Here is a 71,614-nt window from a genome sequence, read left to right as displayed (position 1 = left end):
CTCATTATAATGCTTGGCAATTGGGACACAGCATCGCTTCAGCTCAGGCAGAACTGCCTTGAACTTTGGCTCCTCTCTTAAGATGAATCCCAAAATTTCACATTTTAAATGTGCAAGAAACTGTTAAAGCCTTTCTATTAAAAACATAATAATAATTACTCTTCTTTTTCTAATCTATGTAGAAATTAAAAAGCTGGTTTTCAAGGAAAAAAAAAATCCTTAAAACAGGTAATTTAGTTGCCTGGCCAGAAATGCTTTTTAAAAGAATTTGATTTCTAAATGGTAATAGAAACAAGCCAATGTTTAATACACAATATTTCTTACTCTATGAGTGTTATACTTCCTTTATGGAATGGATCAACATTTTCAAATATGGCAGACTAAAGCTAAGTATGTATATCCATGCATACGTCACCTTGTAAAAGAGTAAAAATGGATGTTACAGGGCATAGAAATCCTCATTGGCTAAGACATTGGCACCTCTGCTTTCACACACACACACAGTAGATGTGAGGAGCCAGAGAAGCACTTAAAAGAGAGGAACGTATTTTCTGTTAGTTCTTGACAAATGAAATGGCAGATGAGAAAAATTTCAGAGGATGGTAGATGGCAGCACTTTGTTGCAGTCAAGTAGCATATTGGGGGTTTTATCCTCACTCTACTGTCCAGGGACATTGTGTTGTTATTATGCCGGGAGTGTGTTACAGTTGAACAGGACTGTTGTAATTTATGACCTGGTCTAGGAGGCATGACCTGACAGTCACCTTCTCTGCCCTGGGGTGCTGTGCCCCTTGCTGTGCTTGTGATTGGCTCAAAGCAGTGTGGACATGCTGCCAAGCCACTGGGAACCATTGAAATAACTCACCTGTAGGCAGCTCACCTATACAGTAGGCACACAATTTCATTTTCATCAGTCTTAACTTTCTATCTGCCTGATTGACTGAAATCATTGCATCATTTCAAGTTTTGTTGCAGGCATTTTATGTTCTTGCTAAGTACAGACAACATAACTGGATTAAAGTTTTACTTTCCAGGTTGCAGTGGCCAGAGATCTCTTGCTAATGACTTCCACTGTAAGCCTAACTGACCACAGCAATAACTTTGCTGTTGACAGAACTATTTTGTTTCTTTTCTCCAAGAACAAAAGCTTGCTGCGAATCTCTAAGCATGAGTCATAGGTATGCTGTTGAGAAGTTTTTGGAAGCACTCCTAAGCTATTTTAACCTTGATTTGACATGAGGTGAGACAAGCCATGGTCAATTTTGGGGAAGAAGTGTTTCAACAGCAATGAAGACATGGCCAGTGAAATAATACTACATTCCCAAATTTCACAGGAGCTAGTATGGATGCACCAACTACATCCACATTGCAGGCCTTTCCCTTCTTTGCCTCAGTGTCCACTTGAGATCTGGTCTCAAATAATACCCAATGTATAAATTGTTTTGGCAGCTTTGACAAGACCCCTCCATCACACTAATGAACTCCATAATGTCTTTATCAGATGCATCCTGTGGGTCTTCAAGTCCCGCTCAGACAAGTGGCCTTACCCACAGCTGCCTTTTCTGTCATTGTAGCATACAAAATTGAGGAACACGAAGCAAAGAAACAGCCAGATCTACAGCGCTTCTATACAGGTAGACCTTCATGAGGCTTGCCTGACATTTTATGACTAGGGCTGCGAATCTAGGATTAGAGATAGCAAAAGATGCAAGCCAGTCACCCTTTAATACATGACAGATGGGTAAAGTTGACAATGATCAACATGGGATTACTGAGATAAAATAGAAAAAAATTTTTTCCGTCCACAGAAGTGCAATAGAAAAACATGGACAACCATCTTTGACCTAGGATTCAGGACACAAGTCTAACTTTAGCACTGTAGAGCCATGAGTAAAAAGTATTCTTGGTCACTGTCTGCTAAAAGCATACAGACAGTGGATCCCATGAGAGACAAAAAAAGGCACCTCTTAGCTATCAGCTAATCAATGGGGCCTCTCTAACAGATGCCATGTCCAACAGCTTCCTTGCTCTGTTGGCAATGATGGACGAACACCCCATCAACTCAGGACCATCACCAGCAAGTAATGGTCAAGCAGCAGCTGCAGAGAACCTTCCCATTGGCCTGGACCATGCTTCCTACAAGCTCCACAGCTAGCTCCTGTTGGCATGATGCTTGGAGCTCCGGCTCTGTGTGTCATGACTTTGCCAGGCTTTCATAAGGGCCTAGGGCTGGCAGATTAGCATTTCTGCACACCCACTCAGAGGCATTGAAGAAAGTCCTGATGTGCCCAGGCTGTTCCCATGGCAGTAGAAATGCCAGAAGCCCTTTCCAGTGCACCCAAGGGCAGGCCCTTCAAAATTGATAATTCAAAGAACACTCAAAGCCAAGTAGACACGCTAGGTATTTCTTTTCCATGATTTCTAGTGGGAGGAGAGACTGAGGGAAAAGCAGCAGAGGGAACATCAAGGTCAGAGAAAGGAGGAAGAGATGCTCCATATGGGAGGCCATGCAGCTGGCCAGCAGCCCATGAGGGACCCACATTGGAGCAGATGAATATTCCTGAAGGACTTCAGATTGTAGAAAGCCCACATCAAAGCAGATTTTTCCTAACAGCAACTGCAGTTCATGGGCAATTCACAGTGGAGCAGAGAAAGTGTGAGGAGGAAGGATTAGCAGAGAGAAATCACTACATACTCACCATATCCACCCATGCCACCCTGTACCACTTGGAGTGGGTAGAAGAGTCTGGATTGAAGGAATTAGGTTGAACCTGGAAAAGTGGGAAGGAAGGGTGTTGCTTTAATGTTCTTCTTTTCCCAAATCTATTTTAATTGGCAATAAATTGCACTGATTTCCCCCAAGGAGCCTGTGTTGCCCATAACAGCAATTGGCAAGCAATGTCCCTGTCTTTATCCTGGCCTATGATCTTTCTCATCCTCTTTTCTCCCTGTGTCCTACAAGAGAAGGAGGACAGCGAGGAGGGAGTGAGCAGCTGGGTGGGCATTAGGCTGTTAGCCAAGATTAACCACCATAGCTTTCTTTTGGCATCCAAGGACTTCTCCTTTGTGGGAAGCGGCAGAGGTGTCCTACTTTTGCCTTACCCTTCCTCTGCCACCCAGAAGTATGGCTGGCACAGCCATCGACTGACCAGGGCCCCATATCTGGGACTTCTAGCGGCATCTCAGACTGAATCAGGGGTGTCTCCCCATGGTCCTGGCAGGAAATATCATCCTTGGCCTCTGTTAGAAGTAGGCTCTGTCTAGCACTAGAGGACAGCTCAGGACCTACATGTTCAGGATCCATGCTGACCAAGCTGTCCTGCTCAAGCTGGTTTTGTGAATAGCTATGACACAAAACTCTGCATGGCACTGCATCCTACATTCCTTCTTATCTGGGGTAGTAGCCCAACTACTAATACACAAACTAACCAAGAATGCTAACATAGCCAATAACCTTACCAGGGTGGGTTGTCCTGCCTCTTTGGCCTGTCCACATAAATTTGACCATGAAAACGCTAATTGAACTTATAAAAATAATACTGCATCTTTAATACAGGTTATAGCAGAAAAAGGAGATATGTGCAGCCTTTTGTTACTGAATACAGCCATCTAGTGGTTAATTTTTGTTTAGTTTTCAAAAGAGAACAGTGCTGACAAGAGACCAAGAGAACGAGGGTGCACAAGTAAGAAAATTCCCTTCCTCCTTGTACATCACATAGAATTACCCTTGAGGTCTTGGTCCTCTTAGTTACTTGGCCATCTCAACTTGTTGCTATTGGTAGGCTTTCTAAAAAGGAGCCACGGTAAGGTCTGGGCACTGAGCACTCAGCGCTACTAGATGGGGTAATACCTGACAGAAATGGCAACAGTTCTATTGCTCCTTGCATTAATTCAGTGTTTATGTGATTACATATCTATAAAAATCCCATACCTTAAACACTTAACATCTTGGTGTACTTTTTATCCTTTCCTTTTACACATAACTAGCACATTTCCTAAATAAAATATTTTGTTACTTATTTTCTAAAAAAAGTCCCAGGCTATTTTAGCATTTCCATTAGCATTTCAGAGAAAAGCTGATTCAGGAGTCTTAAAGAAATGCATGAAAACAGAAATATGTAACAGAACACAAATATGTAACAGTTTTATTTCATATCACTTGCTTCACGCATCCTAAACAGGTTGTGTGGGAATACTTACAATGTAGCTAATAATCAAATAATGAAATAATAAAAAGGAATTGCAGTAGAAACTGCAGAAATGTCTAACAATAATCTAATTCATATCACCAGCTGAATACTAGAAAAGCTTGCTGGTAAGTCTGAGTAGCAGCTTCTAATTCCTGTTAAATTACTAACACAAGGTAATAAAATTCAACTAGTTTTCCACATCTTATCACTTCACCTTCCAAGAGGATGTCAGCTGGTCCCTGATGTGGGACAGGTACCAACCACACACACCAATCACTCTCCCCTGCACTCAGGAAACATTCACCCATGGACCATGCAGAGGATGGAAATGCGGGAAACGGGTTTATTGCAGCAGAAGAAAAGAAAAGGATGTTTTGATCACTTAGGCCCATCCATAGGTCCCCCAGTTAGACATTGCCTATGTGCTGTATGAGCTATTTAGGGGCCCCATATAGCTGTAGCTATGTGTGAAAGGAGGCAAGACTCCCAGCTACGTCTCTTAATGCTGTTTGCTTTAACCAGGAACATGCATTACAGCCAATAAAGTGTCAATAATAAAATTAAACAGTATAACCTTTAGCATCTATGTTTGTATTCTCATACCAACGGAGCTTGCTCTACTTTGTGTGGCAATCTGTCGACAGAAACAAATCAGCATTTTAGTACGAAATGCATTCAAATGAGTCAAATCCTTTTTTAGCAGGTGACAGCCACATCATGAAGGCAAGCCCTTTCAGGCACATGTTATTAACATAGGAGAACTGGAATCACTTTATTTCACTGTTAGGCTTTGTGACTGAGTGTGAATATTATTCCTGCAGTGGGCTGGTCCTCCTGAGCTCCTCGTTTGAGCTCACACACTCACAGGCCAGGCATGCTTCTGCCCCCTATAACCTCACAGCCCAGGGATTCAGCTGCCTGCAAGCCAAGGCCCAAGTTTGCAAGGCAAGCTTGCATGACCTTGGTGCAACTTTAGTGAGGAGCTGTGGGGTAAATAAGCTGTGGGGGATACTGAAGATAAAGTTGTACCACATAAGATAAGTAAAAGCAAAGACAGGAGTAAAGGTGTTCAGGCAAGATTAACTCCTAACAAGAGGACTTAAGTGACAAGTGGCAATTTGAAGCAGTATAAATCCCTAAGAAATAAAGTAGAGAATCAAAATGGCTCAATAAGACCAAGAATCAGCCTGTTCCAAGGTCTAATGGAGGCTGCTAAGTTCCCTTGGCACTGAGAGTTGCCAGGCCAACAGGGACACATCACAAGTTTTCATCCCAAAATACAGTCCAGTAGCACATTAGCCCTAGCAATCTTCTGTGTATTTTAGTCACTAGGTTATCACTGTATACTCACAAAGTTGTGCATAATCTGCTTACAAAACTTTTAGGCAAAATAGATGACTAAGAAAAAGCAAACCAGTGAAGAAATAGTTACAAATCACGCTGAGCTGAGAACATCCTACTAAGAATGTAATATTGATACAGTATGATCTTTGTATCAGGATTTCCAGTAAGAAGGAAGGGTTCAGGGCCTTCCTGATGAATTCTTTTATTTTTGTGCTATTTGGTGTCACCGAGCTTTGGAGTATTATAGGGCTGGCTGGGAGCTGACTCCACAGATGTGTGTGTGTGTGTGTATGTGTGCTCAGCACCCGAAAAAAGATATGCTGCAAAGCAGCAGGAGGGGTCATAGCCCACCGCTCCTCTGAGGACAAGGTTCAGCTGCAGTGGGCTTGCTGGGTTTTCTTCGATCAGGTGGAACTCTTCCCATGCAGCCAGCCTACGACATCTTCCTCATCTTAGGCAGAGGTCACCAATCCATCTGTCTGTCCCCATCTGGGGAAGACCTAGATTTAAATCCAAGGTATTTCTGGGAGCCTGTCCCAGGTTTCATATAAGTGGTGTGTGGCAATCAGAAAAGGCAGTTTCCAAGCTGCATGAGGCAAGAAGGCAACCTAAGGTGTTGCCTCGCTGCTGCTAATTCCTTCTTTTAGGCAGATGAAGAAGGTGAAGCTGGGCTTGCCGGCAGTCGCCCAGGAGCCCTGTGGATGCTAGGAGGGCGGCTCCGCCCACGCCCATCGTGCCGCAGGCAAGGGAGCTCCTTTCCCCCGGCCACAGGACCTGCGGGTTGGCTCTGCGGCAGGGGCCTCCCGGCCGGTCTCCTCGTGCCGTTTAACACCTCACAGAGAAGCGAAAAACTCTGCCCGCTCCCCTACGGCCGTGGGAAAGCCCTAGCCCGGGACGAGTTCTCAAAGGACCGATTGCCCAAAGCGGAAAGGTATCTGTCAGCCTTTGTTCTGCCTTTCCCTTGCGTCTCAGACTCGCCCGCCCGGCGAGGCCCAGCCCTGCCCATCGCGGCCCATCCCTACCCCGCCCTGCCCATCCCTGCGGGCCTCGGGGAGCGCCGGGCCCGGCGCCGGTGCCGGTTCCGCTCCGCCCCCGCGGCTCCTGCGCCGCCGGGCGCCGCCAGGGGGCGCGCGGGATTGGGAGACAGTCCCGGTGGGAAGAGGTGGGGAATCCCGGTGGGCGTGCAGCAGCACCTGGGGAAGCAGTTTCACTCTACACTGGCTGCTTGTAGTAAAGTGCTGCTTCGTCCTCGTGGCAGAGGTACGCAGACACTCCCCCTCCCTCTCCTCTTCCCCTCCCTTCTTCCCTCTCGCTCTCCCCTTCTCCCTCTCCTTCTACTGTGCTTCTTTCCCGGGGCCACTGCAGCATTTTCTCACAAGCCCTTTCCCAGGCCAGCCTTCCTTTCTGCACTGCAGCTCTCTTGTGTCTGAAAGTAAAGGTTTGCTGACTGTCATGACACTGGCCAAAGGCAACAGTCAGACTCTTGTTGGTCTTGGGACAGAACAAAATTTGCCACCTCTACATTATGGCATGGTTTAGTCTCGAAGACACCTGGTCAGCTCAGGCATTTAGGAAAAATTTCTTCATTGAAAGGGTAGTCAAGCGTTGGAACCGGCTACACAGGGAAGTGCTGCAGTCACTGTCTCTGGAAGTGTTCAAAAAATGGGTAGATGTGGTGCTTAGAGACATGGTTGAGTGGTGGACTTGTCAGTGCTGGGTTGTACTCAGTGATCTTAGAGGTTTTTTCCAACCTTAATGACACTATGATTTTCTAATTTTTCTGTGCAGTCACTCCTGATTTTTTTAGTCCCTGGGATCTTGGTCTTTTAAAAGAAGCACCATGTCTTTATCACCTAAAAAGAAACAGGCATGAAACAACATAATTCCAGAGGTACCTTACAGGCTTGATGTTCAACAACACCAAGTGCAAGGTCCCACACATGGCTCAGGGCAATCCCAAGAACAAGTACATGATGGGGGAAGAATGGATTAAGAGCAGCCCTGAGGAGGACGTGGGGGTGTGGGAGGATGAAAAGCTTGATGTGACCTGGCAACATGCACTTGCAGTCCAGAAAGCCAATCACTGCAAAAGCAGCATGGCCAGCAGGTCAAGGGAGGTGATTCTGTCCCTTTACTCTGCTCTCATGAGACCCCACTTGGAGTACTGCATTCAGCTCTGGGATCCCCAACATAAGAAGGGCATGGACCTGTTGAAGTGAGTTCAGACAAGGGCCACAAAGACGATCAGAGGGCTGAAGCCCCTTTCCTATGATGACAGGGTGAGAGAGTTAGAGTTGTTCAGCCTGGAGAAGAAAGAGAAGGCTCTGGAGAGACCTTGTAGCAGCTTTCCGGTACCTAAAGGGGACCTACAAGAGAGCTGGAGAGAGACTTTTTACAAGGGCCTGTAGTGACAGGACAAGGGGGAATGGCTTCAAACTGAAAGAGGGTAGGTTTAGATTAGATATAAGGAAGAAATTCTTTACTGTGAGGGTGATGAGGCACTGGCACAGGTTGTCTAGAGAAGCTGTGGATGCCCCATCCCTGGAAGTGTTCAAGGCCAGGTTGGATGGGGCTCTAAGCAACCTGGTCTGGTGGAAGGTGTCCCTACCTATGATGGGGGGGTTGGAACTAGATGATCATTCAGATCCCTTCCAACCCACACCACTCTATGTTTCTATGATCTCACACCAAAAAAAGCATGTCATTTTGCATGGCAAATTTCCCCATGGTGTCAGTCAGAATTGAGTAACTATTTCAGCAAAAGGTGAAAGTGGCACTTGCTGCAGTCTGTGACACCTTCAAAAAGCAGCTCACCACCTGAGTGCCTCACTGCGATGGGCTTGCCAGTATCACATAAGTTCACAACCCTTCAGTATATTTATACCTGCAATTTGCTCATAAATATTCTTTGAGTTTTTGCATGAGAAATAATGTCGAGGACTCTGAGCTGGGAACCTGAAGTAATTATTTCTCTAACAAACAGAATCATTAGAATTAAGTCTGGCAAGGACACTGTCCTAAAGTAGACAAAGCCTTGCATGGGGAAAAGTAATTCAAATTAATTTGGTGAATGACTGATTTAACCATATTAGGGATAAAATTACATATTATCATGTAAGCCCTTAGGGTCACCATTTTAAGGCAAAGGAAATAATCTAGTTTTTTTGCCAAATTCCACTCTGGGTGGCTTCATGCAGTCTACTGGAATTTCCCCTGTGGGTTCAACCACTGTTGTTGCTGCTAATGCAACATACAGGTACCTTCCTACTTTTACCACTGCTGTGGTATGGTGTAGATCAGCTCCTTTATTACAACCTAGGCAGTGTGGAGGGGTGATAGCGAATTCCCTTTGAAAGAAAGCTGCTATAGTGAATACATTTCTCTAAGTCTTTTCCAAAGAGATGTGCGGGTACAAAATTAATCCCCAGTGCCAAATCCAGGCTACCCTGTTCCTTTCCTGAGTGTAGTCTAACTCCAGAGTTAGGGCCCTGGAGTGTAGCTGACAGAAAAGTGAGATGAGGAAACAGTATTTCAGTCCAGAGTTGCAACTCTTTGTATTAATCGCTTTGATCCTGTTCTCCTTCCTGTATGGGGCGAGGCAGTGTGCTGTGAGTATGGCTCCAACAAAAGGAGGCAGAGACTAATCTCAAGTCATTGAGCCACTTTACCTTTTCTTCAGCTGTGAACGTGCCTAGCAAATTTGAGGAGATGTCAACTTCCACCAAGGATAAAATCATGGGTAATTCCCTCAGTGCAGAGGAGCTTAGGAGTTGGAAATGAGGAGCTGGAGACCTGTACATGATTTCTGCTTTCTGTGCATGTGGGAAGGCAGGATGGGCAGATTGAAAGGTGCTTTCTGGCTGAAACCACTCCAATTTGGGTGGAGCAGGCTTCACACAGCTCCAGCTGGCAGTTTCACTCTGTCACTAGGCCAAGAGAAGCAAATTAAACTGCCTGGAGTTGCTATGATTAGATATTAATCTTTGCCTTGATTATTATTAACTCCTTTAATGCCACACTGCCTACCAAAACCTATGCCTACTTCCATAAACATGGGTCTCTAACAGCTTACTGCCCCTCCTGCAAGCACACAAGCAGGGACTCTTCTTCCCAAGTCAATGGCTTTTGTTGTGGACTTGTCAGAAATGATACCATCTCCTCACCCCAGGATTAGCACAGAGCTGTCTGGAGCAGAGGCAGCAGCTGGAGAAGACACCTGCTCCAGGAGAAAGGATACATCCAATAGAGATGGAGATCTCCATCATGGTTCTTAAAGTGCTTTCAGAATAAAGATGGTGCCTGCCAGTGCCTGCCAGTGTTTGTTCACGCTTCTTTTGTACCTTCAGGAAGCCTGAAGCTGATTCCCCAAGCAACAGATAATCAAAATGGGGCTATAATATAGTTAAGCTTTTCAGTAACTGGAGAGGAGCCAGAATGTATCTATACAAGCTAAATTTGTATGGTTAGACATGATTAATGTTGTTCTTGCATTGGTGGGAAAGGAATCACTTAGGTAACTGCTTTATCCCTAACTCAGAGGGCGTGACGTGTCAAGTGATTTTGTTTGTTATTCTGACGTCTATAATTTCACAATCTTTCAGTACGCTTATGCCTGCAGTTTACTCATAAATATTCTTCTCTCGCTCTTTAATATTGGGCAGAAGGATGGAGATCTTGAAAAGACATAGGTGATGAATGGTGCATTGTCAGAATGAAGCGCACATGTTTGGATCAGCAAACCCCTGTTTAGCTGCTCTCTATTCCTGAAGGTTTCTAAATACAACAAGTGCCTTGTTTTCTGACAGATTCCAACAGGTAGAGTAGTCACAAGGCCTAGGGGGCCTGAGGTTCAGCTGTCTCCCATAATACATGGCTATAGCCCCTTCTCTCACATTGAGTCTTGTGACTTCACATCATCCCACCAATCTGCAGAGGTAGCACAGTTCTGAAGCACAGTGATGAAGATGCTCATGTGGCAGAGAAGGGAGAAAACCAGGGAACTGGATTATAACCACTTCTGTCCATGAGCACGAACACAGGCGCATAATCACAACTATACACCAGTTCTTAAATGTATAACCAGCACTTTGAGAAAAGGCAGGTTTTCCCAAGCTCTTCCCTTGAGTACACCTCTGAGATCAGGGCAGTGATCCCTTCCATCTCTTGCTTTGCTGTTTTACTTACCTTTTTTTCTTCCTCAGTGTCCCTGCCTCAGAAGGGAGTGTGAGAGCCACCTGGCAGAGAGATGCGGTGTTTAAAACCATCCCCCCTCCTTGTCCTATCACTACATGCCCATGTAAATAGTTGCTCTCTCTTTTTTTAAGCCTCCTTTAAATACTGGAAGGCCACAATGAGTTCTCCCTAGAGCCTTTTCTCCAGGCTGAACGACCCCAGCTCTCTCAGCTTTTCCTCTGCTCCAGCCCTCTGATCACCTTCATGGCCCTCCCCTGGACCTGCCCCAGCAGGTCCATGTCTTTTTTATGCTAAGAACTCCAGACCTGGACACAGTACTCCAGGCAGGGTCTCACAAGAGCAGAGTAGAGGAGCAGAATCACCTCCCTTGACCTGCTGGTCACACTTCATTCGATGTAGCCCAGGATGCAGTTGGCTTTCTGGGCTATGAGCGAGCACTGTTGGCTCATGTCTAAATTGGGACTGCCCCAGGTGCAGCACCTTGGACTTGTTGGACTTCATGGGGTTTGCATGGGCCCACTTCTCAAGCTTGTCCAGGTCCCCCTGAATGGCATCCTTTCCTTCTGTTGTGTTAAATCCACTGTTCAGCTTACCTGCAAACTCCTTGAGGGTGCAGATGATCTTTAAGGTCTCTTCCAAGCCAGACCACTCTATGATTCTATGATTTTTACTTCTGTTATTTCACCTTAGCAACACTGGACTACATTAACCACTTTTCTTCCTCTGAAAATTGGTGCAGACAGCACTCCTACTGAGCATGATGCCCTGCCAGCACCTAATGCCATCCTGTTCATTAGCAGCACCAATCTGACCACATCACTATTTGTGTGTTTGTACCCTTACAGGTCACCTGCATGTGCAGGTCACATGCACATGCAGCATGTTCTGCATCAGCAAGTTTGAAAATTGAATCTTCCCTTCTCTGGTTTGCTGAATAAAAGTGGACTGTTGAATGGCTCTGTAACTTCACCTACCCCCAAGAGCTTAATAGCTATAAATGTGTCAACAGTGTCATTGTACCGTGACATAAAAGAGGGATACAATGCTCTCATCTGTTGAAAATGTGTGAACCTTGTAAATAATGCAGACACATGCCCACCAAGTGGCACATGATGACATCTCTTGGCCAGGCCATTAAATGATTAACTGTCAACAACTTGAAACCAGAATTGAGCAATTAAGCTTTGATTTCAGTCGGAGGGTCTAGCACTTTTGAGCAGAATCCTACACTGGAAAATGTCTCAGAGAGTATATGGATGAGGAGATTTTTTTAACATTTCTCTATCTAAACGGTTGATGTATCACAGCTCTGTATGTGTGGTCTGCTTCTGGGCTGAATCACCTGAGGTTTTGCTGTGTGCTTGAGTGTGGACAACATGAGACCAAATTTAGACATATTACTCACAATAGCTCTGTTTTCAGGTTTTAGGCCTCTGGGGACTTCCAACCTTCTTGTTCACCACATTCACATTCAAAAAACCCTCAGTTCATGGGATCTGCAACTTGGGCATGGACAGCAAAAACCATCTGTTACCATGGGAAGCAGAGAAGCCAACGCTATCACTGCATTTTCTCTATCCCTTCCTATATAGGGGAAGAAATTATTTTGTTTATATACAAGGAATCAATTCAGTGTTATGGAACAACGAAACTGAACTGTTTGCCAAATTTATTCTCAAACTTCAAACTCATTAGACCATCTGCACTAATGTTTACAGCTCTTCCTTCCAATAACCAGCACACCTTTATAGTCACAAGGTTTATTTAATCAGCCCTGTCTGCTGAGGAAACAAACTGAGAGCAGATGCTTATAGTTTGCCAGATAATCCCTGTCAGGGATTACAGCCTCCTTACTACAAAAAATAACTCTCTAGAGATGAAATAAAAACAGGTCAATGTAGCCACTAATAATAAAGAAAGGTAAGGTTAGCTTTCCAAGTCAAACAACTGAGAAAAATATAACTTCAGAAATCAACCAGCCGCCAGATCAAAAACTAAGTTGTGGTCCTCAACAGAGTTTTACGTGAGATGACTCACCAGTCAATTTTAAAGTTGTTATAGCCTTACATAACAAATTATTATTTGTCCTACATAATAACTAACTTTTTACTTGCAAAATGCTGTTACAAGAGTGAAGTCCTCCCTCCTTGCCACAGATACAGAAAGGCTCAAGCTGCTCTCATGGTTTGAAAAAGCAAATCGAGATGTAAAAAAACCTGAGCAAAATGCCCAAAGCAGATCATTAATACCTCAACATTTACTTTAGATGCTACTATTCTGGCTGTTGTATTCAATCTAGAAAGCAGACTGCCTCTTCCAGAGCAGTTTCAAAAGGATAAGATCTTTGAGATTCTTGTGAGATATTTTTAAGAGAGCCATTGAAAGTCCTAACACTTTTCTACCTGGAAGCTAAACTTGCCTTGTACAATAGGATTAATAAATATGAATCCTTTGTGCCTTCTGATTAAGACCCACACCCATCCACAACTAATTATTGCTTACTTGGATTTGTTTAGGATAAACTTCAAAGAACTCCAGGGCATGATAAGCTGCAGCTGAACTGGTGACAGTCTTCCTGGAAAAAGTGATCCTAAACACTGTCTTTTGACTATTTTGTGCCATAAAACAAAAATCTACTAAAAGTGGAATAGGTCTGCTGGTACTGTAATATAAGTGCAGAAGGTTTTCTTATAAGCCTGTTTAATAACAACTTTGCACCTGAAGATTGTTTTTACCGATATCAGGTGATATCCATGCCATTAAGTAGCCTTTATGAATGCTGCAGTTAATTCTTTCTCTTCTGTGCACTGTCCCCTACTTATTGTAATACACAGGGCAGAGGGGACTGAGGGACTGTTTGGTTTGGGGTTTTTTTGTGAGGTGAATGGAAAACTCCATCCATGTGACTGGTTAAACTCAACGGGGCATAAAGCAAAGAACAAAAGTCAAGAGCTCCTGTGCTGTGACTGTGGCTGCAGGTTTAACTTCAGTTACATTATGGAGCTGTGACTGCAGAAGGCAGGAGCACATCATCTCTGGAGAGGGAGATTTTAATGAACCGTTAAGCTATCATCCATAAAATGTAGTCAGAAGGCATTTTACAATTCCCTTTCACTGGGAAGAGGCTTGCAAGAAGCTTCAGGGGCCAAAAATACAGAAGCCGTTACATGCTAACTCACAGGAGTTAGCACTGCTGTGCTTCCTGGCAACGTGGTTGAAGTAAGTTTCCTTGGCCCAGTTGCTGGGGAGCAGTGTAGAGATGGCTCTGCTGGAACCTAGCTACGTCACCAGCTCTCAGGGATACAAGCCCAGAGATCCAAGTGGGAAGGCTTCAGTTCTTTGCTTTACACCCCACTGAGTTTAACCTATAGATCTCAGAGAAAATATTCATTCTAGTCTTATGGCTTATGACTTCAGGTAACACAGGACAAGTTTTCCCAGTGAAGCCACTGAAACCAAATCTTTTCAGTTCTTGCTTTGTTTTACAGGCCTTCTGTGCCCAAGGTCTGCTGGAGGCTAATGACTGAGCCCATTCCCTGCAGAACAAGTGGAGAGTCATCCTTCCTTCCTGGCAGTCCCTGGTCCTCAGAGGGTCACCCCCAGCTTGTTTCAGGAGAAGAGATCCTTGGCCTATGGAGGCTTCTCTGGGTCAAGAGGTATCAGCAAAGCGTTGGGTCATAAGGTCAGGATCTGTATGAGAGCTCAGTCTCAAGCTGACTACAACTTGGCAGTATGGAAAAAAAGTTGTGAAGTCTGAGCACCATTTTCTTCCCACCATAAAATGATCCAGGGATTAGAACAAGCAAAGAGGGTTTGCTTGGGCTTTGGGTTTTTTTCTCCTATTAATTCTTCAGAAGAGTAAGGATTTAAAAAGTTGAAAAAGTGATCTCACTGTTCTGACAGGTAAACTATAAAGGCTGAGTTTGGCACTACTGACGTTTTACTCATTAAAAATATTTTTGGTTGTGTCATGCAAGAGGCAAGACTGTAGTGGCAAGTCCCTTACAGCCTTGAAATATGAGATCACTAAATACACGAATTAAGAGAAAATTAGATAAACATATAGATTGGTTGACCTCTCTTGGATGTCTACTCCAGAGTTCCTCAGGCTGGGCTCACCTCCTCCTCAGAGGAGAGCAAGAGCAGATGATTTTCCTCAAACTCTGCTGACTAAATTGACTGTCAAAGGAGGCTGCACTGCAACTGTCTAAATTTTTATCTCAGATCCATGTCAAAGGTGTGTTCTTAACTTTCCATTTTTTTTCATGTTTCCTCACACTTATTTCACACGAAATACACACAACTGACAGTTGTGGTAGAAGACACAATCCTCCCTTCATTTACCACCAGCTACAGCATAAGAAGCAACGAGATCTTCCCGAACACTGATTTAGTAGTGCTTTCCAGCTCTGGATTTAAGTAAGGAGCAAGATTGCTTCAGCTCAATCAAGTCCTTCCTCCTGATGGTACTGATCAATTAATTCCATTTGTATATTTGGGACTTGTAGAAAACAATTTTAATTTTGGCTCTCTGCTTCAAATGAGAATTTTTCTTGGAGTAACATCCCAAAAATGAATCCCCAAACCAAATACAGATCTGTGGTACTCAACATATGACTTAGAATATTAATATAGACAAATGGTCATGACTTTGCTTAGTTAGTTTGGGTTGTCCATTATGTGTACTGATAAAGCCAGAAGATCCTGAGCTCCTGTAGATATCTTACATGTCCACTTGAAAATATCTTGACCATTTATGTGCTGTTGTATCTTTATTTTTCCCCAGGGTGCAATGGATTTTTCCTTTGAAACGAGAGAAGGCATTAATGAAGAATGAGCTGCACATGTAGGCTACAGAGAATTGCTTATATTGTCACTTTATAGGAGTGTTTCTAAAGGAGATCTGTGGGATTTTGAAGGAAGCAGATGAAGAATTAAGAGTAGTTTGGAAAAGAATACTCACATCCACATACTCCTAAAGAAGGGCTTACTAAAGACCTTGATGAAAACATGGTTGGGCCCAGCTAGAGAAGCTTTCAGAAACTCCCTATATTGCAAAGACATGGGTTCTCTTCTGGATCCAGTGACTGCAGAAAAAGTGATTCTCAGCTACTTTTTTCTTTCACAGCTTTCTTTCTGTTAACATCACAATTGCAAAAGCATTTTCTAATTCATATCACTGTTAATCAGCAAAGCTAATTAATATAAATCAGAGGAAATTAAAGACTTGGTGGAAAAAAGTTTGAAATATTCCAACTGACTATGTCTGAAACAAGGTAGGGAGCACTAACACAAGTCACTCTGCAGGCAGATCAGTGAGGTATAACCTATGGCAGTAGGCAATGACAACTAATAAAGGGAGTAATAAGAAATTTAATTGTAAGGAGATCCTTCTCTTCACCTTTGAAAGACTGTCACAGCCATTGCCAGGTTCTGGGAAAGCAAGAGTTCAAGTTGCATCTCATTTTCATGATGCAAAATTGATCTTTCTAATATTAGCAAATGAGAAGGCCTGAGAATAAGACAGCTTCTGATGTGAACAGAAATCCTTATGCTTCAAGCAAGCTCAGTTTAGAACAGGGATTTCTAAATGTCTGGGCTCAAACTCGGTCAAGGTTGATTTATGTTTAAAAAGTAACAACAAAATTAGTGGTTTGAGATAAGCCTAGTTGTTACCTGGTGTAAACGACAAGTTTTCAGTTGATTACTTTTACATTCCCACCTGGAGGGTCCCTGATGAAGAGGTTTGCCACAGGTCACATACAACCTAAACCAAATGTATCACTCTTTGTACAGCCTCTCATTAGTGAAATTATAGATTTACATACATATTCACTCAAAACCTTCATTTCATAGGTTGGTTTGCTTGTTTATTTATGAGACTTACCAAGTTGTATAATTAAGACAGGCCCACAATTCATTATTTCCTGGTTTATTAGCAGGGAATAGGAAAATTTGCATAATGCTTACTATAGAATATTAAACTCTCATAAATCTGTTAAAAGTTAAAAGAAAAACTGATTACAAGAATCCATTCCTTAAGTATACAAATGTTTCTAAAATTGGTACTAAATTTCAAACCTTCAAATTCTGCCAGAAGCCCTAAAATCCATTAAAGACACTTCTTCCAAAAGCTGTTTCCTGTATCCTGTTAGTCTTTCTATTCACCTTCACACACACACACAAAATATAAGTTGGTTTCTGGTCACTACCAGGCTGCCTGGCACCTCTGACTGTGAAGCCAGGGGATTTTTCCTGTTAATAGACAGCTGTTTGTTGCACCGGCTAGTCCCTGACCTGGACAGTGACAACATTAGTGTTTTCCTGGCTTTGTACAAGATCTATTAGATTTCCTTGTTCAGTGCTTTCTCCAAGCCAAACCCTGCTGAGCCTGAGCAACACCCTCATGATTCATCTCCCCCCCCCCCCCAACAGCAACATGTTGCTCAGTTACGAGAACAAACCAGCATCTGCCACACGGCATCTTCCAAGACAGCCAAGATAATCACTGCTGTACCATAAACTGGGAGGGGAATGACAACTCTAGCACTGCTAATGCCACAATGATGGTTTTTCTGGTGTCCTTGGGGCACTGGAGTAAAAGCAGTACCAGTACCATTGCTGCTGATCACAGAGGGGTAGGCTTCAGCCTCTTTAACCTACAAAGCTTGAACTTTTAACCAGATCTGAAAAAAAAAGTGTTGCTGGTTTCTGCTAGAACATATACAACTCCCAAACAGTTTGCAGGCTGCTCACAATCAGCCAGAAAAGTTGAATTATTGAAAACATTCTTAGTATGATGATATACTTCTAATGAAGTTATTTTGTGCTGTCACAATTGCTCTCTCTCTAAAGCATGGGAAAGGACACAAAGGGCAGTATTGCTTCACCTGCTTCAATCCCCACCATGTCTGATGTAGCAAATTGGGATGTGAGTATACAGAGTACTAAGAGGAAAGAAAGCAGCAGCTTCCTTTCTTTTCAGATCAGGGTGTTGGTAGTGTTGCCTTGGGTATTGCATTTGTGGAGCGTCTGTGATGGCATCCTGAGGAACAATAGGCTCAGGTTCTTTGCTAGCTTTAGAAATCGGTAAGTTAAATTCAAAAACATCCACAGTTTCAGTGTACCTCTCAAATATTAATCTTTTTAACAATTCTACTAGAGGTTGTCCTCCCTATTTTGCATAGAAACAGATGTTCTGAGGAGGTAAGTGGCACTGGAGGATTACAGCACTCTGTTACTGCACTCACTGGATTATTGGATATGTTTTTCTGTTCATCCCTAGTATCTACATGTGTAGGCAAAACTGAGGTTCCTACTCAATGAAACAACAGCTAAGATCCATCCCCTGTAGGTCCCCTTTCCTCCTAAACCCTCACCACAACACACTGCTGAAAGATGATGACTTTCCCGAAGCAAATTATAACATTGAAAGTCCAGTTTGCACATGCAGCTCGCTAAAATCTTTCCTTGCAGTGCACCCTCATGGATCACTAGCTGCAGCGGTAACAAGATGCAACTGAAAAATAATATGAAGAGCAATCCCTTGCAGTACTTGAAATACTGGTATTTCATATCAGGATTAGCTGCCATTTCAAACTCTTCTTGAGCTGCTTCCTCAGTTACATGTTTTTCTTAAAGAAGACTCTCAGTATGTTCTCCTCCACACCACTTGCTCCTTCTGTGGTTCACCTACTGACCTGACTAGTAACAGTCACTCTGCATTTCCTGGGGGAAAAAAAGGAAACAGAAAAAAGTAACTCCTTATCCTTTCGATCACTCCTGTGTGGTTTCAGGGTTTTCTTCACTAGGATACTTAGGGAAAGTTGTCTTTGGAAGGACAAGTTGTTCTGAGTTTCTACTGTCAGAAGACTTCAATTGTAACCAGACAAGAGTGGATAAAAATGTGGGTTAATAATAACTCATTGAACTGGAATGCAGACTCTTGTCATGAGCATGTGCATTTGTGCTTTGCTCCCACCTCGTCCTTGATGACTGAAAGATTTCCAATTAGTGCAGCTGCTGATCACTCGGTCAACTTTTTAGGCCAGGGTAGCTTGAAAAAGCTTTAACATTAAAGCTCCTGAAGAGCTATGAGCACAAACTTTGTCTTACGCGAGGTATGGCTCCTTGTTTGTGCTGCTATAAAAGCTCTTACTAAATCAGTAACATTTCAACATAAATAATTTGCTAATTATACAATTAATAGTCTTCCCTTTGCTTGTAATCCATCTTGTACTACACAGGGAGCAAAGGAAATGTCATGGATGCCACCCTGGACTGAAGAAGAAGCCAGTACTTTACAACACATCAGCAATAGCAACCTCATTGGTCATAAACTGGTTGCATTGCAACACCTCCCATTCTGAAGAAAGAGGCAGACACAGAGGCAGCTTAGTCTCTGGATCCACTGGTGTGTTCCCTACAGGCTTGTCTCAAGATTTTTCCTTATATAGATCTAAGTAGACCCATGTGCCAGGTGCTTGATGGCTCGAGGTGAGCAGCGCAGCCAGTGTTGGGGAGTCAGTCTGAACATGGCTTTGCTTTAAGGCAGCGTCTGACCCAGCCAAAGAGGCTGAAGTCCCAGTGACAGAACTTGAAGTTTAGTACTCACTCTTCAAATGGTCAGGACATTCACAATGCCCTCCAGGATGGACATTTCTTCTACCTTCTCATTTCATTACATCTAACTTCAAGAACATTTCTCTTCTCCACAGTTATTCACATTTCTTTTTGCCTGTGCAGAAGTTCCTTAATGAAAAGTAAGTGTCCTGGTTATTCACCAGAATCAAAACTTTCATAAAACTCATCCCTAAAAATTCAATTTATTGACAGTGGTCAATGAAGAAATTTCTTTTCTACAATTTATGTTTTAATATTTTTATATTTCCACTTGTTGTGAGACAGATTTAAAAAATCTACAGGAAAAGTTATTTAGAAACATAAACTAAGGATTTACTAAAGTTATTTTCATAAGTCCTTTTGTTTTGATAAGATTCAAAATTTCATCCCATTAAGCACTGCTTTTGCTGTTCTACAAGAATAAAAAGAATATCAAAATAAAGTGCCTAAGACTGTAAATGAAGTGTTACAGTCTTATTTTGTCCAAATCTGCTTTTTTCCAGTGGAAAAGGTTTATGCATGAATTTTTTTCTTATTTTCATTTTTAACAGCCACACAGGCTCTTATCAGCTGCAGAAACAAACAAGAAAACTGCAATGTCTTGAAACAGAAACAGGCTGGTAAAGGGTTCGGTATAAGCCTATAAATCTCTAATTATATAAATTATATTTGTAACTAATAATACATTCTGCTAGTCACAGATGATGGAACAAGGACTATTAAAGTTTAAAGGAAACTATTATACAGATGAAGAGAAAAACATCCTTTTAGCCTCCTATTGGAGATATTAAATTATTATCATTATGATGAGCAAAGTTGTTACTTTGAATGACCCTCATGAGGTTATGGTCTTTCCTTAATTTAAACCCACATGAAAAGAATGGACGCTGCAGAGTTGAGAAACCCTTCTCCTTCTGTCGGTGAATGAGGAGGAGAGAATGTCAGAGGATAATCTGTGTGTTGGGTAAGTGATGTTTCCTTCATGATTGCAACCTACTGACCAAGTAACGTAACCCATGGGGGGAAGACTACCTGTTCAGATGTGGTAAAACAGTGGTTTTTTAGCAGTTACCTTCACCTTTCTTCCTCATTAAAGCGGGTGCTGCTGGCTTCCATCACAAGTCTAATATCCTGGTTTCCTCTGTGCCATTTGGCATTCAGAGCAGCTTAGTGATCATTTAAAGACACCAGGAAATTTCCATTGACAAACTTTTGGAGATGAAACTGTAGGTCTTACACATTCTGAATTTGAATCGGAGTTGCCGACAATTGAATAATATATATATAAACCTGCAGTAGTTTATGAAAGCTATAAAACTGTTTACAAAACTGAAGTGAAAAAATATTTTAAAATACTATTAGTTGTACTGTTTTGATGTTCCACCTTTCAAAAGATCATGAGATTACTGAACAACATTGGTTTCTCGGTGCAGTATCTGGATCATCTAGGATGAGGTAGGGATGAACACAGGGGTTCTACAGAGGAGACACTGTCTAATACCTAGATACAATTAGGGAAGCAAACTACTGAAAGAACATCCCTTGCTGGCATGGCTAGCCTAGCATTTCACTTTAGACAGGTCACAGTTGGCTGACAACAGAAATAGCATGGAGACTGAAGCATTACAGAGTTTTTCTGCTGCCTTGCTGCCTTGCTGTCTCACTGTCTCATCTCAGTTTCTCCTATCCTTCCATTCCCACCACATCTCCATCCCACTCACCATCCATTTTTCCTTTTGGCTTTAAATACACCAGTGAGTTAACAAGAGTAAATTAATTAAGTGACAAAGCCAAGGAGATGCTGGTTTTGGCATAAAATAATTTCTCCAGGTTGCCTCCTGCTACTAATCTACAACAGAATGGTCCTTCCTGGCCTCCTCCTCCTGTTTGCAGGATGTTTGCAATCTCTGTTGGGAAGGGTACAGTGGTTAATTGGAAATTAGGGCAAGAGGGCGGAGGCTCCTAAAACATAATTATAAAGCACCATGCTCTGTCCCAGCACTGCCATGGGAAAGCAGCTTGTAAATTTAATTTCGATGCTGTAGTGGCTTCTCTGCCAAATGTCTCACTGCCCTCAAGCAATTGCAGAGGAGCTGCTCCCCAGCACCAAGTGCTGGATGACTGTGCCTCCTGTCTCCTTGCCAAGGAGGTTTGGAGCAGCCCAGCCCTAGCCTGAGGGGCATTTTCTGCCCAAGAACTGATACTGAATGTCTCATCGACAGCACCTCAGCCCAGGGTTTTCTGCCGATTCAGCTCCTTAGGACTGCACAATGTATTTCTTAATCTGTTTTGACAGTAGAAATATACTGGTGCCATAAAGCTGGAACACAGCCTTTCTGTTGCCCAGATCAACTGCATCATGCTGAGCTTAATTTCATGTGAGTTGATGTTCTAGATGCCTGCTACTTGCATGTATACAGTACTTTTTCAGTCCCAAAGCCTGACAGCAATTGCTATTTGAGGGGTATTAATTCATATCTTTTTGCTTGCAAGAGGTGGACTGTAGCCCTACTTACCATCGCCATGGGAGACGAAGGAAGCACGATGATAAAGCTCTTGAGACAGACATAAGCACTCCCCTTTTGAATGGCCCCTGCATGTTAGTTCATTCTTTTTTTAATCACTAGGCCAGCCTACATCTTTATTTTATTAACACAGACGAAATGGAGCTCCCTAACACAAGGAAACTAAAACGTGTAGTGCTGTAGCAGGGCGCAGATGACATTTCTAGTGGCAGGAGCGTAAGGCAGAGACAATGTATTATTTGGCATTCCTCTGTCTTCAAAACATTTTTCACAGGCTGTCAACAAGTCTTTATGTTTGTATTTGACTTTCAGGGACTCTCAAAATCAGACAAGTGAGGAGAAGCCCACGTACAAGCCTAGTAATCTGTAACTTGGCTTACACTTCTGTGATCTCTCATCTGATAACCTTCAAAGCCAGGCCTTTCTCAGCGTTTCACTTGCTGTTTGGATGGTATTACTTGAAAAAAAAGACTTTCTTTGGTTTATGTTAGCTTTACATTAGCCATACTACTGTTTTTAATAACAAAGCAGGTACAGTATTTATAGCAGCAGAACAAGGCCAGTTCTGAGGCAAATAGATTACTCGCTGAAAAGCAAATCAGATCCCAGCTTGACTTTAAACTCTCGGATTTGTCATTTGTGAATATTTTCATGCACTATAAAATAGAAATTAAACAACTAAAATGTCATACCTGCATACTTTGGAGGAAAATTTAAATTTTTCACTTCAAAATTTTATAATTCTAAAATCTGGAAAAAAATACACTGGGAAAAGGAAGCTGAAATAAATGTTTTGATTTGGGTTGATGTTCATGAAAGTGAGCCAAATAAAAAGAAACAACAAAATGTCCTAAAGAATCAATCATTTAGACAAACTTAATACTAAAGTTCTGAATTTTTTTTCCACAGTAAGATACAAATAAACGTAGCTCAGATTAAAGCTGTTTTGATTACACAAGGTCAATGAATATCAAGACCCACTTCCAATATTAATCCAAGCCAGCACCCCACCTGTAACAACGTTTGCTACATTAGAACAAAGCATCCTTCTCCAAAACATACTTTGTATATGGTCTGTGTAATATTCTGTGTAAACTAATATTATATGTAGGAGATGATAATCCACTATGATGCCTGAAGCCATCTTTCTTCCTCAGATCTACTTTTGTCTGTTTGCTTTGTGTTAGTTATAATCCTGTTGCAGATTTCAGAGCAATCTTGAGTTGCATCGCTAGGAGGAGGTGGAAATGTATGTGGAGAAGAAATCTTCCCACTTTCTTTGAACCTTTAGAGGACAAAGTCCTGCAAGCACCACAGTTCCCAAGTGCCCTCTGGAGCTTGGGAGGTAAAGGCAGAACATGTCATTTCAAGTCCACCACTGTGGAAAGTTTTTTAGCAAAAAGTTCCTGTGCCCTTATTTGTCTTAACTATGCAGATGGAGAGCCAAAGAAGTTTGCTTTAACCTAGTTCTTAGTTTTTTTTTTTAATGCTCCCTCACGCTGGCCTACATGCTCTTTAAGCATGCACTGCCACAGAGATGAGCAGGGCTTCCCTCCACCGTGCTCACATGGACAGGGTGAGGAGTGCTCCTCATCTGGTTGCTGCATGGCCAGCTCAGAATAATTGTGCTCTAGTTTTGACAAGAGAAAAGAGGGACTTGAAGAATGCTCAATACAACCCTTGGGGTGACAGTAATTGTCTAGAGTAGTAGTCATGGGAAAGGAGGCAGCAGCTAGGACAGGAGCACGGATTTAGAAGGCAGTGTGCTGCTTGGGGAAGGATGGTTTGAAAGGGATGGAGCAGACAAAATAAAAGTTTTTGCAGTTGAAACAAGAAGTTGTGTTGGAGTAAAGTTCAAAGGCGATAATACTGCCCCTGGGTATTGCCATAGGCAGTGCCAGAAGGAGAGGTACTCCTTTTGTCTGGCTAGTGATACGTGTTGGATGGAACTCAGAAGCCGACTCTCAGATGATATTTCAAATCAGCCTCCTATGGCAGATGGATGGCAAAGCAGAGCTGGAATAAGATAATGAACAAGACGATAATCAATTTTCTCTGATAGGCAGCACTTGGTGACTCAGGATGTCCTCACCTGCGCTGTGACTCAGGGCAAAGTGTAAAGTTTCAACTGTTTGTTCTCATCCTCCTGTTATTAATCCAAAAAGTATTTCTTGGTGTCAAAGCATCAGGCCTAAGAGTTGTGAGGATAAATAGGTGCATCTATTCCCTCCCTTCTTCTGTGTATCATACATGGGAGTATCTTTAGGAAGGTTGTAAGTCTTGACACAGTGAATTTTTGATTTACAAAATACTTGGGCTAACCACTGTGAGTTTCCAAATCTCTAAGCTTCCTCTGCCCCCACACAAAAACATTTAAGATGAATAAAATGGCAGTTTCAACTTGCTAGTAACTTATTTGGGACTGTAGATTAAAACAAAGGGAAACTTTCACTCAAATGGACAACCATCCTGCCATGAAGACACCAGCCATATGATACGAGGGCCAAATGAGTCCTTCAGGCTTCCTCCCTAAAACTCCCTTCCCTGGGCACTGTAGGAGGTAGGTGATGGGCAGCTACTCCTTCTGCGTACTGGAGGATTCAGAAACCAGTGCCCAGAAGATTTGTTAATGTTAGTGAAAAACAGCAAGACAAAAGAGAGTACACGCTCACATGAAGGAGGGGATGCAAAGGTAATTTGGGTACTAATCACCCCAAACTATTTTATTGTTAGGACTGCAAGTAGGTTTTGGGATGCCATTTTTGCACTGGAGTGGGTTTTTCTCTTAAACATCAGTTCTCATTTCTTTCTTCTTTTGAGGATTAATTCTAAAATAGCTTAAGAAAATCTTCTAATTTTCCTAATGTCTACAAGATATTATTACTTCAAACCCTTTTATTTAAGAAGCAAAGAGGGAAGGTTAAGGGATAAAAATGTAGTTGTATTAATATTTTGTATAAACTTCAGATATGAGTGTTGAAAGCACGAATGGGCTTGTCAGGACAGGGTGTGGTAAAACTGGGACAGTTTACCAAAAAAAGCAGTAATGCTTTACAGAAGAAGTGTGGTGAGAAAAATTCTGTATGGGAGAAAAGAATGAAAAACTGGAAATAACAGTGCAGCCCCAGCTGTGATTTACACAACTTTGGTCCATCCTCACTCACATTGAGGTCAACTATAGGCTAAATGGTGATACTAAGTATGTGTATATGTATATGCCTTCATGTAATATTTTTCCTTCACTCTTTTTCTTGTTTGCATTTTTACTTATTTGTTTGTTGCTATGCTAAGGGCAAGGTTCTAGGGCACCAGTTACTTTGTAAGAAGTAGGGAGGAGGCCGTGTAAGCCCAGTCTACAGTCAATAGTTGAGTGAATTTGCTTCTCTTGGGTTTACATTTATCTGTGGAAAAATTGTACAAGCAACATCTGCCTCGCTGTTTGATCTGCATTTGAACAATCAAGGGCTATTTAAAGTGCTCTATGATGGATTCTCCATGGATACCTAATATAATTTCTTTTTAGTATGATACAATCATTAGAGTAGGTTTTCACAAAACTGCTTCTACAGAAGAACAGATGGCTTGGGCAAACAGTGGCACAAGTAAAAGGATGTATCATAAAAGCTATCCAAGAGAGTACAGTTTGATTTGCTCTCACCACATTAATCTTAAATAGTAAAATTATTTTGAAAGTTTTTCCTGTAAATTTTCCTCATACCCAGCAGTCACATGCAAAATCCTGTGATGCATCCACATTTTCACTCTGATCATGAAAAATGAAAAGCAAAATGGAAAAAAATCGCCACATCGTTTCATATGCAGGAAATCTGTGGAACTAACCAGTGTGTGCAGGTGAGCGTATGAGCAGTATTTTGACAGTGTGGAAAAACCTAAAGGAAGATCCACCTGACTGTCTCTCCCCATTATTATCTATATAGCAGTCTTTTGATTCTCAGATTTGAATTTCCAATATGACCCAGAAGTAACTCTTTGGCTGTTCAGTCATGGTTTGATTCTTGTTTTCTGACAGAGTGTGAAAATGAGCCAATCCTATTTGCCTATGATCACAAGCTTAATAATTTCATTCTTTTCTTAAAACTACTCATCTTCAGACCACACAGAAATTCACTGGATATAGAAATGTGCAAGGAAGTGTTTCAATAAATTGAATTATAAGAAGTAATAACTGTCGCACAACTGAGATGTGTTAAAAGGAAAGATGCATCTTTTTATTGTGACCATGTTGTGTGATATACTTATGACTCAGATTCTGCTAATCTTACATTCATTGAATTTTCCTTTATTCTGGAAATGATGCTGTCTACTGTAATGCTTGTTTCTTACCTTATACATACCAGTGTCCTACTCCAGAAGTAAACAGGGTTGCTTACTGGGGCATCCCATAGAGACGCTATTGATTATGAACACATGATTTAAAAAAGGGTTTGTGCTTCAATGAGGAAATGTTAGCCTCAAGAAAATCAATAAATGTTTTGCAAATGATGTAAATGAGGTCAAACCTTCACTTTTGTCATTACTTCATACAACAAAATATGCACAATTTTAAATACAGTTGCAAACTAGATTGCATTTGAATTATTGATTAAGCAGGCTGTATTTTAAGACCAAATGCAGGTGCCTCAGAAATGTAAAGTGAAATATGGATGTTTGCAGAGAAAATTGAAGTAAAGACCAAGATGCACATGTTATACAAACTCTGACGAAATGCAAGAACTTAAATTGAACATATTAACCCACCTGTAGGAAATTTTCATTATTTCTTTTGTTTCAGCATATATCTGTAGGGCTGCTTGACACTCCACTTGTTTTCAGTAAAATTTTTCCTTTGCTTTTCAGTAGTACAGTTGAATCAGACATAACATGTTTATTGGTTTAATGGAAGATGTTTCCCTAATTTGTGATTTGATAGGAACAGTAGCAATGCCTTTGGCAGTCGTCTTTATTTCTGTTGTTGTTGCAAACCTAATGTCCCCAAAAGCTTCAGACATCTGTTCTTTCCTGCTCTTTCTTTAGCATTGCCATCAGGCACAATGAAACTTTAAGTCTTTTATTTTGCTGCTCTTAGTGTTTAAGTGTCCTGTTCTCCTATAGGTAAGGCTTGGAGCAAGAACGCTGCCAAATGGAGACGCAGAATGAAGTGGATGTCTTCTCTGACTCTAATTTCTCATTTGCTTGAAAATCCAAGCTTTCTGATTGTGACTTAGCTCAAATTAGTTTAACAATTTGGTAGTTAATATTGTACTTGACCTTACATTGTAGACTATTCTAACAGTTTAGTTGTTAACCTAGCAGTTGGTAGTGTAGCTAGTTAATAATCTAATAAGTTGAGGCACATCCTTGGCTCCTGGATTCAGCTTCCTTTCTTATCAGCACCAGTTGTATTTTGCATGCTGTTTTTGCCATGCACCCCTGTTGCAGCAGTCACAGGAAACAGCACTGGCATCTGTAAAACAGTTCTATACTTCTTCTCACTGTTTTTCTGCTTCAGGGTTTAGGATGTGTTTTTTAGGAATCTGTGGTGAACTGGTCTGTCATGACTGGAAGCAAACTACCCTAAAGGCAGGCATTTGAGCCCTAGTGCCTCTGATGCTTCTGCTTGTTGGATACCCACCTGCCTTCCTTGTTTTTTAAGGGAAAGCCTTTCCCGCGAAGGGCCTAGGGCAGGGAGCCAAGCTAGAATCCCTGTTGCTGTGCTGGGGTCAGCAAAGTTGCTTCACTCCTCCTCTCTCCCAGAAAGGGGAAAGTGGCAGTGGGGAATGAAGATTGGGGCTGTGTCCTGCAGAGCCACTGCCTCCAGCCCTGACACTGCTCAGACACCCTTACGGAGGAGGAGGAGCAAAAGGAGGAGAAGGAAAGAGAGGAGATGGTAAAGCTGCTGAGAGCAGCAAAGGCAAGGAGGAAGGAAGGGGGATGATCGCTGGAGATTTTGCTTACTTTTTAATTATGCTCTGCTCTCTCATCAAGGTTGGAGTCACACTCCTAAACCTTGCTTTGTGCACCTTTCCCCACCTCCAGATGTTTTGTCAGTGTCCAGCTAATGTTAAAGAAATTGCAAATACAAACGGTGGTTGCTTAAGTTTTCTTTTGCTTCCCCAGGGGATTGACACAGCTGTTGGAGCAAACACATCGAGCAGGACTGCTCTGGCTTCCTATGTGGTGAATACCAAGTGTGTTACCATCCATGCCACAATGAGCCGTAGCACATTATAGCACAGAATCATGCGTATAGTTACTTGACAGCACATAGCCCATTAGCAAACAGAGCATGTGCACTATTCTCATGTGCTTGTACAAAAGGCCTCAGGAGACAGCCAGATAGGACTGAAGAATAACACAAGCTGTTGTGATGCTAGATGTGTAAGTTATTCTCTCTCCCCTCTCAAAATCCAGCCAGCATACCCAGGTGCTCCAATGCGGTGCTTGAGAAGAGGAGGCTTTGGAAGATTCCATACTTCTCCAATCTCAGTAGAGAACAAAAGTTAAGACTCATTTTTGAAACAATACATAGATACCATCATTTATTAGGTGTAATAAGCATAATGAAAATAATTATGATGTTTTTTCCTGAATGGATAATATTACACAAAGAATTGCAAATTATTTAATACAAACTGTGTTCTGAACTCTATTCCATTTTGATTTCCTTCCAGCTAAGAAATATCTTCTTAAGCTATTTACAAGTCCCTGTCTAACTATTCCTTGTTGCATTTACTTTCCCCATTGGTCTTTTACATCTCTCATGTTTATTGATCAAAGTTAGAAACACTCCATAGAAGTGAATGGAGTTAATTGCTTAAACAAACGAACAAACAAAAGCCCCAAACAAAAGCCCCTGTGCCTTTATTGATTTCAGCTACCAAGAGATTTTACTAAAAAATTTTCTACCTCCTATCCTTTGGAGTAAAGAACACTTGGGAGGGCACTTTTCATAAAGCATACATAGTTACAAAAATTGCAGATGTGTTACAAGCTAATAAACCTTCGTAGCTAAGGATTTAGATGAGACTTCTTTTCCACATAACAAATTATCTTTTTTTTTTTTCACTTTTGAGAATAAATGGAGTGTTATAAAGCTAGGTTTAACAAGGCAGAAACCCGCAACAGAATCTTGAGTATACTTCATTGCTTGCAATATATCTAGGCTTGAGGCACTGTGGAGTATAAGATGCTGAAAGGTGTTTTATGATGTGATTTTCTCTTTGAGAGCTTTAGTATGAGATGGCAAGGCGTATTTATGCATTTTACAGTTACATATGACAATATGCACTTTCCACTTTTAAAATACTTAAGAACAACAAATGAATGAAAAAAGGGCCTTTTATGAACTGTTTGATACTTACACTCACACTGTTCCAGCTCAGCTCCTCAGGTGTAGGGGAATCATACCCAACCTTTCTACACTGGATAAAAAAGCTGGACCATATTACAAAGCTTTTTAAAGCCATAGGTTTTGATACAGCAGAAAAAAGTGTCAGACACCCAAGAAGAAAACTACACTAGGAGCTTTATCAAACCAAGTCTGTAGTTTGCAGGGGTGGCTTGAAATCCCCTCTGCCTCTGCCCGCTCTGTAGTGGCACCAGCAATGGCATGCCAGGATTTTTAAGGGATTACTGATGGTCCTTGCTTACTCTTGCTAATTTTTAGAAATAAATACATTCCATATGGATGGGTAAAAGTAAAGATCCTGGCTTTAGTAGGTGACTTTAATCCTCTTTTAACCTGTCCTTATAGCTTAAGTGAATGAATGAAAAATGGAAGCAAAGTTATGAAGTGTTGGCTGATTAATTTACCACCTAATCAGTGGATTAAGGTATTTTACTTCTTGAAAAATGTGCAAAATCTTTAGGTTAAAGATGATACCTACAAAATAGGATTTTTTGTGAGTTGCTTTCCTTCAGGAAGGTGAAACACATTGTTCTGTTAATTGCCAGTTTAAAAAGCTTTTCTAAATTTAACTAAAAATATGAATGTATTTAAGATGCAATGGAATCCACATACGCCCCACTCATGGGAATGAATGAGGAAAACTTACATCTTTTAACATTTACAGTTTATCTAACCAACCCACATCAGATATAAAGGTCCAAATAGAGTAAATAACTTTATTGCAGATGCCAGTGCCATTTTTTCACATTTGAAAAGTTTCCAGCCTTTTCTACTAACATCTGATGACAATATTCTGAAAAACATAGCTATTCTGTCAGATATCTCTGGAATATGAAAAGTTTTCCAGGTGCTTATGGGGAAGAGTAAAAATATGTGGGCTTGACATTACCCAAGATCTGATCTTCATAGTTAGGAAGGCAGCAGAAGAAGAATCCCAAGCATATTTCCATAATGGCGGTGGTCCAGCCAAAGCCATAGGCCCAGCTGAACATATTAATTCCTGTCATTTCAATTTCAGATGAGAACTTTACTGGATAAATGACCAGGCCCATGATGGAGAACACAGCTGAAGAAACAGGAGAGAACAAAAGATGTTTAACACCCAGTCCATTCCATAATATTTGTAGCTAAAATCACCCACATTTCAGAGGATCTAAAAATTGATCCACTGCTGTGACAGACTTGAGTTTTCACAGAGAGCTCAAGTGCACACAGGCAGAGACTTGGGTATAGAATCAGCTGAGGGAAATAATCAGTTTTAGTATGGATATATCTGCATACTTTAAGCCTGACTCCTTACCAGCCACAAAAAGTAAGCCTCCAATCCCGCGTATGAAGTTGAACCGAAGTGTGTCAATGGCAAACGCTATGATGGCCAGAGCAAAACAGATGACTAGAAGTAGAAAGCCAACGAGGTATGTGGCAGCAGCAGCTCTTCCCCAAGCTGAAATCAGAAGGAAGATGCATTAGAAAGGAACAAAAACAATTTAAAAAATCCTTTGAATTGTTTTTCTGTGGTTCATAATGAAAGGTTAATTTTAAAAACTGTGAAAAGAAGGTTAGCTCTCAAAAAAGAAAGCATGGGATCTTTCTCTCCTCTTAAAGGCGAACATTTTAGTTTCACAAAAAAATCATGCACTCAGTGCAGAATGCATAAAAATGCCAGCTTTGTCCTCTCACACAGATTCCAATGGGGCTTGCATGCAAGCTTATTCTTTAGCTTTAACAATGAAGAATCTAGACAAAAATGGCTTTAAAATGTAAGAATGGACACCCTCCTTTAATAACAATTGTTACCTCAGCAGATGCCATAAAATCAGCTTCATTTTGCATGGATAAGGGGAATTAGACTGCCCTGAAATGAATTTAATTCTTCCTTTAAAATGAAATGTTCACACCAGCACATGCAAACTTAAAGGTGTGGCAGTAGCCCATAAATGTCAAAATTCAGAGATTTCTGCCTTTCAGCCTTTGTTTAGCTCTGTGTCTTAAATGGAGTTAAGGATTTGGAATCTGTTTTGTAAAGAAATTTGACCTCTAATTTTGGTACAAATTTAGAACCATTTCATTTTGACAAGCTTGTTCAGGATATTAATTCTTTAATTTCCAAATTATATAACTTTATGTTATAACATGTCAGAGCAAAGCATATTATGTTGGCATAACAACTGGAAAAATAGTATTTATTAAATACTTTAAGACTTGAGGAGCAACTACTACTCAAAGAGATCAAAGTGTCTCCTCTTTCAAATGTAAAAAAACCATTTTAACACTTTTTAAATTACGTTTTAAATTGAGTAAGCAGTTAAAGTCTGCCAGGCATCTACAGACTTCATCCCCTCACCTATACACTATGCATTTGTAAGGTTTTGGCTTGTAACCACATACATACAGCAGCAATGTCAAAAAATTATCATATCCCAAACAACCCTGATGATAATTACAATTCAACTTAAATGCAGTGCACACTGTTCAGTAAAAGTTGCATCTGAAATTGTGTAAGTTAAGATTTTTGATATCCAGTAACCTGTCAATTTGTTTGCTTTAAGCACGCAAGTAATTAAATGCAAAGTGTCCTGCCTTTCCCATGACTAGAGTCAGGTATGCATGAAAGCCACTGGCGTGTTTCCAGTGAGTGACAACTTGGTGCTCAATCTCTCTACCTCCAGGCCCCATACCACCACTATATTAGATGAGAAAAATGGATCAGGATTTTCCAGATATCCTTTTCTTCCCACAAGTCCATCAAAACAAATTTCCCTTTCATCCCCCCTGCTTCATTCTAGCTATTGCACTGTATTTTCAGTTTTATATCATGTCCGTTTTCTTTCTTATGCCAAAAAACTTTCTGTCTGCTTATAGGGCTTTTCAGCTGTATTTTTTTCCTGTAAACAGGCAGCTGCCTGAGAAGACTGATAGGGACAGCTAGTATGTTCTTACATCTCATTTTCTAGCCCATTATCTTAGCCCAAACTCTTCTCTCTGGGAGTTTACAGTGGGCTTGAATGTGGAGACACAGGAGAGAGGACAGCACCTCAGGCAGAGTACTAGAAGAAACACTCAGGAAGAGGAATTTATTATACTGCTCAATATACCCTGTTGAAGACACTCCTGTTTCCAGCCACTCTGTTACCCCTCTAAAAGGCAAAAAAGTGGCACCTGACCATAAGAGAAGTCTCTCAGCAGTTGTGACCTCACTGCTCTTGGATACAAGAGCTATAACTTCTGTCAGAAGGGTGAAGTGACAAGGACATGTAGAGGTGATGGTTTTTCTTAGGTGCACAACTGGTTCTGGTTAGGTACAAAACTCCCAGGCAAAGGAGTGTCCTTTCCTAGAGCAGACTCAGAGTACAGCTGCCTGCCCAGCAAGTTCTGAGGCACCAGGAGTCCGAGGCATTCCATCTCACCCACTGCCAATCTGCCAAAGCTCAGCCTTGCTTCTCAAGAGCTGATGGAAGAGCACCAACCCCCAGGGTGGGAGCATCACCCGGGCTGGGAACTCAGGGAGCCATGGCTGGTGGCTGCAGCCATGTGTGGTGGTACTTTGCCCATGCCAGCATCTCCCTCCTCCGCCAGGCTCACCCAGGTGTTTTTCCTGAAGAAGTGTTACAAGTACTGTGACTGTATGAAAGCAGATTGGGCACACACCCAGCCTGCTGGGCAATGGCTCTATGGCAAGAAGAGACATGTTTGTTGCAGGATGCTTACATCACTTGGAGGCATTGCTTAATCACCTAACAGCCAATTTTGTGACTGACACTTCTACAAAAGAGAAAAAAGTTAACTCAACATTGGAAGAAAAACAATATGTAGCTCCAAGTAAGGCAATAGGATTGCATGGAAGAGTCTTTATGAGGTATTTTTGAGGAACTGACTTCACTTGTCTTTTACAAAAAGCAGCAGCTATCAGTAGTGTAAGACTACAGTGTGTAAACACCTTACCTTTCTAGGGTAAAAGGTAGCAAAAGCTTTGTGCAAGGATAATTGCAACTGTTTCTATATCCAAGATGTTTATTTTTCCTTGTGCTAGCCAGGAGCACTGAAGTAGCTTAGTGTCTTTACCAATAGAACTAGAACTTAAAATTCCTTAAAAATGTTAGAATTAGTAGAATTAAATTGATCAAAAAACACTGACAAACAAGTGGCTAATTTGGCCCCAAATATTTTCTTATCTTCCAATGTTGTGGGGGTTTTTTGTTTTAACACTGAGCAAAAGCATAAATAAATTGTTCCAACTGCAAAGCTTTTTCTTAAAAATGTGTACTCCAGGCCAAAGAATCCTCACTGGTGCAACACCAACTCAAAGTATGCCTGGCTCTGGAGAGAGGGCAGTTGAAAGCTGAAAGGATGTGGTCCAACTGTCATCAAATCAAGAAGAGAAACAGAGGGAGCCGCAGTTACAGGTTATCAAGCTGAGTCTTTGAAAATATTCACCAATTTCTGAGATCTGTTTTCTCAGCCCCAAAAAAGGTGGTGATGTTTTGTCTGTTTAAGAGTTAAAATGTGCTTGTTAGAAAAGAAATATGTGTTTATGCAAAAGTGTCCTTGAATACCAGCAGGATACTGTAACACTTTGGTGCAATGTCCTATTTCTCCCAGTTCCTCTGTCAGCTGAAAGAACACCAATGAACACTTTGAAAGGGTTTGTAGGCAGCTACACACCATCCACTCTTCAAAACTCCTTCTAACTGGTAATTCTCTGACCAATTTTGTCTTAAAACAAGACCTTGCTAACCCAAACAGACAGAAGAAACCCATGTTTTTATGCCTATCTCAAGCAGAGCAAGGACAGTGCTTCTGATAATAGTGTTTTGTATGTCAATCAGCAATGATTTGTGAAAGTCTGGGCTATCCACAGTGAATACAGTAGTATGTGACTACTGGAAAATGAAAATAAATGCCTGCCTTCTAAAACTCCCTATAGTGTGAGAAGACCCCTGAGCTAACTTAGAGACCAGAAAGAGCCCGCCCAAGCCAGGACAGAACTCATGGTATCTTATGAGCAAGATAATGAACTGAGACAGAATTCAATAATAACGCAGCTTTATTACTCTGCTATTAAAGCTAACTCAGTTTGGAGGCAGCATGACTACCTCTTGGATTGCAGCATATAAACACATTCAGAATATCCTGCAGCTGGCTGCAGCCATGGGAACCTGATGGACTTAATTAGAGATCCAGGACTGAGTGCCTCCAGTTTCCCGCCTTTCTGATTTTACTCACTTGCTTTTACAGTTTGTAAAAATGTAAACACTGTTTGTGCTTCACACATAAGGAAACAAACTTCCTTGCTCAGTAGTAAGTTGAGCCAAAACTTCAAACAACCAGACCTAGTATTTCCTTAGCCTGCCATCTTTCATGCTCCAAATGGTGCCCTCAAAAAAGAGCTGTTGCGCCTTGAAAATAGCATGGGAAGCTGACTTCCCTCATGACAAATGCAAATGCCTGTTTTTCTGGTGTCCGTGTTTCAAAACATGGGAAAATATTCACAATGAAATTCCCCTGTTTTCCTTGATCTGGCACCCCCAAACCACATAAACTATTGAGCCTCTCTTTGGGTCACATTTTCTAAAAGTCACCCCAGAGAATTCAGGAGTATTGTTCCTTGTATAATCAATAAGAACATGTTTTTCCAAATTTTCTTCCTGGCTGGAAGCTAAATACACAACTATCACTGGAAAGAAAAACAAAGGTTTGTTGCCACCTCGAAGACACCAATAATTACCTACAGGTTCTTGATGACTGATCATTTTAATACTGCAGTGAATTGTGCAGCAATTTGAGGAAGGATATCTTTAATTCAAAAGAAACAGGGATCGGGAGGAGCAAATGTAACAGACTAATATTTTTCTCTGTTATCCTTTATACCACCAAGGGCAAGAAACACAAATGCTACAGTTCTATCTCCAATCTTGCAAAGCAATTCCTATAAGAACTAAAATCTGCAATGGTGTCAATTCATTTGTCTGTTGTATGTAATGAGAATGTTTCTAGGCTGAGTTTGCAGAGCTCAACCTGTTTTACATCTCTCTGATTAAAGGGAAAGAGTATTATTTTGGAAACAAAGCTGAACTGACTTGGGTTTCTCAACCTGACATTCTTCATCAGGGTGTGGTGAACACTACAGAGCACATGCTTCACTTTGAAAAGGGACTGCTTTGGCAGGGTTTTATCCATTTCCCTTTGGTTTGTACTCCTCAAGAAAGTTTCTATGTGAAAGTGCCCATGTTTACAGCAGAATATGTGATCTCTGAATCTTAAGAGGTCCATCAAACTCATTAACACACCTCTGTCAGCTGAAGGGTTACAAGCTGCTGGTGTATGTGCAAGCCACTGTCATCAGGACTCTGGATTCCCTGTGTTACCTGTGCAACATTAAACAGTGCAATATCCTGTCTCCTGGATATCCCAACTCCGCAACATGTCAACTATGGGAAATTTCTGTGCTCTTTCTGAAAACAAATGTACGCTGAAATGTCTGCAAGTGTTTGCTGATCACATGAGCTGGCATTGAAATACCCGTGTGCATGTGTTTGTATACAGCCAAGATAAATCCCAAACCATTAAAAGCAGCTTATGGATAAACTGCATGTGCGGGCTGAAAGCTATTGACCGAAAATAGTTTCAAAGGAAATCTGTACAAATGAGGAAAAAATCACATGTTAGTCATGCATAATTTATGAACAGAATAAAATGAGAAAAAAATCAAAGGCATGATTGGATGTGCACTATTTTCTGAGTTTCTGTCTTCATTATATCTTGATCATTTTTGAAGCAACTTCACTTTCTGTGTATCTTTTCAACAGTAGTCAATACTGGATGGTTTCCTTTGAATTTTTTTTGTGTGAGTTTATAACTTTTGGAGTGGAATACATAGTTTTTAGTCCTTCTCCCTTTTTGGTAACTCCATTCTTAATTCCCCTAGCATTACTTCTTTAGAGTTCATTGGCAGTTATTATGGATTTCTCATTTAATAATACAGTATTATCTCATAACATGAAAGCCATTTTTATGGGAGCTGGAACCAACTTTTAGCCTGCCACTATTTAAGAGACAACCATGGAAACAGAGAATTACCTATTTAGGTTCACACTAAGATAATGTCATTGCAGAAGTTTCTTGGTGATCAGTAACAGGTCCCATATAAACAAGAAAGGATTAGGACTTTATGACAATTACCCCATAATAATGATTTTAAATGACAACATTAAGGACAAGAACCTCTATGCGTATGTCATCTCTCAATAAAACACAGTAGATATTAGCAGAAGGCAGTGTCTTGACCACAGCTGAGTGCTAAAGTGATAGTTCAGTGTGACTTGTAGGGCTTTAATTCCTTTAGAGCAAAAACCTATTAATTCCTCACCACTGACTTTGCTCACAAACACAGGCAAAGCCTCTATGTAATCGGCAACCCTCCCCTCTTACTGAGGTAAGCAATTAAACTGAGAAGCTATTCCAACTTAAATTTGAGGGGAGGAGCAGTTACATCTTCAGGGAGTGGTTCAAATTCATCTCATAATAAGCTCAGACATGTACAGACTTGACTTAGAAGCTGGCTTCTGCAAGTGTTCTATTAATGAGAGCTGCTTCCTGATGCTTACTTAGCGCTAGGAAGGCAGAAGTGTAGAGCCATCATCAAAGCGAGCACCAAGGGAGTAAGTTAGCTATTAAAAATAATGCACACATAGTGCCTCAAAATTAAAGGTTTGCTCATGAGAGTCAGGGAGTACCCCTATCTCACATTATCTTGAGAAGCAGTTGCATACGTTGAGAATATCTCAGGATTAAAACTCAGTCTCATACACTTTAATGCTATAACATTTTTTTCCTCCTGTTTTTTCCTATTTATTTTAAATTAAAGCAGTATTACTTACACTTGTGTATATGGGAGTTGGGAGGATCAGGTAAATAAAACAGGTAAGGCACTGATTAATCAGTTCATTTACATAACTCAGTTAATGAGAATAGCAAGATGTACCTGCTCCCTAACTACCCCTGAGTTAAAGATGGGCTAAAATATTGAATGTGAATTAAATAGAATCAATTTTCATAATAACACAGGCTATGAACTAGGACTTTTAATCAAAACAGCAGAGTGGAACCTTTCCAAAAAAGCTCTTTTAAAGTTTTATATTCCCAGAGACATCTGAGACTAAAGAACACTGAATTTACATCTTATTTCCATATGCACCAAGTATTGTTCTCACTTTTGATCTGCAGTTTTCATGCTGTGAGCAAACTTTGTTCCGAAATCTTGCTGAAAGTTGCCTTTTGCACTAGGGAATTTCCCTCTAACAGACAGCAGCTGTGAATCTGGATCTGATTTTCTCTTAGAAGCAAAATTTCACCATTTGCAAAATAAAACCCCAACATATAGGCAGAAATGGTGCTTTGTGCTCTTAAAAATACATTAATTCTATTTACTGTTCTTACAAATTAAACAGTTTTATAATGCCTCCCGAAAATCTTCATCACTTGCTCCTTAGTGCTAATGGCATTGTTTAATGAACTGCATAGAGACTTTCTGTATTTGGGGCCTGATTTGGGCACAGTGTGCATAATAGGTGACATTATGTTGACATATGTCAACATAATAGGTGACATCAGATGTATTAAATTGCAGATTTGATACAGATCTGAAGTGTTATTTAGTACTAGTAGAAGGAAGCTAGATACCTCTGGGACATGGGCTACTGCCATCATGCCACAAACTACCTTGAGTTCCTGGGAATTTTGGACCAATGAGATATTTTGTAATGGTACTTAACCAAGAAGAAACATAGCATTACAACACTGACTGAGTCAATGTGTTTAAAGTTGCTCAGAACAACACAAGATGCCAGTGAGAAGTGGCATAGAAATGTGAAAAAATGTTTTGAGAGTTTTATTTATTTTCCTACATAACACCTTTCCACTTAAGCAATCTGACTGTTTAAACCTGCAGTGAAATTGTGAGTGCATCTTGCCACCCTTATCACTATTCAGACTATGGAGAGGTTATTATAGCTCTGCTGTATCAGATTACCTCAATAAGCCAGAGGAAGAGATGAGGTGAAGAGAATTGAGAGCTTGGCCACAAGTTTCCACATGCTTTCAGCAGAGACAGCTCCTGTGTGTCTGTGAGTGAACGGAATCCTCTCTCAAGGACTTCAGGTCCTGACAACACAGAGTGTTGAGGATCTTCACAAAGTCCTCAACACCAGCAGTTCATATTTCCTGATGGGGAGATGAGAACCCTCTACATAACTGCTATTTTTCCACCCAATCTAACTGTAATTATTAAAGGGAGGTTTGTAGAATTAATTGCTCAAGAACATAACTATTATTTAGAAAAGACTCTGATTAAATGAATCTGCCATTAAAATTATAAAAGGACAAACTCTTAAATTACAAGGGAAAGCATGTTAGCAATTGCAGATGAGAAACGAAAAATGCCATGATAATTAAATTCTCTGGGCTTGATTCCCTTCTCTTATAACGTTTTAGAAACAATGAGCTGTCCCCTACAAGATGGGGGAAAATAGAATTTTTTCTTTCATTCTTGCAGCAGAGTTCCTTAAATACACTGTTGTGATATTTTCATTACTCTATATGTTTAATTGAGACTGTATTTTCTATCATTCTATGTTTTGAATAATTATTGAATATCCTACATTATTAAGTAACTGATCTTGTAATGTCATTTCTCACTGGTTAGTCCCAGGTAACGCTAGACTTTTAGGAGACTGATGACAGGAAATTGTGTGCTTCTCCACACATTGTCATTAAACTACAGGCAATCACTCTAGATAAATATAACCATTTCATGGTGCGATACAGTAGGAACAGCAAGAGGCTTTCATTTTCAGTTCACCCTATGTCAAAGGAGTCAAATCTTGCCCCGTAATCTGCGCCATTTACAGGGTATAGAGCTGGGGTCCATTCTGGGCTCTCCCACAGGCTTCCTTGGACTGGTCAGAAACATCCTGAGCCTTTGTTTTCCAGCTGCAAGGACACTTTCACAAATCTACTTGGATATTACCAGATTCTGAAAGCTGGTAAACGCAGAACCTTGACTTTGGGAAAAATCTGCAATAAAGGCACTGTGACTTCAGCTGGTCCCCGCTTCAAAAGCACAGTTATTTGCTTGCTTCATTTCTATTCCAATGTATAGACACTCTCAGATGCCAAAGAGCCACTGGGACTGCTTGCTTCTCCTCCCAAGCCCTGCTGTATTCCATTCTGTCCCTCTGGAAATATCCCTGTGTCGCTCTGCTCAGGGTGCTTGCTTCACCTTGAGGCAATTAAAGGTTTCCCCATGCCTGGAATTAGGTGCTGGCTGTCAGATGCTACGGGAATGCGGGGAAAGGCAAAACAGTTTTACATAGGTAGTGTGGCAGTGGTGAAACTTGGTGCCTGGTCTGTCCTGTGCCCCAGGTGTGATGAGTCACTGGTCTGATGGAGATGGTAGTTTTCCGGAGGGAGAGAGCTGCGCAGTCAGCAGTGCAAGGCCAGTGGTAGGTGTAGTACCAAGAGAGGGCCTTTGCTGCTTGGAAACCAATCCTAGCCACACCACGAACCTTGCTGTCGTATCATTCACTGAGGATTGTACCTGCTGTTGTATCATTACCCTTTTAGTCACTGATTTCCATTTTGTTCCTCCTCCAGAATAATAAAGAATGCTTCATCATAGCAAAAGATTCTCCAGAAATAAGAGCCTGGTACAGGCAAAACAGGGAAGCAAATCTATTCATCAAAGGGAATGGAGAATATTTCTTTCCTCAAGAGGATTATTACCTTTGCAACATTCCCTTCTTTCACTTATCTTGCGGCCATACTCATCCACTGTCATATTTGAAGTAATTTTTTTCATTATTATCATACTATACTAGCCTTCATATCTTGTAGTATTGCATTAATATTCATAGATCAAAATAAAACTGGAATTACCTAGAACATAGTTGCCAGTGATTTGCCTGGAAGACAAACTGCAGGAAGGCGTCCTTTCCACATGGTAAAATCATTCATCCCTCCACTAATCTCCATAGCCTCTAAACCCTCCACACATCCTAGAAAAAGGTTATAATTGAATACTATGATGTGAAAATAACTGAGGAACTGGATTCCACTTGAGATGTGGAAAAGTCTTTTCCTGATTTTTTTCCCCAAGATCTCTGTTTGCACTATGCTAATGAGCTGATAACTTCAATCTAAACTTCAAGCTTTAAGTTGTTTTGATGGCAGCATCTGCACATGGAAGAGCTGCAGGGCTGGGTGGAACATAAGATGGGACAAGTGTAATCACAAGTTTTTCACCCCATTGTGCATCACATTGAGACTAATAAAATCAGTTATTTTCCCCCAAACAAACCTACACATGTTTAAACATCTTCAAAGCCTACAGTGGAATAAAATTGCATACTGAAAAAGTGTCTCAGCTCTGCAAGATACACCTTGTTCAAGAAAAGCAATAGAGCAAAGATCAAGAAAAACAAAGGAGTGCTGTACAAGCTTCATGGTGGGGTTTAACCTCTGCTTTTTTTTTGTAAACTTAGCCATGTCCCAGACAGATATATTCCATATCATGCTCATTCTCTATCCAAATGTCTTCATCTCTCTTCATAAAGACAGAACAATGAAGAGCTACTGTTTGTATCTCTCATCTCTTCATCCTAAACTCCGTGCATTCTAAGTGTCCCAATGCACTAGACATTTTTACCTAGAACTTTCTATTTATTTGAACTAAATACGCTTGAAAAGCAAAAGACTTCTGTTAAAGTCTACATGAGTGTCATATGGTTAAAGCAGATGATCTGAACTCTTGGAGAAGATAACTGTATAAACGCTTCCTATTCTCACTTTTCACAGACCTCATAAACTTTGCAAAAGACCACGGGTAAACAGATGCTTTCACAAAAGACAACTGCACAAGTGGAGCTACTCTACTGGCTTTCAAAAAAAAAAAAAGTCTTCCCTGTGACCCTGTGAGGTTTTAATTCTGCCAGTTTAAGCAGCTACTTGGAGACTCCAAACTCCACTGGTGCAGCCGATGAAACATCCAACCTGCTTCCCTTCCAATCTGACCAACCTCAATGATGTTGGGTTTTTGTCTTCTGACTGTGTATAAACACATCTTAAGCCAAACAGCAGAAATTCAAGGAGAATTATAAACATCTCACGTGCGGCATTTGATTTGAACTCGCACATTATAATTAAAAACTTGCAAGAATGTTACAATTATATCCAATTACGATATGATGAAGATGTCTGTAGTGGATTAAGATAACTACACTGTCCAAGTCATGTTGACAATATTTCCTGGCAGCTGCTGGAGTACACAAGCATATCACATATATCAGTGAAACCATCCCCGCAGGAATTTCAGAACCTACCCAGCTAGTGGCAGATTAGACAGGGAAGCTGGAAGTAAAGATCAGAAGAAACGGGATGGAAACTGTGGCATAGAGGGAGGAAAGAGATCGCATCTCAGGAAGGATGTAAAACACTTCTGTCATTTGTGTTTACACCATATCTTTTGTCTCTGCACTCAGGAAGGTGGATAATTACACTCTGTTTAACCAGCACTGTATTTAGCTTGGCACAAAGTTAAACATCCCACACGATGCTGACTGCTTGTTTTCCAAGGCCTTTCTGGAGTACTGTGGATAAACGCAATCCTAGAATTGTTAAAGCCCTATGTTTAAACACTGAAGCAGGTAGAATCAGGCTCAATACAAGACCTGGATGTCACAAGTGAGATGCTGTCTCATGGCCTTGTCTTTTGGTCGGAATCCAAGAACAGCATCAGCCACCTGTGCCCCGCACAAGAAAGAGCAGAAGTCACAGAAGAAAAATCCCAATCCCACACCACTGAGCAAAGAAAAACAGAGACCAGGATTGGATCTGAGCACAACCCACCTCTGGAGAAAAGATGTCTGAGGGAAAGGTCTGGAAAGATCAGGACAGTGACATGAGATTGCATCTTTAAGAGTCAATCTACAGACCTATCATGGGCTAGGAATAACTCACCCCTGCGAAGGACAAGATCTGCATTTTAATGGCATAATCTTGCAGAGGTAGAAGCCTGGCAGTGTAATCCACTGTCACCTGGCCTATGCACCCATTGTTTACATACAGGCTTTACATATTCTACCACGGGCTGAGTGACTCTATTGTCCCAGACATATCCTTCTCTTCTACCTAGAAATTTTGTCCAGGAGGATTTTGAGGATTTGCTTATGTTTCCTGGGTATTTAGTCACTGTGAAGAGGTCAAATGATGGATGCATGCCCATTGAGAGCATAAGGCAGTCATGCAGCTCGTGAACAGCATTTCTAATGCTTTCAGAAACATCACTTGACTTTTCCAATGTAGCCACCATATAATATTCTGCATATGTGTACCAAGTCCAACATGTCTGTGTTAAAAGTGCTGGACTTACTGTGGATATGATTCATGGCAACTCCAGACACTGCAGGATAGTCCACATAGAGGGACTGGTTTGTCTGTGGATGCTGTCCAGTGGGAAACTGCATACAGATGCAGAATTCAAGGCTATCAGAGTGAGGCAGGATAAGGAAGGAAGTGAAATGCCAAACAATTATATAGGACCTGGAAGCAAGGTGAAAATTCTCTTGTATTATCAAGAGGAGCAAGGTAAAATGTCTTGGTGTTTCCTCTCCAGTTAAAGCAGGCATTTTTGGCATTTTCTAGGGCCTAACCTGGAGATCAAGAAGATGGCTGACTCTTCCGGAAGCCTAGGAGGAGAAGCTTAGGGAGAAGCCCTTTGCTAAGCATCATGTTCTCTCTCCTGCTCTCTAGTGCCATGTACCAGAGGCCAGTTTGCTGGCCTGACTTATGCCCAGACACACAGCTGATCGTGGAGCCCTGAGAGTAGGACTGGGTGTGATGCTCAATAGCGCTGGTCTTGCCCTGGAGCCCAGCACTCACAGAGGCCTGCTACAATTAACTCATTACAGCCAAATTTTGTGCACAGAAGGTAGAGTTTGATGACGTACAATAAACTTTCCAGAACAATTTTGAAAAGCTGTAATAAATGATCCCCGAGATTGCTTCTGCTAGTGTTTTTACACTCATTTTCTACAATAAAAGCTGAGATTCTTAGCCTTAGAGAAAATGCTTTTCCTTTTCATTTGAATTATCATAAATTTTAAGAACACTTGAATTTTCTTCCTGGCTCAGGCTAAGAGCCCTTAATTCACAATTACTTATTTCAGATCATGGCCAATAGCAGATATATAGAAAGGAAAAAAAAAGGGAAAAAAAAGAAACAGGGCACATGCAGAATGACCCTTCTCTTGGGCTCTTCTTTCAGGCTCAGTGGTTTACATCTTTTCAAGCTGAAGATTGCACCTGGGTCAACAACATGTTTAATAGCATACTTAACCAAAACTTAGTACAAACAAGAAATCCTTTCATCTTTTAAAGCTTTCTTTCATAATCGCAAGGAGACTTTTTCACACGACCCACCTACCAGAGCAGTTTCAGGGCAGCATTCTGCAGCGTGACACTCCCTGGGAATATCTTCCTACCATCTTACATTTTTACCTCCCCGTTTTTTGCTGGCACTCAGACTTGCTTGTCACACTAATGCCAGGCTTACCCACACAACCTGCTGTTTGGATATTTGATCAGCAGTAGCCGTTAAGTTTTGAAAAGTAGTGATTAGTGAGAAGAGGTTACCAGCTTCTTCTAAGAGAGGAAGAAAATGCTGTAATATTTTCTGCACTGATACATTACCATGTGTGGGGGTTTTTTGTATTATGTAACCCATCAGTTTTTTACTTCACAGAGGTGAGGGCATTTTATTTCTTCACCCGTTTAGTCAAAAGCCTTGATGTATTTCAGTGACAATTCCTATTGCCCATAACCTCATCTATAAATGCCAGATATTAGGCGACACGGTTAGGAGAGCTGAGGGAAGATGAGTTTGGAGATGTGACCCGCTGCTTCAGAGACTGCTCCCCGCCACCCTTGCAGGCGCTTACCGTAACCCATGAGGGACTCGCAGTTCCATTCCCCACCCTGCCTCCTGCAGTTCTGCCATAACGACGCTTGCTGCACGTAGGGCAAGGTCTGCGACTCCAGCCAGCCCCTGCCCGCCAGCGCAATGATACCAAAGATGACTCCTATGCCTAGGAGCAGGGGTAGGATCCATCTGCAGCGTGTGTAGTCGAGGCCGTACTTCACCATTGTTCAGGGCAGGGGTGGCTGGTGGGACGGGAACAGCTGTCTCTGCCGCAGACTCAGCGACGCAAAGCAGTGGGTACTTCTGCAAAGCTCCTGGAAGGTGAGTTCCGGTACTTACGGCCGCATGTACAAATGTTTGAGAAAAGTCAGGAGAGACACAGCAGAGAGGGAGGGAGGAATGGAGGGAAGAAAGGAGCTCCACCTAGATTCAGATGAGTAAGAGCTGCCGCTGAGCAATAACCAGTTGAGCTGGGGAGAAGCTTCGAGGCTGGGTTTATCTGTGGGATCTTCTCTGCCCTGCTGACTAGGTAACAAATCAGGTGCTGTTTACCCTCAGCATTTAACACTTTCCTTCCCGACATTCCCACCAGCAGAAGAATCTCACAGCTGTGCATACACCTTTCTATCTCCTAAGGGATTTGCTCTATGGCAGGTGAAAACAGAGACAAAACAGGGAACTATTTGCATGAGAGGGTGATTGCTTCTGAAACTTGCCACCTGGAGGCTGAAAGCTGCCTTTCTTGGACTCCGTTTAAAAATAAAACATCTCTTACTTTTTACAATTAAAAAAATTCCCGTAGTTGCTATAAAGCTGAGACAATAAAGAACACGGGACTGTCCTCCCTTCCCCCCTTTGGCACATAGCTACAATATGATCTGGATACAGCCTTAGTGGGAGAAAAAAAATGAGTTTTGATTTGACTGAACCTTACAAACACTCCCTGTGCATGGCTCTGGCTGTACATGCACTGCCTGGGGCCTGTCAGAGCCTGTCTCCAGCATGCTGAGAGTTATGCAGAGATGAGCCCTCACCTCTCTATGTCCCAGGAGGCCACCCAGCCTACTGCAGGGTTCTGTCTGTCAGCTCAGATTCAATATAGCCGTGCTCCCTGCACTCTCCCTTTGAACTAACAGCTGCTACAACCTGGCATTTTGGTAGAACCCAGATGCATTTATATCTGGAAGCAGCTGCAGCCCTTACAGATCAAAGTTGGTTTGTGTGAAACACAGTCAAGCCCAGAGGATGCAAAGTATCCCTTGCTCCCATGTTGGATTTTGTCAGGTGGGGGTCCATCCAAGTACTGACTCCATTTAGTCACAGAAATTTGCTATTGTACTGCACATCATGGTGCAACGTAACAGCCATACTGAACTGCAAATTCACTGCATTTTTCTGAATTGATATTCATAAATCAATAATGGCTTAAATAAAGGAAATTAGTAATTTACATTGCATTGATACATTGTACCTAAAGAGGTATGGAGCTTGCACAGAACCAAATTGGAACATTCACAGCAATGAGCTACAGCACAGTGAAGTAACTCCATCATGAACACAATTTGAACAGATTAATATGACACCGTGCGATATCTCTCATCAGAGATATCTTACTGGCCTGGTGGTAGATTAGCAGTGGTGTGGCTGCTTTATCTCTTATTCTGTCTAGCTGAAGTATCCTGCCAGCAGCTGCCCTGTGGCTCAGACACAATCCAATATTCCTGTGGCTGTGAGAGGTCCATCAAGGGCATCCATCAAGTCTCTGTGACAGCAGGAGACACTTTTACAGTTTTGGCTGTTGAATTTTAATGGCACTAAAAGCTAAAGACAACCATGAAGACACGTCAGCTGCTGTTCTGAATTGGAATTAAGGGACAGCCTCAAATATTTTTTTGTAAAGTGAACTTTAGGGAACAGAACAAGCATTTCCTTAGAATAGAATGTAACTTTCATTGTACTCCACATTTGTGCTATCCACAAATTCAGTTATCATTAACCTAATGTTTAAAATGCCATTTACCAGTTCTATAGCACTGCAATGTATCATTTTTATGCATGATTTTAAAAACATATTTACATTAAAACTCATATCATTTGATGCTCATTCTTAGTGCAATATGCTGGTAGATGCAAGCTGTCCAAGTCTGTTTACACATGTTCTTTCTGTTGCCACAGCTGAGGTAGAAATAGGCACAATAGAATCCAAAAGATTGAGAGAACACAGATTTGGATATGAAATGGTTTTTTAAAGATGACTTCAGAAACACTCATGAATGTGGCAGTAGAGTGTAGACAAGCCCTCACTCAGCTGTCTATATCCAATTTCTTGCCAAGTTTTAATCTTCCGCAAAATTACAGCCTTCTAAGGAAATAGCCAAATCAAGTTAAAGCAATTTTGTACTGGAAATCTAGTTTGAAGTCAGCACTTGTCATCAGAAGACAAAACTGATGTTTTGTTTGTCATCATCAAAGAAGAGCCAATATTTGTTGAGGACTAAAATGGTCTTCCCTGCATTTAGGATGCTCAGCCATATTTCAGGTAGGCACTTATGACTGAAGGATTTGTCATCAGTTTCTGCTGTAGCTCTGCTGTGGATGAATGCATACTGTCACAGATGTTAGCATTTACAAGGTGATACCATAGAGCACATTGTCAAGCTGTGAAAGAAGGTGAGTAGTGTTCAATCATCATGGGTGTTTCTGTGTCTTGCCCATTTTTGTCATCCCTAAGTAATTTAGAACTACAAGCAATCTTCACGTTCAGTAAAATGGTATTTTGTGATATCTGGAAGAGCAGAGAGGGTTCATCATTCAAAGGTGATGAAATGATGCATCTATCTCTTGTAATTCTAATAGTTCTATGACAAACAAGGGGAAATGACTGGAAACTTTAAGTGATTTGAAGTGATGACGTACCCTTACCATGCTTTGTCTTTTGCAATGTACAAGCTGGGTGTTTACATAAAAGAAAATGCTTTTTCTCCTTCTTGGGTATCTGTGGATAGTCCCTCCTGGCTAACAACAGCATCATCTGTTGAAAATTATGTATTATCAGTGTTAAAACTGTTTGTTAGATTGTAGTGCACTTTCTGCAACTAAAAATATTGCTAATGAATCTTCATTATTACTTGAAATAACCATTAGAGCTAAGAGGCATTAGCACTAAAAATAAAAATATGCCTTTTTCAGCCAAGACACAAACGGTTTTCTTAGTGGAAGAAGAAGCTTAGAAATGATTGGCAGCACATTTTCACTCACCTTTAGTCTCTGACCTGGTCAGCTAAACTATATAAATTACTGGATTATCACAAGATGACCAGCTGTGGTGCATGTTCATGACTTTTGCAGCAAGCATATTTTCATTCTCTAATGTTCACACTGCTTACAAAAAACAAATCCCCAGAGTTTGGATTTTAAAAGCTTTGCTAGGTTTATTCTATGATCTGTTCTCTTGTGTGCTATCTTACATCTAATAAGTCACTCTGGGCAACTGAGAACCATGTTTGTCATGAGCTATCGTAAATCTCCTAATTATTACTGTTATCTTTATTAATCCATTTATAACTATCAGCCCTTCTTTCTAATAATGCCAATCTGCTGTTTTCCTTTGGAAAGGGCTGCACTGCAGTTATTGTTACAACCACAGGGTATACAGTGATGCAACTCAGTCAGCCAAATTGTATCTTGCGGTCACTGCCCTGCATCCCCTGGGCAGTAAGGCAATAACGTTCTCAATGTGACTAATATTTCATCCATAGTAAGCACACGTAGAAAAATACCTTTAGACATCAAAAGTGTTTACAGGGTAATCCAAACTGCAATTCCTTTATGTTAATTAGAAGGATACTGAAAATGCATTTTGAACAGGACTTGATTTTACTTCTTTGCAAAAAAAGAACATCCTCCTAAAAAAATGAACTCAATTGAGATCTTGTAGTTTCCCCCACACCAGCCCTGAGGCACTCTCCCGCGGTGGCCAGACATTGTGACTCCTCCATGATGCTTATGATGACCTGGGAATGGTCAGTGCTCAGTCCTGCTACTGTATGTTTGGGAAAGCCTTCCTCTATCTGCCCTACGCAGCACAGGAAAGCTCTGCAGATGTTTGATATTTCCTCTATTCACTGACTGCTGAGCTCGGAGGGAAATTCCCACAGGGTTTTGTTAAGATTTTTATCAAGAGTCATCCAGGATAAACTTGCTGTGGAACCTCCGAAGCCTGACCCATGTGCAGCACTGGCTGGCTCTTGTCAGTAAAGGAGGCTTGTCTCGACAGGACAAACTCTTAGGCTTGAAAGGACTTTCTTCCTTTCCTTACCAAAGCTACATGTGCAAACCAGTAAGTTTTAACACATGAGATGCAAACAGGGCAGCATCCAGGATTGTCATTTATGTGAGCAATTCAAGACTGTATTAGGAAAACACAAATAAGGAAAACACAAGATTAGGAAAGTACAAAGGCTCTGTGTGTCTGAGCATGGATTTAATTGTCAGCTAGTTTTTGCTAAAGGACATGATAAGCTCTATACTGGAACAAGGTTTAATCACCAGGTATTTCTTATAGATGCTCTGTAGAAGTTTGATGAATTCCATCAACTTCTCCAGACAAATGGCTGAAACAAATGGGGCCCTGTAAATCCACTACACAGTTAACAGCTGAGAGGGCCTCTGGACATTTGTAACCATTGTGGGTGTCTGAATTTTCCTTGTGTGGCTATCAGGATCACAAGCTCTCTGGTGAGCACAAAGAAGCATAGAATCAAAGAATCATAGCATATTACATACAGGGATTTTATGAAGTCCTCTGTAAGCAGTTACAGTGGTACAACACAGTCCTCTTCTACATATGGGATAATTTTACTTAACCTAATTTCTTTGGGCTCCAAAACTTCTCTGTGGCATAGGTAGGCTGACTAATACTTGTCCTATCGTAGTGGATCATAACAGTAACTCCTTGTAAAGCATATAGCTCAGTTGCCTTAGAAGAGGAATAAAATTAGCTTTACTTAGGTAATTCCCAGGTGCCACAGCCTTGCTACTTAAAATTCTCTGTCAAAGGAATGGCTTTTATTTGCTGTGCCTTATAGGTCAGTTGGGAACAGCTACTTCTTTAAGCACTCTGAGATCTACAGTTGTGACATGAACACCAAGCATATCTTTTAAGATTTTCGGCCAGGATTTTTCACTTTGAAATTCTCCAGCCAAAAGTAGGATTTTGCTCAAGCCAATATATTATATGGAAATGACCTCTTCAGTTTTAAATGTTTGATATGAAACTGATTTGACAAACAGGCTGAAATGAAACTGGTGGTCTCTTGGTAACATTTTCAACTTCTCCTATTGTCTTGATTCAAAATGGCAATTATGAGTTTCCCAAGTTTTGTTTTGAGAGTCATTTTGTTTTTCCATTCCAAATCAGAGAAAAAATTTATTTTCAAATTGCTTACAAAATATTCTGTATTCACAAAGACCTCTGTTAAAAATAGTATGTGTTGTCCACATCCCCATAAATAAATAAAAAGCAGCTGTCATACCAATTCTTCTAGTGTTATCCAATCCTGCAAAGATGAACCCATGAGGAATATAATTAATTTCTATTTATTAGATATTTATTTATTTCTATTAATTATATTACACAATGAATAGCTCATCTTACATTATTATTTATCTTGCTTATAGCTGTAATATTATAAAGCTCTAGGCATGTCCACATGTTTTCTTCTAAAGTCTTTATTATAAATACAGTCTTATTAAATTTATTAATTCAAAAATCATAATAAAAAACCCTGTTGGATTATTTTGACAACTCCGAAGTAATTTAAATATAAGTTTCTAGAGGCAAAATTTGAGGGCATTGGATTTTTGGCTGGAATTTCTAGATGTCAGGTTTTGTAACCGGAGCAGCTTTGCCCACACCTTTGGACACCAGGAAATCCCAGACTAAAGGCTGCTTAGCGTACCAATGCAGACCTGCACCATGGATTCATTGGACCTATTTCATAAATACGCTGCATACGCACAGGAAAATCGACACATTCTTGTTCAATGGGATCTACGCATAAAACTGCTGCACCTGTGCAGTAACATTAGCATATACCAGGTTCTGTGAACTATTGCACATGGATTTCACTACTCCTGTATAGACACCTGTTACAGTTACCACATTCAGAAACTCAGCATCCCTATTTTTGACAAATACATCCTCCAGATTTGATTAAACTTTATTCTGGTTGTGAGTATCATCTCCCAAGTTAATTTAAAAATCTGTGCAACTTCACCTACTGGCACAGAAAAACATGGTTTTTCAGGGGCCTATTCCACACTGGCAGTAACCTCCACTGCTCTGAGTTGTGAGATCAGCTCTCTCATGCAGCTCCTAAAGCATCTCAGTTTCCATAGATACATATGCTTAGTTCATCATTAATTTGTAAATGTTCAATGATCTCAACAACTCTTTGTGTCTGTGTGTGCTCAATATTTTCTTTTAGCGTATGGGTGTTTTTGTTTCTAGAGTACTTATCACCATAACAACCCATCCCCTCCTAATGATCTGTTACTACACTCTTGATTTATGTATGTACTCTAGGTCCAAAAGCCCTTGTATGCAGAATGTAAAGGTTAGGTGAATACTCTTTTAGGATTCTTCCTTGACAATGAATTGTCTAAAAAATTAGTCACTTGTTGCATCAACTAAAAATACAAAATCCCAGTGGGGTGTGGCAGCTGTTTCCCATATCCATGAGATTTAAGCATTAATCATCCCATTTAGGTCAATTAGCCTTCCCTAGCACTCAGTTATGCACATTTTTGATTGCCCAAAACTCCCCCTGAGACAAGGGCCAAGTGTGCTCATATTCTCCTGAACTACTCTCTTTTCTCCAGGGTTGGATTAGAAGGAGTGACACTGCAGCCCGAAGCTCGCTGGAGCTGTTCAGGGGATTTTAGTGAGCGCAGATTTAGGCTGCAGCTTAATACAGAATTTTAGGTAAACAAGAGTACAAATTTTCTTCTTGTCAAAAGAAGGGCACTATAGAAGCCCTCCAATTATCTTCAGAGCTTTTAGGAAAATCTAAAAGGAAACAAAATATTTTCCCCATTTGTGTATTTAAAATTAAGAGTAGTTAAGAGGGGGGAGGCATGAAACCAAAACCCAAAAAGAAATCCATGCAAGGCACCAGAATCCAGGGTAGTAACTGTACTTAAAAATTAAGACATTTAAGGAAGAGAACAGATAAAAAAAACCAAACAGGGGAATAATGAACCTGTCTTTCCAGAAATCAGAAGCCATAGGCTGGTGTAAGACAACAGTGACTGATAGATTTGCTCTCTGTAAAAATGTAGAGGAAAAAAAAGAGTTTTTCAGGATACAGAATGACACTAGCACAGGGCTATAATGTGGGCCTCACCTAATCTGAGGTTAGAAATGGGAAGGTTTCTAATCACAAGTGCAGCCTTCCGCTGAAAATAGCAGGCCAGTACACCATCTTTTTCTCACTATTTAAAGTTCTTGATTAATATAGGAAAGGCACTTGGAACAGTTTTGATAAAGAACAGACTTCCCACATCCGTTCCTCCAGTAGACTGTTGTGTACTTAAAATGTTTAGAGTTCCGCCTTAAGCTGTGATGCACTTAAGAGGTTTTGGCTAGCAAAGAACATTCTATGCCTGGCACTTCCAAAGAAAATGCACAGACATGTTTTGCATTGTATACCTAAGCTTATTTGACTGGAAAGTGAAGCTGCCACCTCCTGGACACAAGGTCATTTACTTCATTTTATTAACCCAACACTTTATGGATACTGATATTCACGTTAAGAGACGGTAAGAATGACTACTTTGAGCTTATGAAATTAACCCATGAACCACAAACACCACCAAGTTTCTACAACTGTAAGTTAAAACATTTTTAATTAAGACACCACATTTGAAAGGAGTGTCACATACATTAGTATCACTTGAAAGTAATTAATGACTATTTGCAATAGCTTTCTCTGGAACATCTTAATTGCGTAACACACTGGTTGTGCTTCTACCCCTCCCAGTACGTTCAGAGCCAAATTTATTTTACATCTGTGCTTTTTTGACAAGTTATGACGATGCTTATAAAAAAGCATACAAAAGACCGAAATTGTGCTAAACCTGATTACCATACCATTCTCCCTCTCATTAGGAAAGGTGTTCATTTTCTTACTTTTTTTTTACCTCCTTCTCAGCTTTAGCTGTACAAGAATTTTCCAGACTTGGGATTCTCTGCTGCGTTTTGAATTCGATAGAAGTAATTACTATCATTACTTATGATACAGGTAAGTCTACACAATATTCCTCAACAGCCAGTACTGTACAGAAAAGGAAAAAAAAATAAAGGGACACATTTGTCACAGAATTCTCTTATTCAGAAAGAATCACAAATACACTTGATTGTATACACCACAACTGAGCTCATAACACAATTCTCAAGTCTGCAGACATTTATGCTCTGTAAAATTATAAAATACAGGCCTTGAAGGGACCTTCCGGAGTCACATGACTTTTCCAAAACATGATCACATTCAATATATAGTATTATCAAGTTTGAAAAGGTGTTACAAAATGGAAAGCTATAAAATATATAGTACAAGAAATACTGGGCATTGTAAAATATTAGTTGTAAATGACTTTAGCTTTACAGTATGTTGGTTAATGCTTTTTAAGTTCTATTTTGTATGTTTGCATGAATAAACATACCACACACTTACCCTCCCCTAAGTACTGGGTTCATGAGAGCAAGAAATAACAGAGTAATACACAGACTTTGCTTTCCATCCTACTTGTACCCCCTTCAGTCTGTCTTTGCTAGAGCTGCTTCTCCCAAAGCTAGAGGAGAAACTCACAAAATAAGCTTCTTCCCCAGATGAAGAAAGCCCTGACAAAGATTATAGACTGTAATTAAATCTGCTGTAGGCTGCTGCAGGTCCATGACCAACACAGACATAGCTCTGCTTTGCTGGAACACTTATTTGGAGTTGCTGACTGCAGAAACACAAACTAGGAGCCAGCCAGATCACTCCAATACAGATGTCTGTATGAAGTTTGCATACATAAATTGCTCACAGAACTGCTTATCTATTTTTGCCTGTTACCCCTAGTGACTCATGAAACAGCCCCAAGTTTACTCAACTGAGATACCTACAGTGTTAGAAATTTTTGGAGGTTTTCAGATACCTTATGCTAAGATTTCCCTCCAAAGTACACTGATAATTAAAACACTGCAGTTTTAAAAAGATAGACAAGTAGAAGAGTTTATGTTTCTACTCAAAGATATCTTCTAGACCAGCATCCCTAAAATACCATGTAAAAATATATGTAGTTTTAACATCTGAAATTTTATTGACTGTCTCTATGACATATAGTAAACACATATCTGTGATTCCATCACAAGTCCTGCTGTGGCCACAAACCCACCAGTGTTACATTAGCCACTGTTACACACCAGCTCATGCTTTAGAGGAGATCTCTGTCTAACAGCATCAATTGGTGGAAAATAAATTTTATTTTCCCCTTTATTCAAATAGCCTTTAGTCAGTAACAGTACAGTAACAGAAACAAGAAAAGATTTTTAGGTGACAGGTGACTGTGACAGTCTCAGGGAAGTTCCTTCCTTGGGACTGACTTTGATGGAAGAAAAACATTCTTTGGAAGGTTGCTTTTTTTTCTAGGTCCATTTAATGCAATTTTGGCAGAGGTGAAAAAAAAAATATCTTGCAGGACCCACTAATGGGTTGTTTAAAATCCATCCTCTTCCTTTCTACACATGAAACACAACCATCTTTATTCATAAGCAAATGTTTGAATAATTAGTTGGGAGGGGAAGGAGCAAGTAAACCACCCAAACAGAATTGACACGAGAATACATAACTGAATACTTTAGGTAAAAGTTATTTGCTTAAAGATGCCAGTGTTTTTCCTAATTTATTGCCAGGGATAGTAAGAATTAGTCTGGTGAAATAAGGTGGGTTTTTTCAGTCTCCTACAATCACATCGGATGTACATCATAGGTACTCCTCTGTTGTTTTGACAGTTGACTGTACTTGGACTTAATCTTTCAATTTAAGTATGGTGCTCTCTCTGGAGAGGAGTAGTAATAGGTAGGCTTGATGTTTCCCAGGACTTCATCTTCCCAATTGGGGAGGCAGCAGAAGAAGAAAGCACAACCTATAACAACGACAGTGCTGGCCCAACCAAAGCCATAGGCCCAGCTGAACATATTATCTCCTGTCAGTGGAATATCTTCTGTGAATTTCACTGGGTAAATGACCAAGCCAATGATCTGGAATGCAGCTAGAGTGAGAGAAAAAAAACAGGAGGAGTAAATTACAATGAACGTATTACAGTTCTCACTAAGAAAAGGTACCTGGAGATAACTGCATATTTAAGATATGTAAAGATTAGCTTCAGTCCTGCAATCAAATCTGCATTCTTACAGAGGTACGTGACTTCTGGCCAAGGCAGATCCCCACACCTATCTGATTGCAGCAGCTACAGCTGACATTGCCAGGTTGCTAAGGCACGTATCTGCATGCCATAACCAGCCCTGTCCTACAGCAAGGCACAATGAACGCTGTGGAGCCAGTTACCTCCCATAGTCCCGTTGTTCCTCCTCCCAGCAGAAAGGTGGGAAGCACCCAGGGCTCTCAGCTCCTAAGTCTTAGCATGTGACATGCAGGGTCAAAGGTGTCCCTGTACAGTGCTTTTGGGAAAGTGGAAATTGACAAAGCCCACTGGATAACTTCCCTAACCATTATTCTCTTAAAACAACCTTTCCTTGTTTCCCATGAAAATGAGTCATAAACGAGACAAGGACAGCTAATTTCATAAGGGAGGCTCCATCTAGCATGTTTTTCTGCTGATGCCTATTTTACATCTCAAATAGCCTTGTCTTTGTGCCCAGCCTTACCAACAACAAAGAGCAAGCCTCCAATTCCTCGCACGAAGTTGAAGCGGAGTATCTCAATCGAGAACGCGATGACTGCAAGAGCGAAACAGATGACCAGAATCACAAAGCCAACGAGGTACGTGGCAGCTGCTGCTCTCCCCCAGCCTTGAAGAAAAAACAAGAAAGATGTTATACACAGCAGTACACTGCTGTAGGTCATTGCATTTCTTTGGTTTTCTTTAATCATTTTTTATTGAAATCTTTTACTGTAAGAAGCATGTCCTTATTTCAAAGCAATACTGAATGCCTCCAAATCACACAGCTGCAGAGCAGAGAGGCATCATCATTGCTGGAGAAGCATAGAACTCCCTGTCCACTAACTCGTCTTGTTGAAAAGAGGGATATAGTGCAGCACATAATAGAGATAACACCATTAAACTCTGTATCTGTAAGACCCACAGACACCAGAGCAGAGAGGGCACACAGCTGCTGACAAGGCACTTTATTGTTACTTCCCTGTTCCACTCAGGGAAGTGTGAAAGCAGACAAGAAGGTACCACCACAGTCAATAACTTCTGGGAAATAACAGTGCTGTGAGCATACAATTTCTTCCTGTTTGTTTATGACAAGAATAGTGCACCTGTAGCAAAATTAGCATGACCAAAAAGAAATAAATTTGGAATAGCTGAAAAAATGACAAAAAGAAAGTTTTTGAAGATAAATATCTATTCACAGCTAAAACATAGTAGGTGGAAGAGAAACAGCCAAATTTGAGTTAAAAGCTGAAGAGTCTTCTTTGAATCATTACTTTGACATTTGATGGAACAGGTTGGTGGACATTCTTAGGATCAAGCCACTGCATGCTGGAGAGGCTCAGGCATGAAGCAAGTGGCCATATTCCAGCAGAGCAGCACTAGCACCCAGAACTCACATGCCACAGGCCAGGGCCAAGGCAACAATGGTAAGAAAACCTCCTAGAAAAACAGCCAGCAGTTCCGCTTTTGAAGTAACACAGACTTGAAAAGAGGCCCTCACAGACCCTGTCCACTTCAGAAACCAAGTAATTGAGGTGAGCCCAGTGCAAACAACTATAAGCAAAGGTGTTCCTGCCCTGGAGGCAGGATACTTGCCCACGAGGGCTAAACTATACTGGCTAGCGCTTTGTTTTCCAGTCAGCTGTCAACACAATTCAATTCCCACATCTACATAATGTGGGTTTCTACTTTCACACAGAGGTAGGGCCAGATCCCAAGCTCCCTCTAATGTAGGAATAAAGATGGCAGTGTGATCTAGGTCAGAACATTTTAAAAAATTTCTTTCTTCAGAGCTGTCCATTCCAACAGAGTTGAAGTGACTTTGGAGATATCTTGCTTTCATAGTGGCTTCCATTCTTTCTGTGCAAAAAGTAAGCAGAAGAAGGAGGTAATATAAATTTTTCCTAAAGAGTTATAATCCCCCACCTTAACTCATGTCCTGTATTAGTTGCACAAATAGGGAGAAATAGTAATTTGAGACAGAGAACGCAGTAAAACTATCTCAGACACCTCCACTACACACATCAATTTGCCATCTGAAAGCAAAGCATTGTTTTACAGCTATTTTAATTAGATCAGTTTGAACCAGTTTCCTTCCCCTCTATTCCAGCAGCAAAAGTGAAATACAGCAGCTATCTGTCAGCCGAATCTCTGCCCAGAACTCCCAACCACCACCACTGCCACCTGAAGACAATAAAGCTGACATAGAAAAGATAAGGAAAAGGGTTTTCTCTTCCCTCTCCCTTCTTGGAGCCACTCAAGACAGCAAAAACTTTTCAAATTGGTTCTCCTTCAGCTAGTTGTGCGTGTTTCATACCCCTTGCCTAAGGGAATGCTGAGGGGGAAGGAAGGAGGGAGAGGGAGGGAGGGAGGACACCTGATGAGTGTCTGGAGATTAAAATTATGTCAGCAGTCTGATAAAATCTTTTCATACAAAATATTCTCATACATACCTAACAGAGGCATTGAATATTGTCTCCACAATAGGATTTCTTCAGTGATAACGCATATAAAGAGATATGTAACCATTACACACGGCCGGTCCAGGAAAACCGATTCAGACTAAATGATCTTGGAAAGCTACTTATCAATATTAACCATATTAAGAAAAAAAAGCACAACAAGTAGAACACTTAGTTACCATAGCACATCCCCTTTCAGATGCATTATATATGCTGACAAGATATAGGAAGACAAATCTGGCATCTGTTTGATAAAACTTAGGCTGCAAACTCAAATACACCCACAGGTTAGACACCTTGAGGTTTGGTGCAACAAAAACACAACTGGAGGAGTACAAGCCAGAATGCCCCCAGTGCTCTCTCTGCCATATTTGTGTCATCTGTGCTTACTTTACAAGCATAACAAGCTTTTGGATACAGGTCAGCCCCAGCTCTGCTCAAAATGATTTATTTTCTTCTCTCTGGCAATATGAAAATGACAACACACATGGCTGCGGGAGATACCTTGTCAGGAAGATTAATATCAAGCTCAGCTTTGTTTCAGGCCTTCAGAAACAGGGCAACAGTAGGCACCATCATTATGAAATTCAGCAAGTTTTGTGCTCACATGTGACAGAGCTCGGTGCTGGTGATCCCATAAGTTCCTCTCTTTCTCCTGCTGGATTATCTTTTCCAAGAGCAGTTAACAGCAAGTTGATACTGACAAAACCTGATAAGACTGAGTCATATGCGCTAGCCACAGCACTCGATGCGTGTGCTCTGGGCTGGACTAGTGTAGTAGTCAGCCAGTGAACAACCAGCCTGCCATTTGATCCCCTGTGAGAATCAGAAAAAGAGCAGCAAAAAGCTCTAGACTTATATATAAACACAATATAAAAGAAATCTCAAAAATTAACCAGAAGTCTTCTAATAAGTGACTGACAGGAGAGATTGGGATGTGAGCCTGCATCTTTTCTGAGCACAGGGTGCAGCCCTGGCACGTTTCTTATCCGCAAGAACTGTTGCTACCCCCACCAACATGGAGAGCCTTCAGCAGAGGGGCTGCTGCAGGGCTCGGACTGAAGTTGTTGTTTCTGCATGCAGGATTCCCCTCATCCCCATACCTATCAAGTCAGGCTTTCCCAGCTCCTTGTCCCTCTAAAGACTTCTGAGAGCTGGTTGAGTCCCCACAGGCATCCAGTTCTCCTGTCTGTCTGAAAGACCTTCCCCCTACAGCTCCCAGGAGGAAAGAGTGCAAGTTTACCCTCTCACCGTTTTCTACCCTAAGAGCTGGAGAGATCTGCTCACACTCAGAGAATGACAGATCAGCCCCAGTTTCTAGCTGGTTTGTGCTCAGAAGTACTTTGTAATCAGAAGATATTTAGCCAGGATTTAAGTTTTCCATAAAAATATAAAATTTTCAGTTCCATTCATTTGGCAGAGAGAGTATTGTAGACATAAATATGATGTCTGTTTATGAAAACCACCAATAACGTCACACTAATTAGGAGCTGCACAAAATGAAAGGTAGAAGAATAGGAGAGCAAAAAAGCAGAAAAATAGTTAGAGATACTAGTGTTCCCAGGTTGGCTTGGCCTCAAAGAATAATCAAGTTCTTTGCATCTAATCAGCAGAAAATATTTATCAATTAGGTGGTGTTGAAAGAACATTAAAAAAACAACTGTTCAGGAGCTGAAGGTCTATAATTATTAAGAAAGATTAAGAGTTTTATTACACAGCACTACATTACACTAATGATTACTATGGAAAGGAACTAAGCTGCAAATGTTATCATGCAAATAACTAGGAGTGGTCAGGATTACTTAATGATGAGCACCAGTAATATGATGAAATTAAAAGAAAGCAAGCAACAGGGCCTTAGCATTAGGTATATTTCCTGATTTCATTTGGTCATGCCTCAGCCTCACCAGGGAGAAGATGGAATCTCTACAGGCTAAAGTATTTAAATCTAGATTTCCTTTTAGAAAATAATAAAAGGGCTAGGAAAGTAGTCTAGCAGGGAGATGAACTTCTACAGGATTTGAAGTAACAAGATTTTCTCATCTTCATTTACTTATTTCCAAAAGCAGAAGCTAGTTTGTTAGCTTATGAATAACTGGAATCTTAGGGTAGAAGTTTTTATCATGACGTGCATACATGGGGCATGTTTTTACACTGTAGCTTTAATATTTTTCTGTATATAAATGGCAATAGCAATTCTTGTTTGGCCTTGAGAGCCCATTACATAGATTGTCAAAAAATATCTGCATTTGTTAATGTAATAAAGGAGTAGTGGACTCCAACCAAAAGAGCACTGTCAGTCCATTTTCTTGCACAAACTTCCATGATAGCATGACTGGTGAAGGGAAGCTATGTGCATAACCACCACAAGCACAGAAGAGCCCAGGACCAAAGGTTTGCTAGAAGGGCTGGTTGGAAATTAATACTGGGAATCACAACTCTGTTTTGGCTTTCGGAGTGCAGGAAAAGCAAATGCTATAACACCAAATTATTAATAACAAGCCCTCCAGTACAAACTTGGTGTAAGTCAGTTGGCTCTGCCAGGAGCTGAGGAGAGGTACAATCCTATACTTTTCCAACTTTTAAAGTCTCTGGGTTGTTAGCAGTGGAAGTGCGCCTGCCCAGGAGCCAGCAAAGCGCACTGGCAGAGACACAAGCCTCACCTGTTCACTGGGTTCTTTTACCAGGGAGTTGCAGTAAATGTTTTCTGAGTGTAGGTAGGGACACCAACACCTTTCCCATTAGCATTTTCCAGGTGCCTGCACTTGGATAACACTATAAATGTTGTTAGTTTGTCTTGAATACATCCTGGCATCGTAAATCAGACAAAAGCATGCCTGAAAAGAGGTGTACTGAAAAGATAGGTGTACATCTAACATTCCTCCTTTATTTACCTGGCCCCTCACTGAAGTCGACACATGCACTCAGCTTCACCAATAACCTGCGGTATCAAAGTCCATGAATCTAGGGACACAGGTACAGTGGCACAGCTGCAGTGAAATATGATTCACAAAGGCTGGGCTCCTAATTCTAGGTTCCGCCTTTTTTTTCCTTGCCTTTGGTGGTGGTGGGTTTTTTTTTTGTTGTTTTTTTTTTTTAGGCACCTAGTATGAGTGTTTCCCTTTTTCTTCACTGGCTGTTGTGTACTTAATGAACACCAACTGGCTGTTAGGAATATAAGAAAGAGTTAACCTAATGGGGTTACCTTTACTGCACACATACACACCCATCTTTTACAGTGTTAATTCAAAGTCGCTGGGATCAGCCATTCAGAACCAGGAGGATACAGCCACCCACAAATACTGCTCCTAAACGTACAGCCTCATCACTATAGAGACAATCACCCTCTCCAAGGAACACATTGCAAATAATCCTTGTCACAGCTGATGGTTTACTGATATGTTTTAAACACCAAGTCAACAGTTTAATCCTGCAATGGTCTAGATTAAGTCATCTTGAGTCATATTCTAGTGCAGTACAACACCTCTGCATTGCAACATTTTGGTAATACACAGACGCTGCCAGCCAGAGTACTTCCCAGACACAAACCAGTACAGAACTCTAAACAAAATCCCTTCCCTGCCTCCCTACCAAATGACATCCTACTCTTTTTTTTCCCTTTCACTTCTTCCCTCTCATGTGGCATTTACAAATGTGTATTAAGAAGCAATGCAGTTTGTGAGACACTTTTATTTGCAAATCTTTATCTGTCTGTTCCCGCCCCTTTCCCCTCATTTAAAATAAGCAACTCAGCTGCTTTTTTTCTTCCTTTTCTTAGTACACATGCCACAGCTTAATTAAGAGGTTGTCTAACAGAACTTTCTGTTAATGGAGATCCACTCTGAAGTCTCCATTTCATCAAGAGAGGTGGAGGATGTTTAGTGCTTAGCAGTTACTGTATGCAAAACACAAGTTACGCATCTCAATTAGTTAAGTTTAATTTTCCTGCAGCAGTGCTGTAAGCGCCTGCTAGGCATTTTTTCCTTTGTAAATGCCCTCACCTATTTTGAGACTAATTGCATTAGCATAGGAAAAAAAGGAAACAAAATAAATCAAACCTGAACTCATGTGTTACATCCTGTCTCTAGATGTAAATACTGTTTTAGTAGACAGTGGTACTGATGTTATGAAAATTTGAAAAGAGGCAAATTGGTATAAATGAGCCAAGGATTTAAATAAGTTCTGGGTTAAATAAGCTAGGGCTTAAATAAACCAAGTCAAGGACACTATTCTTCTCTGTCAGCTTGTTAACTAGAAAAAACAGCAGAACATTACTTTTGCCCCACAACACTGAGGGCTGACCAAAGCACACACCCATCAGTACTCAGGGAAGTGAGAAGCAGTGTCACTACAGGAGAAAACAGATTTCAGCAGCTGTTCTGTGTTAGCACTTTTTCCTTTTGCAATGCAAATTTCAGCAACTCTACCACCTTTTCTTCTCTGTCTAATGGGGGGAGATGGACATATTTTTCTCACTAGCCAGATTTCTTCCACCTACAGTGAGGCCCGAAGTCATCACCTGGCCAAGAAACAAAGCCACTTCTCTTACAATATATTCAGGATTTAGCTTTCAAGCACAAGTGTTGCAATGAAAAGCTTCTGGAAGTCAGTCTGCCTTGCTCAGGCAGCAAGGGATCTGCGCAGGGAAGCAGTCCCGGCTCTCCCAGCTGAAACACACCCTTCCAGCTTCCCAGTCCCTAAAGAACCCTCATCCAGGATCTTAAGGCGGGTCTGCTTATTTGTCCAGAAATATTTTGGTTTAGGGAAAAGCAGATGTAATCAGACCCATGTGTTCTAGCAATAAAACAAGAAGTCCCCCAAAAGACCCAGAAACTGAGTGTGCAATAAGAATATTACGTTGTTGATGCCAGAGACAGAAGCAGCTCAGCAAGTTAAAACAGAAGCGCAATTATCCCTGATTTAGGCCCCAGTGCAACAGAGAGGTATACAAAGGAAAGAGCATTTTTTTTTCCTGCCTGCAAACCCACATCAGGCCATTTTAAGCTGCAGGTCAGGAGGCATTTTAATAGCTGCACTGTCTTGGCCAGGCAGCGTTAAATTAAGGCGCTCTCTCCCTCGAAAGAGTCGGGGAAAGACCATTTTACTACTGTCCAGGTGTGGTTCTGCATAGGACACCTTCCGCGAAGGTTTGCACGCTCACCGTCTGACCAGGGAGGCCACCGGCACAGGGCGGGGCAGTTCACTGGTGCCAGGTAAGGCTGCTGGGACTGCAGCCTGCGGAAAGTTGAGGCAAAGCAAACTGACGAACTTGTAGCCAGTTGGCTATCTTATTTTGGCTGTAAAATAATTTTAGAAAAACCCAAAATATCAACACCCTGGTTTCTCAGTGTTGTACTGATAAAAAAAGATCGCTCTGAAGCAGTCTAGACCCGTGTTTCTTTGCTGGTTTAAGCCCCAAAACAGCACGAGTACTGGTTCTGTGAAGGAAACTTCATCCCGGAAAGCAACTGCTCCACAACAGAGGTAGGAAGGGTCCATGGCCATGGCACCCACTGCCCCGGGTCCCTCGGAGGGCTTCTCACTCACCGTAGTCCATGAGGGATTCGCAGTTCCAGTTGAGGTCCTCCTCGCCCCGCGTGCAGCTCTCCCACAGCGAGGCTTGCTGCACGTAGGGCTCCGACTCGGACTCCAGCCACCCCCGGCCCGCCAGGGCGATGATGCCCATGATGATGGCCAGGCCCAGCAGCAGTGGCAGGAGCCACCTGCACCTCCAGCAGGCGAGGCCGCACACCACCATCCTGCGCGGCCGGCGGGGCGCCCAGCGAGCGCGAGCGTCGCGGGTGGGGTGCGGCGGGGACGCTCCGCCGGGACGGGAGACTGCAGGCGGCCCGGTCCGAGCGGGGTTTTAAGGCGCCGGGGAGGAAGGAGTCCCACCCACATTCCTCTGACTAAGCCTGCCGCCGCCGGCGGGCCCGACCGGCGGGGCCGGCGGAGAGGAGCGGAGCGGAGCGGAGGGGAGGGAAGGGAAGGGAAGGGAAGGGAAGGGAAGGGAACGCGGGGCGATCCCGCTCCCGCTTGGCCCCGGCTCCACGCCAGCCCCGAGAACCCCTGGCCCTTGGCTCGCCCCGCCTGGGCTCACCCTTGCACTTATTCTCTTGCTGTCTGACACCCTCCCGCACCCGCACCCGCTCCTCCGTTGTGGCCCCGCCACCGCAAAGCGCAACCACAGCGAAAAAACTTTCAGTTCTCGGGGTTCCACGAGCCCTGCCGTCCTCCCAGGGACTGGAGCTCATCCTCCTCCTCTCTGTTCACTGGATGGACCGACCAGCATTACCCAACATTGATAATACCGATGGTGGTAGCCACTTCAGACACAAAAAGCTTGTAGAAAGTTCCTGTGCAGTTGAAAAAACACCTTAAAGAAAGACGTCATATGAGGATGGGAATGTGACATTACTAACAAGGAAACTATCACTTTCCTCACATCAAGCTCAGCATTAAACAAATGCATGTTTCCTAATGACCATCTAATCAATGTTCGATTGCAACTGTGCTCCAGCTTTCATGCAGGCTGTCCTGGGCACAGCCCAGCGGTGGTACTCAGGACCCATGCACCCTGACCTTTTCCCATTCCATGTCTGGAAATACACCCCCAGATGCAAGATGACCAAAATGAAGGCTTCCCTATCACATGGCATGAATGAACACCCAAAATTTTGGTTATGGGAGAAGTGCTTCTCTACAATAAGATCTGTGGGTTTCATGGAGGATGAGGATGAGTTCTTATTGGACTGCATCGACTGGGATTTTGTCACAGCTATGTCACATATGATCAAACTGTCAATCAAATTTGTCGATTCCTCAAAAGATATTTAGGGGAGGTGTCTTGCAAGGAAGTATGGTCAACCTCATTTGAGTACTAATTACTGACAAATATTAGGGAATAGATTGTAATGCTAAAAATCAGAACAATGGTATGATATCACTATAGACAAGTTGCAAAAATCTCAGACAGGTTAGCTCAAACTATGTGGAGTTTGACCAGCCCTCACAACATCCTTATGCTCATTCCTAGTCTTCAGATTTCATTCAAAATTAGTAATAAAATAGAGCTCTAAATAAATTTTGCCAGAACTACTTGCAAGTCTCAGTCATCAGCACACAGGTTTTTCATAGAGAAGTAATGGCAGAACTGGGCACCGTGTTCATCTCTTTTGTCACTACAGCAGAACTTCATTTGCACAATGCCGAGCAGTGATTTTCTAGCAGTCTCACTGTCAGCACTTAAGTCACCTCAGCAGGAGATGCAGAAAGTACTTTCTTCAGCACAAAAAGTGAGAGCTGTTGGAAGAAGTGAGGTTAAATTTCATCCATTTTGCGAAAAGTAGAGGAGGAATGCACCGCTCAGGAAAGTGCTATCTCCATTACAAGGTCAAAAGTTAGGGAGTTCCCCCAGTTGAGACAGGAGCATAGAGCTGGCTCCCATTTTTAGTAATTGCATGACTTGGTTTCCCAAGGCTGTGTCTGCACCTGGAGTGCCTCAGTGCCCAGATGTTTCAGTGGCATAATATCAAGCTCTGAGATGAGTGTCCAAGCCCACCTCTGGCATTAGTGGCTTGCATGGCCTATTCTGCTTCTCCCAGTGACCCCATGAAGAGAGAAATGCCATCTTCTCCTTTCTTTTTAAATACTTGGCTTTTAAACAACTAGGAAATCTAGCTGAAGTTAAAAGATAATATACCAAACATTTCATTATGTATGACTGGGGGTCTACAACACAGTCAATGAAGTTATCTGCCTTCAGTCCCAGTGATACTTGGATTTAGTAATGAGGAAATCTAGCAAACTAATAACCCAGTGCCTCATGCAGCAAAATAGGCAACTCCAGTAACATATGTAGTTTTTCTCACCTCTGGGCTGTATAACCCACATCTTCACAGAGACCAGATGGTAGGAATCAGCTCTGTGGGGCTGCAATGATACACACATGAAAAACATGTAGTGCTATGATCATGAGGAAAAGATGCCCTAATACATAACAAAACAAACAGGAGGTTTGCTATAGTAAACACCAAACCCACCTGAACCTATCTGGGCATTCTAGATCAAGCTGCTTTGCCAAATGTACAATATCTTCAGCCATGAACACAGCAATGTGTTCTGTAGCTATGAAAATCTAGACACTTTCCCCAATTTTTTCTTTAACTGCGGAAAAAAGAATCATAAGCTTCTTTCACCATCACTACCCTTACCTTCATTTATTTATTATGTGAATAATAAAATAATTTCATAATCTTTGTGGCTCTATAGAAATATTTTTCTCTGTAGTGTAATGAGGGATACGCCTCTCTAGTAGACGGTGCTTTATGTGGAGTAAATCATTTACCACTGCTGGCAATCATTCACCCAGCTATCCGAGAAAACCAAGTAGCCCTGAGTGAAGGTCAGAGATCAGCTCCAGCCCAGATGGGTATGGATGGGCTCTCACAGGCTTTGAAATGTGCCAGTGGGAATCTGCAGGCTGGTTGCCAAGAGATCATTTTGGGGAGGAGGGGCAGAAGGGGGACGCATGGTGGGTAGCACAGAGCCAAAGGCATCTCTGTGCCTTGCAGCAGGGAGTCACCTCAAGGCTGGGGTTTTACCCCACTATATTTTCTGGCCTTTTTACCTCTCAGCTAAACCATTAGGAAAAAAAACAATGTCCAGAGACTGACTACCTGTTGTAAATCCAATTATTTTGTAATTCATGGGTGTTGTCCTTCAGCAGCGTCTTATGCTCACTTTCCTCAATGTCCAAGTGCCCCAATTCTACTTAATCTCTCTTCAGGCATCACAGCCATAATACCTAATTAGCATCACCTAAACAGAGTAGTCATTCAATCCATAAAACAGGATAGGGATGGGACGTACTTAGTGTAACCTGCAACAACCACTCCATCGGTATTTCCAGATCAAACTTCAATTTCCTCGTGCGTGCTCAAAAGCTGCCATTATCTGAATTTATAAGAAAGAAATTTTTCTGACAAGCTTTTGTCAGTAGCCCTCAGTTTACATTAGAGACCCATCTGGGGCTGGCATAGATGAAATAAGCTGGCTCTCTGCAGTTGATGTGCTGTTGAGCCTGCTTCGAGAGCCTTGTGAAAATACTAGGGCAACAGTTTGGCCTGCAGAGGTGTGACTAACCCTTTCTCATTCCAGCAAGAGACACCTTGTGTGACTCCATCAGCCTAAGATGACCTAAAATCTTAGAAATAAAAGGATAGTAAAGAGTCCTCCTTCTGTGCACACAGTGCCTATGGTTGCCATATAGACAGTCGTAAGGCTGCACATGGGCTCACTAACTTCAGTTTTCTACACTTAGGTTTTGCAATGAACTCTCTACTGTCCTGGAGTTGCACTGGGTGAAATTCTTTTTCTATTAAAGGAAATGGCAGAATCCCAGGTAGCAGGGACTTTACCCCAGAACTCTCTAGGGACCTCAGGCTCACTTAGATCATGCCCACACAATATCTAGGGTCTTCAGACAACTAAGGTCTATGGAATGGTTGCTGTAACTTTTCCTCCTTTACCTCATCCTCTCATTTGCATTTCCAAAATATAAAAAAGGAAAACATTAAATAAAGAACTGTGTCATCCTTGATCTCCATAGTGATTTGGGGTTTGTCCATAAGACTTTTTCCAATGTTGACCATCTTGACGTGTGAGGTTAAAAAGTGCTAGCAATTGCCTGGCTAACACTGGAACTATTCCTGCAGGAATGTGGGCTTGGTGCAGCTTATGAACATTATTTCCTAGAGTTGCTATTCTTTTTGAACCATCCCTACAAGAAAACCCAAGGTACAGTGTATAATTTACAAGGAGCTGGAGGGTTTCACTGTTTTTTACTTTGTTTTCATTTAAGACTAACTTCTGTTTATTCAGAAGAATGGGAAAGACTTACTAATTCTTGCAGAGAGCATGCTTGTATTTATTCTGACTTGTGTATACACATCTGATAAATCAAGAGATGTGACTTATAAAAATATCATATTCGTGCAATATGAAATACAAAGCTGAAAATGGTTTTTTACACCTTTCTGAGTCCGGGCGTCAAGTCTGAAACTCTCCTTGAGACCTGAAATTTCTACTCCTATGACACTTTTTACAAGCGCCGCAGGTGTGCAGGGGCGGCGGGGTGGGGCCGGGGCCGGCGGTCTCTCCGCCGCCAGAGGGCAGGAGTCACCTCGGGAAAGGTGGGGAAGTGGGGGGGGATGAGATTCGGGAAGGGCAGCGGCGGCCTCCCGCCAGAATCCCCTCCCCGAAGAGGGGCTTATCGTGTCCCGGGACCCTCCGCCCGGCACCGCGGAGCCTCCCGAGTGGCTTGGCCAGGTTCGGCGGGGCCCTCTCAGCTGTCCTTGTTTCTCCTCCTGTCACAACGAGAAAATGGCTTTCCGGCTGAAATCGGCAAAAGTGTGGCCAGCAGGACCAGGGAAATGATCGCTCCCCTATACTCAGCACTGGTGAGGCCATACCTCAAATCCTGTGGTCAGTTCTGGGCCCCTCAATGCAAGAAGGATATTCAGGTGCTGGAGTGGAGCATGTCCAGAGAAGAGCAATGGAACTGGTGTTATATAACTGGGGTTATATATATTTTACTCAGTATTTTTCACTCAGTACTCAATATATTATTGCAGAAGATCATCACCATTTTTGGTGATGCACAGCACAGGCAGCTCTTGTAAAACGATGTCTTGGTTCCCAGCAGTGGCATCAGGAGCTTTTGGGAAAAACTTCATCTCCAACTGCACATCCTGAAGCAGACATTTCATTGCACAGCTCCGCATTAAAGCACCTATTTAGCTTTTATAAATGACTCACCCAATAGCTCAGTCCACTGAGGCCTGATTTCTAAGAGACAGCCTGGTACTTAAGCACATGCTCGAATGAGGGATCACAACTCTAAATTAGCAGCACATTTGGGACATGACACTGGATTAACACAGCATGCATGAACGTCAATACTTTGAGTCATTATTTTCAGGGGCAAATTGGGGGTGCTGTTTCTGACGCAATCTCTCCCAAGCCTTGTTCCACCAGGAGCTGCCTCCGTTTTTCTCCCTGGCAATGATCCACTTTGCTCTATTATTTTGAAAAGCAATAGTTATAAATAGTTATTATTCTGAGTCTTCTCTCCCATCATGCTGGACAAATAGGAGAAATTTCCATCTATTTGTCCTGCTGCAAATGACTCACTTTCTTCATATCAGCTTGATCACATTTGCAGAGTTAGCTTCCCCTTGCAGAAACAGTGCTGTACCTCTTAATTTTAAAAGCATGTCATTCTTGAACACCTTACTGTGAGAGAGAGTTGAGTGCAGAAAGATGAAAGAGGACTTTGCAGAAGATCATATTGTAAATGCCTAAAAATATGGGAGAAGAAATAATTTTAAAACTGCACACGGGGTTAACACAAACACGCATGACCAAGATTAAGACTTAAGAGCAGTAGGAAAGGGCTAAGAGAAGGAGTAGGGAGAACAGGGAAACACTGCTTGGGTGTTGACAAGGGTACTGCAGGGAAGCGTTTTAAGCTCATGAAGTGTGACAGTATCTACCTGTTTCCCTCAAGTGCTTGTGCGCTCATTCTGTATATACTTTTGTGCTTTATAGTAGTGAACACTGAGATAGAAACATTGGATTGGATTCATGTAGAAAAGAGTGAAGATGAGGGATTTAATTTAAACACTGTCATCGATAAGAAGTAAGCACTGAAGATATGTGCTTACACAGAAAGAGAGAGATGGTAGGCAGGGGAAAAATATCCTCATCTCTTTGCTCCTCTCTTTATAGTTTACACATCTTACAGTAGATAGCAATTAAATTGAAATATAGTCTGTGGTATAGTGTGATCAGTTGGAAAAGTGAGACCACAAGAGACTTTAATTGATCACACAATAACAGATGGGGTAATAAAACCTGGGACAATAAGGAATATTTGCGGAACAAATGAAAGATCAATTCCCCTTCTGTTGTAGAAGCAAGAAAACAGCCAAATGTTAAAGAACAATCTAAAAGGCAAATTGATGAGGAAAAGAACATATGGCAGAGATGGAAACTGCTAAATACACACAGAGGAAAATGTATGTATTTAAACTGTCTTTACAGCTTGTTTCTAGTTTTTGCATGTTTGGGGTTTTTTTTCTACCATTTGTGAAGAAACAATTCCTTGGATCTCAGTAGTAGAAAGCATGAAGAAGCTAGGTACAAAATATAGGTTTAAAGTTTAAAGAAAAGCACAATAGGCAGAGGAAAGAGAAAAGGAGGCTTTACCATAGGTAATCTGAACAAAAATTCTGCCAAGATTTTTTTTTTCCACACATATTATTATAAAAGAGATTATGCCATGTTTAGAAAATGAATGCAATTAGAAATGGATAGGAATCAACTCTGTCTAGCCACTGACACTATACTTTTCAGTGCAGTATCTAAACAGCAACACCAAGTGTATCCTGTAGTCCATTCTGCTGGGAGCAGAAGAGGCACATTAAACATGGAAAGTATTGATAAACTACTGAAAGACTGGAATCCTTTTCAACTCCTCAAAGTCTGTTTGTACAGTCTGATGAAGGGCAGGAGGAGTCCAGCAGGTGATATAAAGGGCCAGTGCAGAGATTCAGCCTAAAAGGGCAGCTCCAGGCATGGCCAGAGCTTACTCGTTTTCTGTGGGACATGCAGGGACTCGTATGGCTGGCATCTCAGCAGCCCCAGACGGTCTTCAGTTCCTGGGTGAGGCAGATGTGAGAAGGAGTGGTACCCAGGTCAGTGCTTGCTGCCATCCCCAGGCTGGAGCATTGAGAGCAGCCTGGATGCAGGCAGTGGTCCTCATCCAGCAATGGCCACTCCAGCACTGTCTGTGAGAAGCTCATCGCACATGCAGCACTGAGCAGCCTCACTCCCAACATGAGCAGGAAGGTTGCCTTTAAATATGTGCTGGAACTGCAGATTTCAGGGAGAACAACAGTCCCTCTTGTTCCCTCACTCTGTTCCCAGCTCTTAGCTAGGAAAGTCTCACAGAGTTCACTGGGACTGTCCTATATTTAAAAGAAAGACCTGCCAGCTATCTGCCAGTTGCAGATATGACAGAGGGTGACAGGGCTGTGGCTCACACATGGGCACTGCCCATTTGTGTAGTGGGATACACAGCAGAGACATATAAACCCTCCCTGGGCCCCATAGCTGGATCTAGCCGTGTGCAATTCTTTGCAAGGTCAAAAGTACAATTTAACAGAAGTGAGGTCAAACCCCTGGATTTAGAAACAACACCTTTTTTTCTATATTTCTATGTTTGTTCTAAACAAGTATTTATTTTTCTTTATGCTGCATTTCCTCTTTCTCATGGTAGTATGGAAAAGACAAGAAAATGGAATGGTGAAGTCCTTACCTATCCCTACCTGCAGTCCCATTTGAATACATTATAGTCAATATTGTCATTCATGCTAATATGAGAAGGACAACATGGAGGCACCAGCAACACTGATGCTTATCTCCTGCATTGTGCATTGAGATATGCTGCAGAGCAGTGAGCTTTATTCTCAGCGAAGCTTTTTCTGGGTATGACTCACGCAGAGCTCTGTTTTTCTGCTCCTCTCCCATCCACTGTAACAAACAAGAGACTTACAGGTAAATTAATAAATAACCAGCTACTATTATCAACTAAAATTCAATAAAGAAATGTAATATATTGCTGCACTTCCTGCATACAGGCACATTGGGATCCTAAATCCAACATCACACTTGTGCAATGACCTGTGCCCTGTCCCCTCCCACTCTGAAGCCTCAGTTGAAGCTCTCCTGTTTCAGGCCCTCTTCTCATTTGCAGTCGTTTCCCTATAGCAGCAGGCCAGCAAAGAAGGGAGGTTCCTGAGGACTCTACAGCCAAGAAAGAATAGGTGGAGATGTTGGGAGGAAGAGATGAAAAGGTCAGAGGAGGCAAACAGGATAATGCAGAAGTAAGCCTGGACAGTGGGTGAGAGCCTGCTGACAGCAGCTTTGTCACCTTGTTTAAGATCTTTGCAACCATGTAGGTGGGGTTTGGGGTTGTAAGGGCTTCACTTTTCTCTTTTTTAAGGGTAGGTATGTTTGTGTGCATCAGCTCAGTTAAAGGCAAACAGATGGAAGTTAGAACAGTGAGCCAGTGTTTATCTGAAGTTGGTGGAGAGTCCTCTTCCTCCTACCCACAGTAGCAAAGTTGAGCCTGAGATAGTTCAGAGCCTGAACTTGTGGGACTAGCAAACTTCCACCATCCAGTGACCTTTGACAAAGTGAGTTAACATAGGAGGCACCTGCATGTCTGGATGGGAGGGGATATTTGCTCTGCTTTGTCTACTCTGCGTTTCATCATTTTGCCAGCTTAATGAAGGGGCAAAATCTTGACATAATTGTAAACTCTTGAGTACCTGAAAGTAAGGACTGCCTTTATAAGGTTCACCAAAAAAAAGGACAATGGTCTGTTT

At 41.6% G+C, this 71,614-nt stretch overlaps 2 protein-coding genes and 2 long non-coding RNA genes across 5 annotated transcripts in view; all 4 read right to left on the bottom strand.

Annotated features, from left to right (window-relative positions):
* Nucleotides 1-2,769, bottom strand: part of LOC113967479 — a 5,610-nt gene extending 2,841 nt beyond the window's left edge. The window contains exon 1 of the long non-coding RNA XR_003534191.1: nucleotides 2,700-2,769. This is a non-coding gene — a long non-coding RNA (uncharacterized LOC113967479). The remainder of the gene's footprint in view (nucleotides 1-2,699) is intronic.
* Nucleotides 2,770-7,101: 4,332 nt separating this feature from the next.
* Nucleotides 7,102-8,062, bottom strand: LOC113967477. The gene is made up of 2 exons (XR_003534189.1): nucleotides 8,018-8,062; nucleotides 7,102-7,387 (listed from the first exon to the last, which is right to left on the bottom strand). It is a non-coding gene; the product is annotated as an uncharacterized LOC113967477 (long non-coding RNA).
* A 20,354-nt stretch (nucleotides 8,063-28,416) lies between these two features.
* On the bottom strand, nucleotides 28,417-44,686 carry LOC113970780 (p53 apoptosis effector related to PMP-22-like). Its single transcript, XM_027690058.1, has 3 exons — nucleotides 44,273-44,686; nucleotides 30,583-30,726; nucleotides 28,417-30,348 (listed from the first exon to the last, which is right to left on the bottom strand). Exons 1-3 carry the CDS (start codon nucleotides 44,475-44,477, stop codon nucleotides 30,134-30,136), a joined length of 564 nt encoding a protein of 187 aa, XP_027545859.1. The 5' UTR covers nucleotides 44,478-44,686; the 3' UTR covers nucleotides 28,417-30,133.
* PERP (PERP, TP53 apoptosis effector) lies at nucleotides 35,725-63,027 on the bottom strand. Of its 2 annotated transcripts, XR_003535331.1 has the most exons (4): nucleotides 62,709-63,027; nucleotides 55,187-55,330; nucleotides 53,344-54,570; nucleotides 35,725-35,734 (listed from the first exon to the last, which is right to left on the bottom strand). XR_003535331.1 is itself a non-coding variant. In XM_027690037.1 (3 exons), exons 1-3 carry the CDS (start codon nucleotides 62,917-62,919, stop codon nucleotides 54,335-54,337), a joined length of 591 nt encoding a protein of 196 aa, XP_027545838.1. In that variant the 5' UTR covers nucleotides 62,920-63,027; the 3' UTR covers nucleotides 52,145-54,334. The 2 variants fall into 2 exon arrangements, 1 of the variants encoding a protein (XP_027545838.1); XM_027690037.1 differs by lacking the exon at nucleotides 35,725-35,734 and having other exon boundaries at nucleotides 52,145-54,570.
* Between the last annotated feature and the right edge of the window lie 8,587 nt (nucleotides 63,028-71,614).

The sequence above is a fragment of the Neopelma chrysocephalum genome, unplaced genomic scaffold, assembly GCF_003984885.1.
Source record: "Neopelma chrysocephalum unplaced genomic scaffold, ASM398488v2 Primary Assembly neopelma1_23, whole genome shotgun sequence".
Taxonomy (NCBI): domain Eukaryota; kingdom Metazoa; phylum Chordata; class Aves; order Passeriformes; family Pipridae; genus Neopelma; species Neopelma chrysocephalum.
Note: the sequence above shows the minus strand (reverse complement) of the source record. Positions and strands in the feature narration are given on the sequence as shown.

What these genes read in the sequence shown, in the direction of transcription:
- PERP (XM_027690037.1), bottom strand. Translation starts at nt 62,919, where the DNA reads ATGGTGGTGTGCGGCCTCGCCTGCTGGAGGTGCAGGTGGCTCCTGCCA. An exon ending in CGAATCCCTCATGGACTACG is followed by an intron (nt 55,331 to 62,708) that starts GTGAGTGAGAAG and finishes TTTTTCTTCAAG; the next exon opens with GCTGGGGGAGAGCAGCAGCT. An exon ending in AGGCTTGCTCTTTGTTGTTG is followed by an intron (nt 54,571 to 55,186) that starts GTAAGGCTGGGC and finishes CTCTCACTCTAG; the next exon opens with CTGCATTCCAGATCATTGGC.
- LOC113970780 (XM_027690058.1), bottom strand. Translation starts at nt 44,477, where the DNA reads ATGGTGAAGTACGGCCTCGACTACACACGCTGCAGATGGATCCTACCC. An exon ending in CGAGTCCCTCATGGGTTACG is followed by an intron (nt 30,727 to 44,272) that starts GTAAGCGCCTGC and finishes TTCTGATTTCAG; the next exon opens with CTTGGGGAAGAGCTGCTGCT. An exon ending in AGGCTTACTTTTTGTGGCTG is followed by an intron (nt 30,349 to 30,582) that starts GTAAGGAGTCAG and finishes CTGTTTCTTCAG; the next exon opens with CTGTGTTCTCCATCATGGGC.